The sequence below is a fragment of the Vidua chalybeata genome, chromosome 1 (genome assembly GCF_026979565.1).
Source record: "Vidua chalybeata isolate OUT-0048 chromosome 1, bVidCha1 merged haplotype, whole genome shotgun sequence".
NCBI classification, from domain to species: domain Eukaryota; kingdom Metazoa; phylum Chordata; class Aves; order Passeriformes; family Viduidae; genus Vidua; species Vidua chalybeata.
The window spans coordinates 151,141,414-151,213,502 of record NC_071530.1 but is presented as its reverse complement, the minus strand read 5'-3'; the positions used below and the strand labels follow the sequence as shown (position 1 = coordinate 151,213,502).

The window sequence follows — 72,089 nt, the reverse complement described above, 5'->3', positions numbered from 1 at the left end:
GTATTTCTATTAATGAATCTTTTCCTCTTCCTCTTGAGGGGAATCAAACAGATGGAATTTCTTTTTTGAGCATTAAAACGTTATCAAATTTTCATAACAAATAATTGCTTTGTATTTAAACAGTGTTGGAGCAAAAAAGCAGGTACTGGGGAGTTCCATCCTCCAAACACAACAGTGGGACATTAAGTCCTTATCTTCTTGCAAAGTCACACTACAGACACACATTACTTAAATTAGTGGGTCCTGAGGGTACTTTTAAGATGCTGGATTGGTGGCATTTGAGCTTGGAAAATGAATGTTAGAGGAGGGTCAGGAAGTGCTTCTCCTGCTAGATAGTGACACTTCATTTTTCTTTTGTAAAAGCATTTTCTGGAAATCAATGAGCTTGAGCTCCCCTTTAGGAACTTCTACAGGGTGGCAAAAGCTGTGACTGCAAAGTCCAGCTTCTCCCGGGGAATGAGTGAAGGTGAAAGCTGAGAACTTGCCCTTGGCAGTGACTGGAATCAGGCACTGAGGGACTGGAATGAAAGGGGAATATTCCTGGTTGGGAAGGACCTTGGTGGAGGGAGAGAGGGAGGGAGGGAAGAGGACTTAAGTTTTGTTTCTCACAAGAAAATGTGCTGCAATAGGAAACAAAACCCTGTCACTTTTGCCGAGCCTTCTCTCCTTTCTCCTCCTTTCTCCTCCTTTCTCCTCCTTTCTCCTCCTTTCTCCTCCTTTCTCCTCCTTTCTCCTCCTTTCTCCTCCTTTCTCCTCCTTTCTCCTCCTTTCTCCTCCTTTCTCCTCCTTTCTCCTCCTTTCTCCTCCTTTCTCCTCTCTCCTTCTCCTCTCTCCTTTTCCTTCTCTTTCTCCTTCTCCTTCTCCTTCTCCTTCTCCTTCTCCTTCTCCTTCTCCTTCTCCTTCTCCTTCTCCTTCTCCTTCTCCTTCTCCTTCTCCTTCTCCTTCTCCTTCTCCTTCTCCTTCTCCTTCTCCTTCTCCTTCTCCTTCTCCTTCTCCTCCTTTCCTTTTTTCCTTTTCCTTTTCTTTTTTCCTTTTCCTTTTCTTTTTTCTTTTCCTTTTCCTTTTCCTTTTCCTTTTCCTTTTCCTTTTCCTTTTCCTTTTCCTTTTCCTTTTCCTTTTCCTTTTCCTTTTCCTTTTCCTTTTCCTTTTCCTTTTCCTTTTCCTTTTCCTTTTCCTTTTCCTTTTCCTTTTCCCTCTCTTTCCCCCTTCCCCTTTCTTTCCCCCTTCTCCTTCCTTCCCCCATTCTCCTTCTCTCTTTCCCCCTTCTCCTTCTCTTTCCCTGTCCCCTTTTTTCTCTTCCCTCCCCCTTTCCCTTCTGCTCCTCCTTCTCTTCCTTCTCCTTTTTTTCCTTTCCCTCTTCCTCTCCCTTTCTCTTCCTTCCCTGGACTCCTCTCCCAGCAGAAGCTAAGAAGACAATTGACAAGAGATCGTTTTTTTCTCCCTTGTTTTCTCCATAAATAAATTATTTATCCAGAATTAATCTTCATCCATGAACTTTCAACAATAACTGGGAGAGGATGAAAACTGGTTCCTCACAGACTCAGTGCCATGGCCGTGTTGTCCAATGAGATGTTTCAAAGTAGTTCATGTTGCTAAATTTTTGGCTGATTTCAGTTTTAGTTTTGGTTACTGGGAAGAAACAGCTGCAGTTAAAGGGAATCCAGCTGTTTCCTACCTGTGCCTGGTTCTGCTTTTTATTTGGACAACGTTGAATTAGCTCTGAAGTCCTGGACTGAATTCAGCAGTTCCTTTAAGTGCGTGCTTCTTTAGTACTCTTTTTTTTTTTAAGAGGCCTCTAATTTTTCTCCCCAGAAAAGGCTCTTGGGCTGATCCCTGTGGAAATTTGATCTTTTCTGTGCTGCTTGGCATCAGGTCTGATATTAATAACCCAGAGCTGGACACTCCTTGGGTCCAAGGAGTCACTGCTTGAATGACAGCCGCTCCTAGCTCTGATGTTACATCCCCCAGATGTGACATGGATAAAATCCACTCTGGGCTTGGGTGAATCACTGGATTTTTTTGAGGAAACCATTAGAAGAGAGGTGGGAGAAGTCATTCTGTGCTACAGAGAGCAAAGCCTTACTCACTGCACATCCTCTGGCTGAACTAATGAATGAAACAGCCAGAAGTCAATTAATTTACAGCCACAAGCCCTGCCCCGACTTGTCCTTGCAGTGAGTTTGACTTTGGCTGTCTCTGGGCTATTCCACGAAATTTTGTGCTTGAAGAACATTCACACTGTGGAATAATTGAGATGGCAGTGGGTAAATCTGGTCTGTGGGGATTTTACACAGCTGCTCTGAAGAATCCGCCCTGCTCCCTCCCCATCTGTGTCCTGCCAATCAGTGGGGTGGGCACTGCCCAAAGCAGATGCTGGTGCTCCCATCCCCTGTGGAATTACTGACAGCGCTCTCCTAGAAAGGTGATAAATCAATAATGTCCTCTCTAGCAGTAGGGAAAACAATTTGGAGAGGAATTTGGTCTGTGCCGTGGGAAGCAGGCTGCAGTATGAGCAAAGCACAGATGATGGCAGCAAAGTATAAACCCAGGAAAATATCAATCCAATTTAATAAAGAGATGAGGAATTTATTAAGAAGTTACTGGGAAGCTGATCTTTGGGATCCCTACTGGAAAAAAATCCTTCTGAATACACCTGCCTACAGGACAGCAAATTTCTGTCATTACAACAGAACCAAGAAAAATATTTTACAAGAAAAATATTTGCTTATAATGGGAGCTCACAGTGGATAGAGAGGTGTAATTGTTCCCATGCTAATTAATACAGTTCTAACACCGTCCCCAAGGAGCTCATTCCCATTTTCTTTTCTTTTGCTAGAAGCTTGTGACTGTCAAAATCTTCTTGCTTTCAGAGAAGTTGCAACTTTGGGAATACATCTGGGATCACTGGGAATGTGTTTATTCGTGGACAGCGGAGTGAATTGGTTTTATTTCTTGCCTGGGTAATTTCTCCTGAGTTCCTCTGAGTGTTCAAGGCCAGACTGGACAGGGTTTGGAGCACCCTGGTCTCATGGAAGCTGTCCCTGCCCATAAAAGGGAGTGGAACTGGATGTTCTTTAAGGATTTTTTGGGTTGGAAGGGATCTTTAAAAACATCTTGTTCCACCCCCCCTGCCACTGGCAGGGACATCTTCCACTATCCCAGGTTGCTCCAAGCCCCATCCAACCTAGCCTAAAACACTTCCAGGAATGGGACATCCACAATTTCTCTGGGACACCTGTGCCAGGGCCTTACCACTCTCACAGGGAAAAATTTTTTCCTAATATCCAATCTAAACCTACCCTCCTTCACCTTAAGGCCATTCCCCTTCTCCTATCCCTGCGTGTCCTTATCCGAAGTCTCTCTCCTGCTTTTTAGGAGCCCCTTTAAGCACTGGAAAGGGCTCTAAGATCTTCCTGAAGTCTTCTTTTCTCCAAGCAGAATATTCCTCTCCCAGCCTGCGAGAATTAAAGGAACAGTGCTTATCCAGCAGTGTAGCATGACCGTGGGGACAATTTTCCAGCGATGCAGAGCCTTTGGAGCATTTATTCCTTGCTGGATGAGCAGTCCCGTGGCTCAGCAACCAGCACCAACTTCCCGAGCTCCACTAACAGATGTAACAGAGCCGCCCTGGAGCTGTCAAGTCACTTTTTTGTCATCTCCACGATGTGGGATCATCCGAGAGCTTGCTCAGTGCCTGGCAACCACAATAGGTGTTAAGAGCTGCAGTGAAAGGGCTGCTTAACTTGACAACCGACAACACCCCCCGGCCTTTCTGTGTCTGTCACTGTCTGAATAAAACATTTTGTCAACAGCGTGATTTCTCTCGGAACAGGTCGCCGCTGTCACCTGCTCGGAGGCAAAGCCGAGGGAAAGGCTGGGAGACAGAGAAAACTCCTGCTGGAACAGGAGCTGAGTCAGCCTTAATTCTGACAAGGTAGGGGAAAAATCCGTGTGAGTGTAAAAGCTTTTGGCAAAGAGCTGTGTTGGTATGGGAAAGATGGAAAAAGGCGCAGGCTGGTCCAAGGAGAGGAGCAAAGGGCACCACATGTCAGAGGAACAGATGGGTCTCATCAGCGATGTCACAGTGGGAGGACTGGCAGTGGGATGCTCAGCCCACCCTGTCCTCCCACACGGGATCATTCCTGGAATACCTCAGATCTGAGCTGCTCTGGCTGCTCCAAGTGATGCCTTGTGAAGGCTAATCTAGAACAGAGACTGGACAGAGCTAAAGAATAAAGTAGGGATTTATTAGAAAGCCTCAATGGGTCCACCTTGGGCAGCACAAGAGCCCAGCCAGGGCTACACACAAGATGAACCCAAAATGGTCACAAAATGGACGACCAGTCACGGAGTCTCACAATTTTATAAGTTCTGGTCCATTTGCATATTGGAGTTAATTGTCCAATTACAGCTTTAGCCCATGAAGTCCCTTCCTTCTTGTTTTTCTCTCTTCAGTCCACCGTTGTTTATGCTTCTTGACCTGAGATATGGATCATTTGTCCTTGGTCCCCAGCTAGAGAAGGAATTGTTTTGTTCCCCTACTCAGTGAAGAGAGCTTACCATCCCCTAATATGAAGCTCAGACCCACACACTAAAGCAGCACAAAACCTGAAATATATAAAAGCTAAAACCTGAGGCATCACAAGGACTGCGGGGACTGCCCCAGACCAGTCCAGGTCCATGGCTCAACATATCAGGGGCCAAGTCTACAATGAGAAAAGTTCAAGTTTCTTATCTCTATCGACACCAGACAGTGAAATCCAGCTGAAGGTCACCCTCAGTCCCAGGTGAAGGTAGTCCTGCATTTAAAGTTGGTCTTGGGTCCCTCATTTTTTTCAAGGCACAAGCTAAAGACTAAGAGCAACTTTCCAACAGCCCTCAGAGTTCCTCATGGGGGGGAAAAAAAACAGAGCTCCTGATGGAACAATTGCACCCTGCTGGAAACGGGGCCAGCTGAACATCGTGTTCCCAGTAAGGCAGAGTCACAAAACAGTTTGTGTTGGAAGGGATCTAAAAGATTATCTTTTTCTAAGATCCTGCTGTGGGCAGGGATGCCTCCACTATCCCAAGTTGCTCCAAGCCCCATCCAACCTGGCCTTGGACAATTCCAGGGATGGGGAAGCCACAGCTTCTCTGGGAGACCTGGGCCAGGGCCTCACCACCCTCACAGCCAAGAATTTCTTCCAAATATTCAGTCCAACCCTACCTTTTGTCAATTTAATGTCATTCCCTCTTGTTCTGTCCCTCCATCCCTTGTCCCAAGTCCCTCTCCAGCTCTCCTGGAGCTCCTTCAGGCACTAGAAGGGGCTCTGAGGCCTCCCTGTACTCTTCTCTTCTCCAGGCTGGACATTCCCAGCTCTCCCTGCCTGGCTCCGGAGCAGAGGGGCTCCAGCCCTCCGAGCATATCCAGACTCCTCAGGATTTGCTCCAGCAGCTCCACATCCCTCTGATGTTGAAGACCTCGGGGATGGATGCTGTGCTCCATGTGGGGCACCTCCAGAGTGAGCAGGAGAATCTCCTCCCTCACCCAGCTGGTCCCAGGTCCTTCGATGCAGCCCCAGACATGGCTGGAGTTGGGTTGATTCCTATTCCTGCTGTCTCTGGGCTGCTGCAGGACATCTACAACTTCCCTGCCCCTGTCTCACATCTGGAAAACAATGAGACCCACACTCCTCGGCCGTGTTCTGGTTGCAATCATTCCAAGGGAAAGGTTTTCCCTCCTGACAGCTGCTCGCCTCAATCCCAGCTGATGTTTCCAGGTGCCTCTGTTGTAAAAATACTTGTCAGGAAGTGTCAGAAAAAGGCAGAGCTGTGCTTAGGATTTGAAGTTTGCATGGAACCATAAGGAGTGGTTAAAGCTGAGGACTCTAAAAATCCTGGCTGGATAATTCCAGCATTGCAAATGTTCCCTGGCTATTAAGGAATTTCCATCTGCTCCAAGGTCCTAGATTTCCATATTGCTGGAGAAGGAGATAAGAAAAATCTATCTGAAGAGATTTTATCCAAGCCCTCAAAGAAGAGAGGAAAAGAGACTCGAGGCCTTCTCATTTCCATGATTCTGAGAAAACTGATCTGCAGCAGAGGAGAAGGGAAAGCACACTTGGAACAGAGACATTTCTGCTCCAGATGAGGCCTTTGTCCCAAAATTCTGACTGTAACAGGACTGGCCTCTTGTCACTTAGGGGAGAAATTTCTGGGGGTTTATAGTGAACCACCGCTTCTCAATTTTAGCAGTGTGACTGCTCCCAGCTGAGCTGGCTGGGGTGGAAGGCTGGGCTGCAGATTGTCCAGAGAAATCGTGGATGCTCCATCTCTGGAAGTGTTCAAGGCCAACTTGGACAGGACTTGGAGCACTCTAGCAGAAGGTGGCCCTGCCCATGGCAGAGGGGTGGAATGAGATGATTTTAAAGTCCCTTCCAACCCAAACCATTCCACGATTTTGTGATTCTCTACAAAGCCAATCTGTTTCTCAGAGCATCAGGAGCACTTTCTCACCTTGAGATCCAAAATGCCAGAGGTGCAGCTCCTCTGTAGATCCAACTTTGGAACCCTGGGCAGGAGAGGAGCTGCAGTTGAGTCACGGCTCTCCTTCTCTTGTGGATGAGATTCACAGTCCTTTCCCCTGTCACATTTTCACAATTCACCATGGAAGTGATTTTCATGGCTGAGAGGTGGGAAAGCACCAAGTTAGACTTGCTGCTGGTGCTGTGTGTCCTCACCATTTCCTGAGGTGGAAGTCCCTGGAAATGAGAGATGGAGACACCATCACCTTTGCTGAAATTGTATCTTTGGACTCATATTTAGGCCCCAGTGTCATTCCAAGAGTTTTAACTCTGAACAGCTCTCAGCAAGCAAAGCAAGAATTTCCAAGATATCAAATCCCCCTTTTTGTATGGCCAGGAAACACTCGCGGCTTTTCAAATCACTCCAAGTACTCCTTTCTTTTATTATTTTTCACAAAAAGCCTGTGCTGAGAAACTAATGTATTACAGGGATCTGATGGATTGCTGGGTGTTTATGGAATGTCACCTAAAATAACTCACAGCCAAGAGGTGTTTGCCTGTTCCTGGGATGCAGCAGGAATTACTTGCACAATATAGCGCTAGTAGGAGATACAAATGGCAATCATTTAAACCAAATAAAGGCTTTAAATCACTTAGCACGTTTTCTTTTACTCCTTTTCATTATTTTTAAAGGCAAAAAATGTCTGAAGCATCCAGACTGGATTGGTGATTCATTATTCCTGAGGAATGATCTTCAAGGCCGGGCTGGATGGGCTTGGAGCAACCTGGTCTAATGGAGGGTGTCCCTGTCCATGGCAAGGGGTTGCAATGGGATGATCTTGAAGGTCCCTTCCAAGTTAAACCATCCCATGAATCTATGCAGAGCTTTTCCTTAAGCATTTCCATAAATTTAAACACACACACAGAAAGAGAAAATAATAACAATAATAATAATAATAATAATAATAATAATAATAATAATAATAATAATATAATTTGGAAAGAACTCTTGGGACAATTTGCTCAGATCTTACCTTCTAGAAACACCAAGTGATGTCAGAGGGGAAGCCAGATTTCATGGAAGGGAATATGAAGTTGAGAATCAAAGACGGGCTCTTGGTGTTCCCGAGGCTATGGAAAAAGGTTTGTTGGGTCAGGCACCAGATCTGGTCAGATCAGGAAGGACTTTCCCCTTATAATTTCAGTCATCCATGTCAAACTGACTTTTATTTTTACTTTCCATCCTGCCCAAACTGAAAATATCCCAAAAGATAAAGGATAAAATGGTCCTTAAGTGCAAACCCAGATTTAATCTCCGACCTCTTGCTTCATTTAGTAATAGTGATATTTAACTTATATAAAATCTCACTGACTAAACTGGGGTTATTAAAATATAGAGGAAAAAAAAAAAAAATCTGCATTCCTCCTCCTTTCCCGGCGCTGAGTTTGAGTCACAAGACCATTTTAAAGTAATTTTTAGGTTCGTAGCCCGGAGTGTTCCTGGCTCCTGGCGGAGTTTGCTGCATCTGTGAGAGGATAATTTTGCACCCCCAGAGAGGGGCTGTGATGAGGAGCAGAGCCCTGTTCCTTCTCACAGTGCCAGCAGCAGACTGCGGACCTCCTGGTGAAAGACTCCAAACCTGTGTGATCCATGTGGATGGGAATCCGGGATCACCGTGTTCTGCAGGAGGGGCTTGGCTGCTGTGGCAGCATGATGGCTTCTTGTTGGAATCCTGGATGATGAGAATTTCAGCCTTCCTGTGCTGAAGGGCACAGACACACAAGAAAATACTGTATTTGACCTGAGGCCGTGGAGAAGGCTTCCAAAATTGATTGATAGCGCTGGGATTATGGGTGTGGAGTTTGATTAGAAGTGTGTAATATCACTGTGTAGAGTGAGACAAGACTTAAAGGTTTTAGAATATAGCGATATATGTGGGGCAAGATGGAGGTTTTAGGGCCACAGCTGGTTGTTCTTCACCTTCTTCATGGGTTTAGGTCGTATTTTGTAATTGGACAGAAAAGTCTGCATTGTGGACTTTGAGTGATCACTTATTGACTTAAAAGTGAAAATAATTTAGATGTCGTTTCTTAATTGGATGGTTTAGCCTTAAAAGACCTTGTAACAAGAGATACTTGGCCATTTTGTGCCTTGCTAGTGAAAGACTGCAGAACTCACAGCTGTGAGGCCGTAGCATAGATAAGGAAAAATAAACACGTGAGCCCGAACATGAACTATCATCTCAAGTGCCTTCAATCCCGATCTCGACAGAGGTAGAAAAAAGAAGCCAAAAACCGGCAGCTTCTGCTGGGACAGGATTGAATTGTTCCAGGAATGGACCAGGAGGTGGTGCAAACACAGAGTGATGAGGTTCCAGCTCTCAAAGTGCCACAGTGCAGGTGCAAGACGAGAGGAAAGAGGTAGCAACAAAAAACAAAAAACAAAACAAAAAAAAAAAAAACCCAAACAAACAAACAAAAAAACCTCAAAGAAAAAAAAAAGTGGAAAACCAGAGGGACACCGCAAGGAATCCCAGTCAAGGCTCTCTTGAACATCAGCAGACACTGCATGAGGTCGTGTTTGGTTCATCTTTAGGGATTTGGGGTTGGAAGCAATATGAAAAGGGGACAGGGATACAATTAAAAAAAAAAAAAAAAAGAAGAAATTGGAGGGCTGGAACATGTCCAGAGAAGGGAATGGAGCTGGGGAAGGGTCTGGAGCACCAGGAGTGACTGAGGGAGCTGGGACGGCTCAGCCTGGAGGAAAGGAAGCTCAGGAGGGATCTTATTGCTCTCTGCAAGTCCCTGAAATGAGGTTGTATGGTCACTTCTCCCAAGTAACAAGCAACAGGACAAGAGGAAATGGCCTCAAGTTGTGGTAGGGGAGGTTTAGTTGGATATCAGGAAAAATTTCTTCACCAAAAGGGTTGTCACAATGATTTGAGGGTGCCAGGATATCTATTTGGGCATCTTGAAATAAAAAGAAATGGAAAAAAACCCTAAACCTGGTTTATACATTCTCAGATAGAAATGCTTGAATTTAGGTCTCTGTAGATCCAGCATAAAAATTTCCATTTTTAAGTGGAAATTAAACTGTTTCAGAATGAATTAACTAAAAAAATATTATTTTTTCACGTCCTATTTCCTCTAATTTCCCCCAGTTATTGCTGCCCATAGTGGACTCTCCCTGAGACACTGCAATCTTCCAGAAGATCTGTGGATCCATGTATGAGCTTAAAAAAATTCAGGGAGATCCTCACTGAGCACATCTGGGGCTTGTTACAGAGATATTCCTTCTCCTGGCATTTCTGCTCACTCCATGTCATCCCAAAACTTGGTTTGAGGATGAAATTCATCGTGAGACGTTTTTGTTCAGGCATTTTCTGTTCAGACTTGTCCATCAAAATCCGCGCTAATGATGGGTTTAAACTTGTAAAAATTTTTAGCTGAGTGTTCAAGACATCTGAGAGAGGGAAGAGCCCATTCCAACTCCCAGTGGTGGGATTTCACAAATTTTGTATAAAAACCTTCATCTCCCACCCCCTCCACCTGTTTCTCTGGATCCATCCCAAAGGAATCCCTCTTGGCAGACCTAATGATTAGGGCAAGGCCAGAAACCAAAAGGATTTGTCAATTCTTTGACATCAAAGCACTGAGATATCAAAGGAACTGAAGCACCTACAGACACAGAAACAATTTTTGAAGACGCCTCCTGGGCCTACATATTTTTCTTGGCTTCTTTGTTTCATTTGATACAAAAGGTGAGTTGTGGTCCCCCATAACGCAGAGCTGCTCTCCAGAATTTTAATTCAGATTACCAGGCTCTACAAAGAGTTGAGAGTCTGGATGGGGAGATAATCCCAAACCCTCTGGAAAACCAGAGATGGGAAGGTCTGGCTGTTGGTTTGATCAGTGTTGTCTGCAAGTCAGGAGTGACCACAGGGAAGTAGATAAGAACATCTGGACAGGGTCTGGATAAAGTCCCTGTAAACTGGCATCAAATATTCACAGGAAATAACAGAATGTGCATAAGAAAAGCTGTAACAGGGTGAGTATCATTGAATCCCAAAATGGTTTGGGATGGAAGGGACCTTCAAGGTCATCCAGTTCCAGCACCCTGCCATGGGCAGGGACACCTTCCCCTGGACCAGGTTGCTCCAAGCCCATCCAGCCTGGCCTTGAACACTCCCAGGGATGGGGATGTAGTGATCTATTCGCCTAAAGTGCGTATCCTATGTCAGGACATCGTGGTCCAGAGTCTTTGGACACAGTCATGGGATTTTTGTGTTGTATATTCCAGTATTAATAGCTCCTCCCTTCCTCCTCCCCAGGAATTTATCCCATTTTTAACCACTTTAAGTGGACGCAATATCCTGTGGGAAGAATTTCACATCTTCCCTGCGCATTGTGTCAGGAAATGGGCACTTTGTGGCAGAGGAATTATCTTTGTGTCATAAGTCTGGATAAGATTTTAGGTCACAGGGATCATCCATGATAAAATACAAGCAGTGCTTGGATATTCCTTATTTATTCCACAGCCTGGATGCTTAACTATGGATCAAAGCCCTGCTGTGCTGAGTGCTGTGGAGACACAAAAAAATTCTCCTGCAGCAGAACAGAACACCAGAATGTCTGCAGGGCTTCTCCTTGGCACTGCTCCAAAGGCTGGACAAAGGAGCTGTCTTTGCAGAAAACCATGGAATCATCTGCTCCAGGTCATGCTGGCAGAGAGAGTAATAAACCTGGGGAGCTTCCTCTCCACCAGCCTTTGCTATCCCTGCTGAGAGACCACAGATATTCCTTATAAATAAGGAAACATCAAGGCTGGAAGCTCTCAGCTCTCACCTTGCACTCTCAGACTCCTCAGCATTCCCCACAGTCTGGGGTGGGTTATTAATATTGACATCACAATTAATAAATAAGACCCAGAATGAAATAATAAATGGGGGAAAATAAAGAATTTGTTATTTGTTTACCTTCCTTCAGTCAGACACTTGGGATCAGATGCTTGGGGCACATGCACCTGGATTATTATTGTGTGTTAAAATCAACCAGAACTGGAGCAGTTCTACAGGGGAATCAAGGAAAAATGTTATTTAATGTGAACCTGGTCGGTTTGGGCAGATTCAACTCAGAGGCAAAGAACAGTCCCTGCATTGATTTATTTCATATCACAGAGACTTGTTAAGAAACCATGGAATCATGGAATGGTTTGGGCTGAAAGAGAACTTGAAGATCATGGAATTCCACCCCCTGCTATGGGCGGGGACACCTTCCACTGTCCCAGGTTGCTCCAAGCCCTCTCCAAGATGCCTTTGGACACTTCCAGGGATGAGGCAGCCACAGCTTCTCTGGGAAACCTGGGACAGGGCATCACCACCCTCACATGGAGGAATTCCTTCCTAACATCCATCTAACCCTGCTCTCTGGCACTGGGAAGCCATTCCCTGTGTCTTGTCACTCCATCCCTTACCCAAAGTCCCTCTCCAGCTCTCCTGGAGCCCCTTCATGCACTGGTAGCTCTCCCTGGAGCCTTCCCTTCTCCAGGGTGGACAATCCCAGCTCTCCCAGCCTGATTCCAGAGCAGAGGGTCTCCAGCCCTTGCAGCATCTCCAAGGCCTCCTCTGGACTCACCCCAGCATCTCCACATCCTTGTGCTGTTGGAGCCCAGAGCTGGATTCTGTGCTTCAGGTGGGGTCTCATGAGGGTGGAGTAGAAGGGAAGAATCTTCAAATCAATGACGAAGAATTTTGTGCATCAGGAATATTCCTTGTGTCTAAACTTTCCACATCTAAGATGAAGAGAGTGATCCTCTTAGGTAGATAAGTTCCTTGATAATTGTCACATCCTTCTATTCTACAGAGCAGGAGATGCCTGAAACGGGATTTTTTTTTTTCCTTAGTTTCTAAAGGAAAGAAAAGTATTGTGTAATATTGGCACTGTGTGGGGTATAAAGCCATGGACACGAACCTTGGCTTCTCCAAGAGATTTATGGCAGAATTCCAGACTAAAGCTGACTCACATTGGTCTGGAACTGAGGACAAGTAGGAAACTCCTCCTCTGGCTGCATCTGTCACAGCAGGACACCTTTCCCTGCTATCCATGCAGAAAAAAAAACTTTCAAACAACACCTGCCAAGTTGGAGCAGGGGAAGTCTCCATTTGTTTTTGGATGATTTAGCAGAGGAATAAAATGCAGACATGACTTGTTTGACTCCGGTGCAGAGTTAACGAGAAATAAATGGAAAAATGGGATGGAATTGTGCTATAAAACTACACACTGTGGACTCCCTTTTCCCTACAGGGCTTATTCCAAAAGAGAAAGTGCAGAGCAGAATCTTCCTGACATTTTTAATGGGCATTGGTCATTAGAGCCTTTCTCCTTGGGTGGACAATTAACCTCTCACTTTATGGAAGGTGAAAATGGTCATTCTTGATTTCAAGCATAAAATTTGTGCTGCATTAAGGGAGAAAAAATAAATCCTCCAGAGCACAGAACAAAATAATCATGATGAATAAAGATCTGTGAGGAATTGCTCTGCCAAATGATGATGGGACTCAACCGAAGATTTCTAAATGGGTTAAAAAGAAAATCGGTTTTAATTCCTTTCTCAACTCTCAGCACTGTCTGCTGCATATTTGAGTCCTGAATACACATGAACAAAGCTCCTTAATTTAGCTGTTTCCCAATTTTTGGTAGATTCCAGGTAGCAAACTGCAGAGTCAGGTTAAGTTGCTCTGCATCTGTGACCTGAAAGCAGCAGTGGTTAATGAGTGTCACTTAATGACAGAGATGATGATGGAAATCTAAAATCCCTTCCAAAAAATGAGCTCACATCCACAGTGGCTCCCTAAAACACCACAATTTGGGCTTTTCTGCAGAGAAGGGAGGCAAATTTGCCAGGCAAAGTGGCTCTGGATGTTCTCTGAGGCCAGTTTTTCTGGAAGGCTAAAAATGAGCTGATGGTTTATCTCCTCCAGAGATTCACTTCCTAATCCTTTCCCTTATCAGGGACAAATTTCCTATCAGTTCCCTACAGGGACATTAGTAAAGAGAGAAGAGAGAGCTCAGCTCCCCAAACAATCCATGCTGGAAATGCATTTTATGCATCCCTTAGAGGCCAGCCTGCACCTTCCTCCACGATACAATTAAGGTCCCCTTTGTCCCTTGCTTTCTTTCTCCTCCAGACAGAACAAGGCTGGAACACGATAACATTTTCATATTTCTACACCACTTCTTCCCTTCTCATTCCTGTAAATTTCCTGGAAGCATGGAATGGTTTGGGTTGGAAGATCACCTCGTTCCAGGGACACCTTCCACCAGCCCAGGCTGCTCCAAACCCCGTCCAACCTGGCCTTGGACACTTCCAGGGATGGGGAAGCCACAGCTTCTCTGGGAAACCTGTGCCAGGGTCTCACCGCCCTCACAGACAAGAATTCCTTCCCAATATCCCATCTAACCCCCGCCTCTGTGAGTTTAAAGCTGTTCTTCTTTGTCCTGTCACTCTATCCCTTTTCCAAAGTCCCTCTGCAGCTCTCCTGGAGCCCCTTCAGGCACTGGAAGGGGCTTTGAGCTCTCCCTGGAGCCTTCTCTTCTCCAGGCTGGACATTCACAGCTCTCTCAGCCTGGCTCCAGGGCAGAGGGGCTCCAGCCCTTGGAGCATCTCTGTGGCCTCCTCTGGATCTGCTCCAAGAAATATACATGATATGTCCAACAGAGATAAATGAAATCCTGGGACAGTCTTGGCTGAATTTGGGGATGAAGGTGGAAATCCTGGGTTATTTTAATTACTCTGTGGTGTGACACCAGGCTGGGCCATTCCTTGTGGGGCAAAATCCCCTTCCTTGCATGAAAGAAATTATCAGTCACACAGTTCCTGGTGTGAACAGCTCCGTGCCAGGATGGTGTGACTAAGAACTGTTCCCTCCCTTTCACAGTACATATATTTAGATCTCTGTGTGCATCTCTCTCTATACCATAAAGATCAGTATCTATAGCTACATCTATCTATATCTATATGACAGAATCATAGAATGGCATGGGTTGGAAGGGATCTTGAAATCATCCAGGTCCAACACCTTCCACTGTCCCAGGTCACTCCAAGCCCCGTCCAATCTGGACTGGAACACTTCCAGGGATGGGGCAGCCACAGCTTCTCTGGGAAACCTGTGCCAGGGCCTCAGCACCCTCCCAGGGATGAGTTTTTTCCTAATATCTGATCTAAACCTATTTTCTGTCATTTTGAAGCCATTCCCCCTCATCCTGGCACTCCATGCTCTTGTAAATAATCCCTCTCCATCTTCCTTATTGTCTCTTTCAGGTCCTGGAAGGCCACAATTAGTTCACCACACAGATTCTCTCTTCTGGGCTGAACAATCCCAATTCTCCCAGCCTTTTCTCACAGTAGAGCTGCTCCATCCCTCTGATCATCCTGGTGCCTCCTCTGGACTCTCTCCAACAGCTCCATGTCCTTCCTGTGCTGGGATCAAGGGCTGGAGGCAGCTCTGCAGGTGGGGTTTCACCTGAGCAGGGCAGAGGGACAGAATTCCCCACTCTCCTGCTGCCCAAACTGTGGGATGAACCCAGGACACTTCTGGATTTCTGGGACTGGAGCACACACTGCTGGGTCATGTCCAGCCTCTCACCCACCAGCACTTCCAAACCCTTTTCCCAAGGGCTGCTCCATCTGCTCATCCCCAGCCTGGACTGACACTGGAGTTTACCGTGGAGCAGCACCAACACTTGGTCTTGTTAATAAAAGCTTAATATAAACACAGTATTAATACAATTACAACATTAATACTGATACAATAGACAAAATACTAATTTTAAGCCTATTTCCCACTCTCTCTTTTTTTTTTTTTTTTTTGTACTAGGAATGGAGAGAAGTTCCTTTTAAATCCTTTTGTGCCTCCAGACCCTCTTTTGGCAGCAGCTCAAGAGCAGAAAATTAGGAATTTTCTCCCATTTCCCCCTCTATCTCCTGCAAACCATGACCCAGAAGGCATCGCCTGACACAGTGAACACAAAACAGCATTTTCTTCTCTGTCCAAACTGCTATCCCAGAGTTTTGGAGGGTGAAAATCTTATATACAGCTGACCTCAGAAAAGGTTTCTCAGCAGGACATGTGGCTTTCTCTTAGAAGCTTCACTCCATAAATTTTCTTTTGACAGAAATAATTGAAAGAAAAAAAAATGAGCCAACAGAGTGACTTTAAAAACAATGAATTGTGTAAATAATGAGAGAAATAAATGCCCTTGAAAAGTCTGTCACCTGCCTGTACCTTGCTAAGGCTTTAGCAGGAATCAGTGTGGGTTTAATTAACACCTTCCTTGGCCCAAAATCACCACGTTGTTCTCAAAGACGGAGTGACACCCGGCTGAGAGCCTCCAGGTTCTGTTGTGAGCCTTGGTTAATCCAGGTTTTGTTCCATTTCCTGGGACAGCAGGCTTGCAGCAGAGTGCCTGGTGACAGCCCTTGTCACGCCAGGGCCTCCCAGATGTGCCCGGAGTCTCAGGAACCCCAGGACACGACTGTGCTTGCAAACAGCATCCAGTGGCTTTGCTGGATCTGCGCCTCTGCTCCTCCACAAGTGCCAGCAGCACAGGAGGGAATTTCTCCTCTGGATGCCCTCGCAGAATTTTAGTGACAGGCAAGAGTGATGCCTCAGGTTTTGGTTTTTATGCTTTTCAGATTCTGTGCTGCTTTAGTGTGTGGGTCTGGGCTTCATATTAGGGGATGATGAGCTCTCTTCACAGAGTAGGTGGACAAAACAATTCCATCTCTAGCTGGGGATCCAAGGACAACCAATCCAGATCTCAGGCCCAAGAGCATCAACAATGTGGACCAAAGAGAGAAAAACAAGAAGGATGGGACTTCATAACATAAAGCTGTAATTGGCCAATTAGCTCCGATATGCTAATGGACCAAAACTTATAAAAGTGTGAGACTGCTTGACCAGTTGTCCACTTTGTGACCATTTCGGGTTGTGCTGTCCAAAGTGGATCTATTTGAGGCCTCTTAATAAATCCCTACTTTATTCTTTAGCTCCGTCCAGTCTCTGTTCTAGGTCAGCCTTCACAAGGCATCAAGAGCACAAAGTTTGCAACACTGGAGTGGAACTGGAGCCTTTCGGAAAGCGAGGGAGGGCAGCAAGGTCCAGGTGCTGGGGGAGCCTTGGTTGAACTCTGAGAGCTTTTCCTTTGAACAAATCCTCTTCTTATCTCCTGTTTTCCTGCAAGGGATTAGACTTTTGATGCTGGCCCACCTGGGAGCTGGCTCACCCCTTATCCATTTTGGTCCATGCTGTAGGATTTGACTTTGCTGTAAGATTCATCCCCTGACTCCCTGCCCGGCTTTGTGGGGTCACGGGTAGGACATTGGACATTGGAATGGTCTTTCCTGGCCGTGCACAGGATTTTAAACAGATTTAACATCTGCAGTCCCAGAGATCCAGGCTGGATCATTCATCTCTAGACAGGAACAAACAAAAAAACGGGGTTGGAACTAAATTATCCTTAAAGTCCCTTCCAACACAATCCAATCTCTGCTAATACAATTCTTAATTGTTTTCAGACATTTCAGGAATCTGCCTTCCATCACTATTTCCATAGGAGACAAGTTCAGACTGTGTCTTCCAACAAATCTAAAACATTTTAAGGCAGAAACTTTGCCTTTTTAAGGGCAGTGTGTGTTTAGCCATTTACTTTCAGAAGATGCAGGATTTCACCCGCTGATTTCAGCTTCCAGCAGACTGAGTCATCTCCTCAAGATCATCTTAGAGATTATCATTCCTGAAGGGTGAAGAACTGAGATAAATAGGGAGTCTTGGAAGCCAGATGTTGCATTAAAATTGTAGAATTAACCCAGGTGCAGTCACCTTAACTCTGACCCTTTCCCATTTCTCACAGTCTTGTAGATTTTGTGTTTAAGAACCAAGCTCTAGGATGTCATATTTGGTACAGATGACTGCCAGTCCAAGTGTGCTGTGCTATTTTTATGGCATTTTTAGTGTAATAATATATTCTGTTCAAAACTGGTGATGTATGAACATAAATATATCTTATTTGCCTATTAACGTTAGACAGGAAAAGTCATTCTTTGTGCAACATCTGTAATGTGATCATTTCAATTTTATCTTCTCCTTTTAAGTGTCGGAGCAATAAACCTTGAAAGACATTATTTATGGAATTTGGTGCAATACCATCACTGTTATTATAGAATCAAATTTTTCTACTCAAAGAAATTCTAAAGGTTGGTTTTTTTTTTTTCTTTTTTCTTATCCCTCTAGAATTCTGGAGTGGGAGGACCCTGGCATGTTTCAGAGAATCCTGGAAGGGTTTGTGTTGGAAGGGACCTCAAGGATCATCTCATTCCACCCCCTGCCATGGACAGAGGCTTTCTGGGACACTTTCCACTGTCCCAGGTTGCTTCAAACCCCTTCCAGTCTGGCCTTGGACACTTCCAGGGATGAGGCAGCCACAGCTTCTCTGGGCAACCTGTGATAGTGCCTCATCACCCTCACAGGGCAGAACTTTTTCCCAATATCCAATTTAAACCTACTCTCTGTCAGTTTGAAGCCATTCCCCCTTCAAACTGACAGGAGTTTGTCACTCCAGGTTCCTGTAAAGAGCCTCCCTCTTTTTTTCAAGGAGAAACCTCGCTGCAAGAGAGAAGGAAGGCATCACTTCCATGATTTTGGGTTGCATTTTTGAATGAATGGGCACCATGGCCTTGAGCATCGTGAACAGAAATTAAAACTTTACTAACAAAGGGCAGACTTGTCCTGATTGGAGAGAGTAGCAAATCCAGCCCTAAAAAAAAAATGCACACACTACACTGGGATGAATAAATAAAACACATTTGAAGGGATTTTTTGGCTCCAGGACCCCCTGAAACAGCATGGATTGCATCCAGGGGTGTGACCTCTCATCCTCATGCCCTTGAAAGAGGGAACACTGCTCATTGGACCTGCTGGGAAGAGCCCCTGGCTCGTGCTGTGTCCAGATCATGACAAAAAACATCTGAGCCATTAAGAATGAATTCTTAACTGAGAGCGTTGTGAAACACTGGAATTAGTTGCCCAGAGAAGCTGTGGATGCCCTATTCCTGGGAATGTCCAAGGCAAAGTTGAACAAGGCTTGGAACAACCTGGGATAGTGGGAGATGTCTCTGCCCATGGCAGGGAGTGGAATAAAATGAGCTTTGAGGTCCCTTCCAACCCAAACTATTCCATTACTCCACTCTCAGGAGGTTTGACCTTTTAATTATGAACACAGAGATCACCTGTGACGTTCTCACCACACCTGAAGGTTCTTATCTGCTCTCCATGTCCCGTGCAGCTGCACAGCCCAGTCACCAAAAATCAATGTTTAAGTGGAAGCGAATATGAAAATGATTGCTGCTGTGAGGCAGGGAATAAAAGACAGAGGAGGAATATCTTTTCTAGTGATAACATGTGAATAAATCCCTGTGGCTTATTTTGATATCTCTGACATTTTTCATAAAGACATTCTCCAAGGAGCCAAAGACATCTGTCAGCACAGAGTGAAGTGTGTACAAATGAAGCACAAATCCACCCTCCTGAGGAATGACAGAGGTGTCGATAATTTCAGTAGCTGGGAGGGAGCAATTCTGATGCAAAACCTGGAGGAGTGAATCCCAACTCGAGGGGTTTTTAGCTCAAAATGTGATCACAGTGACGCAATCATGGAACGACATCACCCCGCGCAAGGAAAGCTGCAATCCCTGAAAATGCACCTGGCGTGTGGAAAAAGAGAGGAGAATTAAGGATATGGCATCATGCCTGGTTTCTGCTGTGTTTCTAAAAATTTGTCTTGCAGGTCTCTTTTGGGAAAATAATAATCTTAAAAAGGATTTTTTTTAAAAGTATGACAGAATTCATGAAGCTGTAGAGAGTACCTGGCTCCTGCTGTGGTGAAAAGTAAGGGAACCATAAGGAATCAATAAAAGGGAATTCCAGGGGACCAGGGCAGGGATTGTCCCTCTGTGCTGAAGCACCTTGAGTGTCCAGGTCTGGCCCCTCATGACAAGAAGGACATTGAGAGGGTTGGAGCATGTCCAGAGAAGGGAACAAAGCTGGGGAAGGGTCTGGAGCACCAGGAGAGGCTGAGGGATCTGGGGGGGGGGCTCAGCCTGGAGAAAAGGAGGTTCAGGGGGGGCCTTCTCACTGTCCACAACTCCCTGACAGGAGGGTGCAGGCAGGTGGGATCAGGATCTGCTTGCAGGGAACGAGGGGAAGGATGAGAGGAAAAGGCCTCAAATTGCATTCAGGTTGGACATCAGGAGGAATTTCTTCATGGAAAGGGTTGTCAGGCATTGGAAGGGGCTGCCCAGGGTGGTTTGGAGTCCTCATTCTTGGAGGGGTCCGAGGAAGGCCTGGACAAGGCACTCAGTGGTTTGGGCTGGTGACCAGGTGGGGATTGGTCACAGCTTGACCTTGATGGTCTTAAAGGTCTTTTTCAATCTAAATAATTCAATTCTCTGATACCCAATTCTCTGATAATTAAATGTCTCTATGAACCTGTCTCTTCCTTTGGCACTTACAGCAGTGATTTTTAGCCTGTCTGCCCATCTATTTTTCTGAAGCAGAAAGAAAAGCTCCAGGACAGTGACCTTGACTGCAAACATCAGCTGCAAAATATTTAAGGGCTGTTAACTGGGAAATATTAAACTGCCCTGGGGCAGCGTTGGAGGCGAACACTGCCCTCACATTAACCCAAGAGCAGTGCTGAGTCACACCTGGAGGACTGCAAAGCTCAGATTATCTTTTACATCCTCCAGAAAATACTTGGGAATTTTGTTTCCTTTGGTGCAAATCCTGGCACAAACGTGCCAGGCAGTGAAATTCCCACTAGAACCCTTGGGAGATTTTATTGTGGTGTAGAAGGTTCCTTTTTCCCTCTGATACATCAATTTGTGGCTCTGTGTGGCTGGGGACAAGCTGCATCCTGCAGGGATGTGTTTCCCAGGGCAAAGTATCCTTTTGGGGTAACTGAGGGAAATGGGAAATGCTGGTGTTCAGCCATCAAAACTGATCCTGTGCTTCCCAAAGTTGCAGGAGAGTCTCACTGGCTACAGGGGAAGGTCTCCAGGATAGTGTTGGTTTCCCAGCTCACCTCCCTTGGACATGTTTGGTTTTCAGGGATTAACCACCATGCTGGGATCGCGGCCAGATTCCAGGCTTTTTGGAAGGAGAAACTTCTTGACGCTGGCATTGAGATCTTCAGCCAAGGAATGGAAGCTGTTGGGGTAATTGGGAGCAGTCACCAGCAGGTCCCAACAGGCACCAGCTCTAAGGAAGAGAAGCGCAAGAGAGGGATCTCAGGGCTGGAATTGTGCTTTTGTCTGGTTCACTTCACTCTTTTCCTCGTTATTATCCTCTCCTTTCCTTTAAAACCAACCTCATCCTGGCACGCAGTGAGTAATACCCAGTTAATTCGCCTTTTTATGGAGAATCTGCCTCAAAAATGGACATGGGAGAGCCTAAAAAGATCATTTAACCCCTATTCCATATAACCATGGGACATCATCCAGCAAAAGGAGCCCCTGTGGACAAAAACCTATATGACATTTCCTTCAAAAATCTTGGAATTATGTAAATAGCATCGTTCACATGGGAGGCCAAAAGGATTCAGACACTTTTTTGCATTTCTAAAGGCAACATTCTCAAAGGACCCTCAAATGTAAAGAAGCCTGGGAAAAAAAGGAAAAGTCAAATGTTTGTTATTCCAAGCCCCATCCAACCTGGCCTTGGACACTTCCAGGGATCCAGGGGAATCCACAGCTTCTCTGGGCAACCTCAGCCAGGGACTCATCGCCCTCACAGACAAGAATTGCTTCCCAATTTCTCATCTAACCCTGCCCTCTGGCAGTGGGAAACCATTCCCAATGTCCAAAATCCCTCTCCAGCTCTCCTGGAGTCCCTTCAGGTACCAAAAAGTGACAATAAGCTCACCCCAGGGCCTTAAATTAAACTCTATTCCTATTTTTTTGGCTGAACATGAAAGTTGTGTGGGGTTTTAGGACGTGAGGATTGATGGTATGGAATCATAAGAAGAGAATCACGGAATTGTTACGGTTGAAAAGACTTTCAAGACCATCAAGTCCAACCTTTGACCATCACCACCACCCTGCTCACCACTAACCCATGTCCTCAAGTGCCACATCCACAGGTTTTTGAACAATTCCAGGTCCCAGGTGATTCCACCCCTGCCCTGGGTGGCCTGTTCCAATGATTTACAAACCTTTCAGTGAAAAGAAAATCCCTAACATCCAATCTAAACCTTTCCTGGTGCAACTTGAGGCCATTTCCTCTTGTCCCATCCCTTGTTCCCTGGGAGAGGAGACTGATCCCACCTCACCACAGCCTCGTTCCAGGGCGCTGTGGAGTGTGATGAGATCTCCCCATGCCAGGTGTGACGCTCCAGTTGTTTTTGATGTGCTGTTTTGCCTCCATTGTGTTGTTCCCCAAGACCATGAAGGAATTTTGGAGTAGCTGGTTGGATGAAAATGTTCTTCAGGGATTAACTGAGCATTGTCTTGGACTATGAAGGAAGTTTTACTTTTGCTTTTTTTTTTTTTTTTTTTCAAATCTCCCACCAGGATCAGCTCTCCCCACCAGCTCCAGGCTGATGCAAGTTTCAAGCACGCTGGGATTTATTCTTTTTTTAAAGCACCAGTTTTAGGAAGTGGAGAGGGGCGGCTTTTGCAATTCCTGAATCATCATGGAATTCAGTCCTGCCTACACACTTAAAAGCTTCTCCTATTTTCCATCAGGGCCTTGGCTCCCTTTTTTTCCAAAGAGTTTGCATGGTAATGCAATTGTTGTTTTCTCAAGGTTCTCTGTACTGAGATGAACCTCAGACAGAGAGAGGAGAATGGTTAATTAGCCAGACTAATGAGACCTGAGATCCCCAGTTTCAGTGCAGAGTTAAAGAGGGCTCATTAAAGCAGAAACCTCGTGGATTGAGCCAGCTCCAACAAAAAGGAAGAAGAAGGAAGAGTGTTAACCCTTAAGGAGGCTTTGATTTCCATCCAACATGGATGGAAGAAGGAAATAACACAGGGAATGGCTATTTCCATCCTGCGGTGGATTTGCTGGGCTGCTGAGTGGGCAGATTTCCCATGGAAAATAAACCAACACTGTTCAAATAGTGACAGTTTTCCCATGGGAAAGGAGGAAGAGGAATAAAGTGCAGGATGCTGGGTGAGAATCCATTGGGGTTTTTTGGAGGGGTACCGAGACGAGCCCACATACATCAAATGCCAACAAAAAGGGAAAAAAAATGTTATCCTTTCCCTGTGAAATTCAGGGAGGCAAGGAGGTCATTCCTGGCTAGCTGGGAATAATTTCTCCGGTGTTCAACCGAATAAATGATGAGACACAACCCAGTCATGGAGGTTGTGCTTTTCTCTCGTCTTTGATGCCTTGGTCATTGCAACCTTTGGCACTTTTGGGTGGTGATCTCCTGGTTCAGGTTAAATATTAGGAAAAATTTCTTCAGTGGAAGAGTGGTTAAGCATGGAACAGGCTTCCCAAGGAATGGTGGAGTCACCATCCTTGGAAATGTCTCAAAATTGAGTAGACCTGGCATTTTACCATATGGTTTAGTGGGAATGGCAGCACTTGGTTGAAGGTTGGACTTGATGTTCTTGAAGGACTTATTCCACTGTAATGATTCTGTGATTCTGTGATTCATTGCCTTCATTTCTGTTGCTCTCAAGCCCTTTTGCTGACATAAAACCCCAGCTCTAAGGGAGCAGTTGTTATGTATTTTATAAATAAGTATATATATATATATTTAAAATCTACTCTACTATGTACTAAAGTACCAAGGGAACAACAAATTGATTTACACAAAGCCCAGGAATTCACAGAGAAAAATAAACAGACTGAACCTTTGCCTTGCACTTTCAGTTGTTACACTGGTATTTTCTTTTCTATTTATTAATCCCTGTTTTGAAAAACAGAAGGGGTAAGAAAGGTGGGGGGGAAAGCTGTCCAGAAGTTAATGAAGTGTTTTGTTTTGCTGCTCTTGCATCTTTTTTTCTCATCTGCTTACCAAAAAAAAAAAAAAAAAAAAAAAAAAAAAAGAAAAAGGAGCTGGTCTTGATACACTTTATCCTTTGGAAAATATTCCATAAGCTGCGTGCAAAGCCAAGCTAAGCCTAATTTTTAATTCTGCCCTCATTTACAGGGATACATCTCATTGACGTAAATCCCTGGTGGTGTCGAATCCTTTTCTCTAGGAGCCCTGGAAGATTGGATTCAGCTCTTGGGAGGTGGGTGGGAGTTGCTTGGATGAGCACAGCAACGAAGCCTGAGTGCTAAAGAAGATGCAAAAACATTTGAAGGAGGCAAAACTGGAGGAGGTAAATTGGGGAGTTCTAGAATTCCTGGGAAATTGGGGAGTTCTAGAATTCCTGAGAAATTGGGGGTGTTGTAGAATTCCTGGGACTGCATCAGCCAGGACTGGACATGGTGGTGAATGGCCCTATTTAGGTTAAATGTGATGACAATGGCACAAATTACACAACTTTTTCTCTTTTTCTGCTGTCACTGGGCGAGAATTAGTAATGGGCAGCTCAACTGTGTTAATTGCAGTGTTAATTAATAACACCCTCCCTGTGCAGATCGCTTCACGTGGTAGAAATGGTCTTGGTCATTTCTCCAACTTAACAGATGGAAAATATTGATATGGGAGTTAAAACCAGCAGCTCTGCTCCACTCATCCGACGGAATTTCCGTGATGGATGAGACAAAAATGTTATTAATGAGGCTTTTTGAAAGGACAGCATATCTACAGAGCATAAACATACACAGGAGAAACAATGATGAACCCAAAAGGGATTCCAGAGCGAGATGATGGAAACCACCAAGAATCTCACACTGAGGGATGCTCATGTGCTTGCGGAATATTAATGATCCAAAATGAGATGAAGAAGTCTTGTTTTGTTATATTAGTGGGAAGGAAACTGAGGCAAGGAGCCAAATGGTTTATTTGGCACCCGAAAGATCCATTTGGAGGGGAAAATAATCGGTGGATGTGACCATGAATAAAATAACATCTTAGCTTTCAAGAGCTAGGGAATGTGTTTGGAAATCTCACAGATTAGAAGAGCTCAAATATAATGAAGAAATAGAGAGATTTTATAATGTAAAAGTAGATCTGCCCTGTCTCACTTTATTCATGGCCAGCTCCTGCTGAATAACAATTTTCTTTAGGAAAAAACCACAATTATTGAGTCTCTTCTTTCCAGTTCTGACCTATCATTTAACTTCCAGTAAAATATTTAGATTTGAGTAAATTACTCTGTCCAGAGATCTTGTGGATTCCCCATCTCTGGAACTGTTCAAGATCAGTTTGGACAGGGCTTGGAGCGACCTGGGATAGTGGAAAGTGTTGGAAGGGGTTGGAAGTGGGTGATCTTTAGGGTCCTTTCCAACCCACATTCCATAATTTTGTGATTCCCAAAGACAGAGAATCAATGGATACCATAAATAAACTCAACTTTTTTATGCTTTGACCATTTGTTTTTATTTTTAGCAAGTTCTGTCTTGATTCAATTTCAGTGAATTGCTGGTTTTTACACCTTTGCAAAAGTAAAAGCCCATAATATTCCCTTTTCTCCCTTCCTCCCTGTTAAATAAGTACTGGAGAATGGGAATTGTTGGCTTCACAGGGAACGGAGTGGGGACAAGGGACAGGAATTGTTAACAATAGGGTAAACGCCCACTACACCTTTCCTGATCGCTTCCAAAATAATCCCATTAATTCAATGCTAATAGGATTATTTATCCTCTTCAGGTTTTTATGGAAAACTAAGTACAACCCAATACTGAACAAATATAAGCCCATTTCAGCCCATTTTGAAGTGGTGCTGAGTTAGCATGCAAATGAGTCACCAAAAATCAACAGGAAACTACAGCCTGGAATATGAATCATCCATCGATTCCACAGCCGTTTGCCAGGGATAAGTGAGACATCTTGGAGAAAAGCATGGATCCAAAGGAATGATGTCAGAGAAAAATGAAATTGCTGGAAAAGATAATCAGAGTAGTTAAGGATATAACTTTTTTTTTTTTCAATGTGCACAGCATGGAAAAAAAAATCATACTGCAATCTCCAGAAATGGCCTTTTGCCTGCTTTTCCCAGGAAAAATGGAAAAAAAGTGGAGATGGATTAAATACCAATGGTGCTGCCTCCCAGCCAGACAAAAATCCATATATCCCGAGGAAGTGTCCATCTCTATAGAGGCAATTAAGTTTTTGCTTTATAATTCAGGATTATCAATATCTCACGTCAAGACTGCTGCAGCACTTCTTAAAACCCTGATTTGTAGATGGGATAAGACATCAGGAAATATATTGTATTTTCAGAGAAAGGAATAAAACAAGATTAAAAATGTTTGTTTTTTTTTAATCTAAATCTTGTTACTTCAAGAGTAACAGAAAATTGAACAAACTCAAAAACTAATTAGCAGGTGATTGGGGGGAAAGTATTCATTTTGCTTCCTATTTGTTTTTGAGGGGGAGAGAGAGAAATAATTCTTTCTCTGTCTAAAAAAACTTTGACGGGAGAAAGTTTAGGAGAAATTAAATATTAATAAATGCAGCCTTAATGTACCTATCTCCAAAGGCAGGGAGATCTTGGCAGAAGAGTTGAAGGAATATTAGTTCTTCAGGAGGCTTAAATACACCTCGGATCTTGTGTTTAGTTCTGAATCCCTCATCCATGAGAAAGACATCGAGGGGCTGGAGCATGTCCAGGGAAGGGAATGGAGTTGGGGAAGGGTTTGGAGCACCAGGAGCAGCTGAGGGAGCTGGGAAAGGGGCTCAGCCTGGAGAAAAGGAGGCTCAGGGGAGACCAAAACTCCCTGATAGGACGGTGGAGAAGGATGGGTGTCAGGCTCTGAGAGGACAAGAGGGAATGACCCCAAGCTGTGTCAAGGGATTGGGTACTAGGAAAAAAATTCATCACGGAAAGGGTTGTAAAGCTTTGGAACAGGCTACCCAAAGAGGTGGTGGAATCACCGCCCCTGGAAGTGTTCAAAAACCACATGGACATGGCATTTGAGGGTGTGGTTTAATGGTGAGCATGGTGGTGGTGCTCGGTTGAAGGCTGGATTTGCTCTTAGAGGCTTTTTTGAAATGCAGCCGTTCTGTGATTTTCTGCTTTTCTCACCCACAGCCAATTGTTTCTTCTCCTGGTGCGGGTGACAAGTGCACAAAGCCTCAACAGCAAAGAGCTGGGATGCAGTGGTTTGGGTTGTGCCCAAGGTAATGAAGCCAGATGTGGACAAATTAACTCAGGTGTAGTTGAGAAGGATTTTCATTTCGTCGTGGTATGGCTGGTTGGTGGAGCAGTGCAGGAACACCGAGGCTTTCAGAGCTGCTTTAGGCATTTTTACTCTTGTTTTTCACCTTGCTGTGCCTGACAAACCAACTCAACCAAGCAAACCACTGGGCAATGCAGCAACAGGCTGCATGTTGGGGTTCAAAATGGTTATCAAACCACCTGCAAAAAACAAACAAATAAATTTCCAAAGGAACAGGATCAGATAAGGAGTTCATATTTATATTGCAGCAGCGTTCCAGCTAAGAAGAAATAAAGATCATCAATGATTTACCAGTAATAGCTGTGAGTACAGAAGGAGATAAGGTTCACAACATGACTTCAGGGCTTTGGAATAACCTATCATGACACAGTTAAGAATTTTAGAACTCCAGCTTGGGTTTGTTTTTACTTTTCAGTATCCCAGAGTGTTATTTCCTCCCTTCAGATTGTCAGTGTCCTAAAGGAAGACTGCTAACCAAAATCACCACTTTTATCTTAATTAAGGTATGCCATGAAAATTATCTATTTAAATGCGTAAAAAGGAAACAAAGCTATTGGCAAAGCTTTTAAGATTTTTGTTCTACATCAGAATAGAGCTGAATGAAGATATGAGGGAAGTGGATCAGTGGAGCAATTCACGGGGGTGATATGAGCCAACAATGGGTCTAAAAACTTATTTTAGTGAATACATTCCTGAGGAAACCAATGGAGACAGCAGGATTTGAGGCCCTGAATTTTATAGTTTTATACATCCATGAATAGAGGGGATTGAGCACATCTGATAAGGAGCAGCTGAGGGAGCTGGGGGGCTCAGCCTGGAGAAAAAGAGGCTCAGGGGGAATCTTCTGGCTCTGCACAACTCCCTGAGAGGAGGGGAGATCCAGATGGGAATCGGGCTCTGCTCCCAGGGAACAAGGGACAGGAGGGGAGGAAATGGCCTCAAGTTGCACCAGGGGAAGTTCAGGTTGGATATTAGGATGAAATTCTTCACTGGAAGAGTGGTCAAGCATTGGAACAGGATCCCCAGGGAAGCAGTGGAGTCACCATCCTTGGAAGTGTTCAAAATGAGCAGATGTGGATGTGGTTTAGTGGGAATGGTGATAATCAGTCAAAGGTTGGGCTTGATGGTCTTGGAGATCTGCTCCAAACGTAATGATTCCATGATTCCCTAAATGCCACTGAGGTCACCCACCAGTGACAGGAGTGGGAGCTTGCATTCCTCATATCAGTGCATCTGTACCTTAACCTCCTGCTGATTTCACCCTCAAGGCTCTAATAAAAGATTAAAATGGGTATCAACCACTTCCTTATCTGACTCCCACTTTCAAATCCACGTACCACAACTTTTAACCTACAAATGGAACAAACTGATAAATCACACAGCTGAATATTCTGCAATTATACTTTTTTCCCTATTTTTACCCTCTTTGCAGACACCTTGTTCCTGTTCCAGCATTCCCCTGGGGATGCACAGCCTCTCAGTGGGCCTGGGATGCTGCCAGCAATAATTTAAAAATTACAATACTTTAAAAATTATTACTATTATTGTAATTTTCTCTTGAGATATAACCTGCCTGCACTGGCTGTGTCTGTCAGACTTTTTCATGTTGGAGTCTTATTTTCCACAGTGTGGAATTATTAAACAAAACACAGGTTTTCCATGGAAAATGAGGGGATCAGTTTAATTGAATATTGTGGCAGGAGCAGATTAAAGGGTCAAGAGCCTTTAAAACAGAAATTGTCTGTTCCTAACAGAGATTTCAGAGGAGATCAAGTGAACTATACCATAAAATTGCCTGGTTTTTGTTAACTGTGAAAGAGCCAAGGAATGGTCTGATGGGCATCTGAAACCTCCGAAATTTCCTCCAGTTTGGAAATCTCTTTTTATTTGTTTCCACTGGCAAAGGGAATGTAAAATTTATGGGGAAGTGCTGAGCTCCCCAGCCCAGGGAATGGTCCCCTCTGCTCGGGCAGGGGTTAATGAATGCAGGGCTTTGTGCACAGCTTCCCATTATTTTCCTGATTTTCCTGTGAGTGGGAACACAGAGTTAAGCCATTTACTCCCGTGTCTGATAGTGTCAGTCAGGGAAGATAAGTGGTGTGGAACGTGATAAGGTTGTGGGAGTGGTGGACCTGAGTGCAATAACAAGTGGGGTTTGCTGGGATGCTCCTCTGATACAGGGAAAATCCTGGGAAGCTGCACTGCGGGAAGTTGTCCTTGCCCTACAAATGTTGTTTGATAAATACACATATTAATGCTTTATTTTCCTCTCTTTTAATACCAAACAATTTTTAAATTGCCGTCTAATTTCCACTTAGGGTGCAGCAACAGGGAGTGAAGAGAGAGCAGCGTTTTTTTAATTAGGTGACACATAATTTTTGAAATTGATGAAGTTTGGAGAACTGTCTGTGTTACAGATATTGAGTGTCCTGTAAATACAGAATGGATTCCGTTTCCAGCTTTTTCAGGATCATGGAATCACAGAATGGTTTGGGTTTGGAGGGACCTTCAAAATCATCCAGTTCCAACCAATTCCATTGGACCAGGTTGCTCAGGACCCCAAACTGGAGGCTTTTGGGACACTTTATGGCACCTTCCAGTGCCTAAAGAGGGCCTGAAGGCTGGAAGAGGACTTTGGATAAGAACATGTAGTGACAGGACAAGAAGAAATGTCCTCCAACTGGCAGAGGGCAGGTTCAGACTGGATATTGGGGACAAATCCTAATGATAAGGCACTGGAACAAATTCCCCAGAGAAGCTGTGGCTGCCACATCCCTGGAAGTTTCCAAGCCTAGCCTGGATGAGTCTTGGAGCAAGCTGGCCTAGTGGAAGGTGTCCCTGGCCATGGCAGTGGGGTGGAACTGGACAATCTTTAAGGTCCCTTCAAACCCAAACCATTCTACGAGACATTAAAAAAGAAAATAAAATGCAAAAATCAAAAGCTTGATGGTTGCTCAAACCAACCCCTGAGGTCCTTACGAGTGACACCTGCTGCTCAGCTGGGAGGAAAGAAGCTGAAATAGCTCCTGGATTTTGATGGATCCCTGCTGATCAGCTCCATAGATTGCTCCTGATCCAGGATCTGGGATCTCAGAGAATAAAGAGAAGCTCCAGACTGACAAAATGCAGTCTCCCAGCACCAATGCCTGAGTATTTCATTCCAAGTATGTTTTAGCATTCCAACTGCTTGGTCCCATAAGCTTCAGAGACGTTACAGCTACTTGGGATTCCAGAGGAATACTCCCAGACTTAATAAAACTGTCTTGGGGACTAATGAATTATTTAAAGACTGCATAAAGAAAATGTAACCTATGCATTTAAAGTAGGAAAATCCACTTTAAAGTCATCATTCTTCTGTCTTTATCAATCTTACAAGGTTTTTTCTTCATATATTGGTATTTTGTTTGTCTAGGCTGGATGAATTTCGAATGGGAAGTATTGTCATTTAATTTAGGCCAATACTTGGCTCTGCATAAATGTATATTGATAATAAATATAAAGTCTTTTGCTTTATGTAGGCATTTGCCCTATTAAACAATAACAAGTTCTTCATACAAAACTGGAAGGAATAACACAGAGGAATCACACACTCAGGTGTAACTTCCTTGGGGGTGTGGATGTTTTTATCCTGGAGCTCACCTTGAATGTAAGGATCGAAGATCTTTTTCTTTTTGCATAATAATGGGCATGAATTTCAAGTGGAGAGAAAGAGAAGTGTCTGGAGAGAAAACCAAGTAGCTCAATAGCACCTTGAGAGGTCAGAAACCTCCAGTGAGCTGAATGTGGAGTACTTAATAGGGAAGAGGAAAAAAAAAATAGGCGGTAAAGAAAAACCTCTGAATAATGTGATAGGCATGAAAACTGTGGAAAATCTGGGCTCTGATCAGGTGCTGATCCTGCTCAAAGAAATGAGGATAAAGTGCTGGGAAGGAAGGGAAAAAGAGAAAATTCCATCCTAGGGTCTGAGATGAAACCAGCAGAGGACAAAGTGCACAAGCAGTGATGGCATCCCTTCAGATGGATCTTTTGAAACTTTTATTATTTTCAAAACCTTTGAGGATTAAACACCACCTCCCTCATGAAGCAGCTAAAGAGCGTGGCAGTGTCCCTGGAGCTGGAGATGTTTGGCATTCCTACATCCCCTATGGATCATGGGATCACAGAATCATTAATGCTGGAAAACGCCTCCAAGATCACCAAGTCCAACTTTTGACCAAACACCTCCATCCCCAACAGAGCACTTTATGAAGAGCCACCTGAACCTGTTCCTTGAACAGTTCCAAGGATGGTGGCTCCACCGCTTCCCTGGGGAATCTGAGGATGGAAAAAGAGGGGGAAGAAGTGAGGCAGGTAAAGGAGGAAGCTGAGAAAGAAGGTATTTTGTGTGTTTGGCACAATTTTCAGCTGTGAGTCCTTCCCAAAGCAAGATTGATTTGGTTAATCCAAAGTTTTGGTTCCTGTGATGGAAGCTGCCATGTACCACTCCAACAGGAGCAATCCACCAGGAAAGTTTTGCTTGGGAAATCCCCTTGAAGAGGCAAAAACATGAGGAAGCAGATATTGCAGATATTGCATTTCTTCAGCAGGTAAAGGTTTGTTTTTCTAGGTTTTCTGGTGCTGGGTTGGGAACAAACAGCACAGTTAGCAACGAGCTTTCCCATTCAAATCTATTAATCCCCACTGTTTAAAATCTCCAGGAAAACATCGCTGGAATAGCTTCACCTTTGCTGAACAGAGAATGATTGTATGAGGTTACAGCTCCTGCAGGTGATGTCCTGCTCCCCAGAGAGAAATCCCAGCTGGAGAATCCGGGGTGTTTGGGAATGGATGATGAGCCCCGCTGTCATTTTAAATCCAGCCAGCTGATGGCTGTGTCGGGCAGGAAATGAGCTCCCAAAAAGCCGTGGAAGCTGCAGTTTCATCCCTGTGGGGAAGCCGGGAGGGTGTCTGAACTTCCAGAAACTCAGAGCTCCAAAGAGAGCCCAAAGTCTCTGCTTGGCTCCAAGGGGAGCAGGGAATGAAATGTGGGGAAAGGTGAAGAGGGGACTGACAGAGGAATTTGGGAGAAGGAAGAGAGGGGATGGAGGGAGCATCTGTTTTAGAAAGGGCAGCTGGGATTAGTCCCTAAAGGAAAGCTGCTGGTAAAGCCTGGGAATATTCTGGGAAGAAAAGGATTTGCTTACACTTCTCCTTAATGAAGTACAGGACATTCTAGGGGCAGATTCCCTGCCTGTGGAAGGGGGGTTGGAACTGGATGTTCTTTAAACTACTTTCAAATTCCATAATTCCCTGATAATTCTGTGATATAAACCACCAGCCCCTCTGCTTCCCACAGCTGTTCCTGTTCTGCTCAGGAAAACTTTTGATTTTGGATTTTTTTTTTTTTTTTTTATCCTGTCAGAACTCACCCAGAGGTGTCAGTTTTACTGAAATGTGTTCAGAACCACTCCTCCTCCTCCCTGCAATACAGGATTTTGATAATACTGTCAACAACTTTTTTTGAGCTGGTGCAATTGGATTTTGGGATCACGTTTTTTTTCCTCTCAGAAAAATTAGTGGTTATTTTTGTTACCTTTAAGAGCTAAAGTGCAGAAAGAAGTAATTTCTACTCAGCCATTTTTTTTTCTGCTAGTTTGATTTTTAAATTTGGATTTTTTTTACTATTTATTCTAGAACTTTCTAGAAGTATTACTTCTTTTCTTTTTTATTAATTTTATTTTCTTTTTAATATTAAAAGTATTTAATTTAATATTACTTCTAGTTATTTCTAGAAGTATCCAACCTGTATTCTCTTAATCTTGGAAGGGAAATCACCTTCAAACTGCAACATTTCACACAGTCTGGAAAGTCCTTGGTAAACCCAACTTCAGTTTAGTGTTTAAGGACCTCTAATCATGGGTGCTGGATTTTTCCTATGTGAATTCCAGGAGTAATTCCTTCAATTTGCAGGAATAGCAGAGTTGTCTTTCCCTGCATCACTTCTTCCTGCAGAGAGAACACTTATTATTTATTATTTATTATTTATTATTTATTATTTATTATTATTTATTATTATTTATTATTTATTATTTATTATTTATTATTTATTCCCCATCCCTGGAAGTGTCCAAGGCCAGGTTGGACGGAGCTTGGAGCAACTTGGGATAGTGGAAGGTGTCCCTGCCTATGGCAGGGGTTGGAGCTGGATGATCTTGAAGGTCCCTTCCAACCCAAACCATTCCATGATTCCCTGATAAATGCAAAAATAAGGACTTGGGTGGATTTGGCCAAGCTGTTGCTGCCTTTTTAGATCTAAATGTACATTTTTTTACAGCATTCACATTGGACATTCCCTCAAAACCCTCCGATATCATTATTTGATGAATTTATTTGGATAATTTCCTGATGCAAGGCCCTGTTGACCAAAGAGCTCATCCCCAGCAGGAAGCCAAGAATTTGCTCTATTACCAGCTCCTTCTTCCCCTTCTCCCCAGTCCCAGAGAACAAATGAAATCATCAGGTGTTGAGATATTGGGACATTGTGCCACAAGACAGATGATGGACTTTGCACTTGTTTAGCATAAGAGATTTGATAACAGGATGCCTTGGCAAGAGCAAACAGAACTTTGAGGATTAAAATCAAGATTGCGAGAAGATTCCATCAGACGGGTTTTCTGGAAATAGAAAATTCTGCAAGCAAGAGATGTTTAAAATGTATAAGTTTGTTTATGTGATGATTAACCCAATCACTGTAGTAAAACATTACTAGTCTTCCTAGAATAAGTATATAAGCAGTTGTGCTCCACAATAAAATCAGATTATTTGACCATCTCAAAGTCTTCCCCATCTCTCCTCATCGCAATTCCATGATTCCCTGATAAATGTAAAAATAAGGTCTTGGGTGGACTTGGCCAAGCTGTTGCTGCCTTTTAAGAGCTAATGTAATTTTTTTTTTTACAGCATTCACATTGGACATTCCTTCAAACCCCTCTGATATCATTATTTGATGGATTTATTTGGGATAATTTCCTGATGCAAGGCCCTGTTGACCAAAGAGCTCATCCCCAGCAGGAAGCCAAGAATTTACTCTATTACCAGCTCATTCCTTTCCTTCTCCCCAGTCCCAGAGAACAAATAAAATCATCAGGGATTTCAATCTGGAAACTTTCCCTTCAGATAATAATACAGATTTCTCTGTGAGTGTTTTATCAGTTCTTCCAGCACACTCCATCACCACAGGAATACACAGCTTGTGTCTATCTTTATAGATATCTCTATATATCAACTTCTTCTTGAATATATATTCATAAACATTATTGAACATATATGCAGATTTATATAAGGATCCTTAAATCAAGTTTCCTTTCTATGGCAATTTCAATTTGGCAATAAAAAGTCAATGTGATGGATGTGGCTCTTTTTTCCATGCAAAAGCTCAATATAGATCTTTCATTATCAATAATTCCAGCTATAAAATACGTATCTATAAAACACTCCAGTGCTTAAGACTGGATTAAATTAGTGAGATTAATTCCGATACCTATGAAAATAAGTTAAAAGGAGTTAACTGTAAATTTGGCTCCTTTTTTCCCTCTCTCCTTGCCCTGGCAAAGAGAGACACATTTCATTTCCCACTGATCCAGCAGCCAGAAGTAATTGCTCTGCAATTTATTGTGAGCAGAATAAGAAAGGCAGGAGAAAAGAACTGCAGAGGAGAGTTGCTCCTGGTTTGCCAAAAAATGTTCCAGGCAGCCTCACATAGCTGGAATTATTTCCTTGCACCACCCCCAAGCACTTGGAGGATATGGGAACAGAGGAATCCCCTCCCAAAGCCCTGCTGTTGGTCCCAACCAAGGGAAGTCCTACACATGTAGGACTGGAGAGATGATGCCAAACATGTCCAGAAAAAAGCAAGGAACTGGGAAAGGGTCTGGAGGAGAAACTGGTGGAGCTGGGGGGGGTCTCAGCCTGGAGAAAAGGAGGCTCAGGTGTCCTCTCAGTCTCTACAACGCCCTGACAGGAGGCTGTGTTGAGGTGGGCATTGGTCTCTTCTCCCAGGAAAAAAGGAACAGGACAAGAGGAAACAACCTCAAGTTGTGCCAGGGAAAGTTCAGGCTGGATTTTAGGAAGAATTTCTTCACTGAAAGGGTTATCAATCCCTGGAGCAGGCTGTCCAGGGCAGTGGTGGAGTCACCATCCCTGAAGGGACTTAAAGGATGTGCAGGTGTGTCACCTGCGGACATGGTTTAGTGGTGGCCTTGGCAGTGCTGGGTGAACTTGATGACCTTAGAGGTTTTTTCCAGCTGGAATGATTCCAGAGTTCTCTGGAATTTGCTTTACACAGCCTCTCTTTCAGTGCCTCTATCTTTGTGTTTCACAAACAAATCCATCAGACCGAGCCTGAGACGTGACAGGACACGATGACACCAGTGGGAAGTGACCTGCCTGAGCTTGGTGAAAATCAGGCAAGAACCAAAACCTGACTTATTCTACAATTTCCAAGCAGAAGAGGAAAGGGAATTTTAGCCTCTACAGCCATCATCGCCAGAGGACTGGGCAGGGATCTCACTGGAGAAGTCAAGAGGGTGTCTGTCCTCCCAGGAGCTCAGAATCCACCTGCAAAGGGCACTGAGAGAGCATGGCTTGGCTCCAAGGCAGGCACACGAAGAAAACTGGTGGATTTGGGAAAGTGTGAGAAGAGGAGACCAACAGGAGCATTTGGGAGGAGGAACAGTCTCCCAGCTGGAGAAGAGATGAAAAGAGCACCTGCAGCACCACTGTCCACATCTAGAGCTGTTCTTTCCACATTCCTGGAAAGTTAACATGTAAAAAACCTGAATAATTAACACTGCTTAATCAACAAAAATTTGGGTTTCTGCTCAGGATAGGTGAGGGTAACTCCACAGGATGATCCCAGCATAGGAGGGCAGAGGGACTTTGCATAAAAAGGGAATTGAATTCAACCTCCAGGTGTGTTGAAAACAAGCTGACAACAGAAGCTGAAAGCAGCCGAATCCAATAATTTTATATTCTGGAAATCTGCCCCATGCTCTTCATGAGTCCTGATCCACATCTGTGTTGAAATTCCCGTGTCAATTCTGCCACCCCATAAACTTTCAGCCTCTGGTGCCACATTGCACCAAATCCACGGATGCGATCTACCCGAGATTCAGCAGCTGCTGCCTCGTGCTGAGCCCTGGGTTTCCTTTCATGGCTCATTACAATAAGTTAGATTAGAACTACAGCTAATTGCTGTTCCTGTAATAGTTTACAGGAGATGTTGTTACTGTTTGTACATCATGGAGTTGGCATAATGACATGTTGTCTTTCCTAATTATATCAGCCAAATAATTCCCACTAATTACTGGCATAGTGTTTTAATTAATATTATTACCCCCGGATCTGTCACAAAGCTCAAAACTCTGGAGCTGGAAAATGACTTCTTTTGTTTCCTTTTGTACCTTGAGGAAAGCTGAGTGGAAACCTGGAGGTCTTGGATGTTTTCTCTAAGCAAGAAGTGAGATTGTTATCTTTGCCAAGGGCTTAACCATGGGCAAATGAGGCAGAATTTCACTGCCTCTGTGAAAAGGGGAGAGAATATTTAAATTTATTTCTTTTGTCTCTGGCATATGGGATTTCAAGGAACTTCTGACTTAGAAACTGAGGCTTTAGTGAATAGGAATTAGCCAGAAAATGGGTTTGTGCTTCAGGCCTAGGCACCCCTCCGCTTAGGTGTTTAAATTAACAGTTAGCAATTAGTGATTGGATAAATTAGGATTCAGTTACCCAGGCTGTTTGCAGGTGAAGGGAAGCAGGAAAGCATCTCTGGAAGTGACCTTGAGCATTAGTTTGCTCTTTTTCCTCATTTCAATGGGCTTTAAAGTTATTCTATGACACAGTTAAGTGGCTAAAACAAGGTGGGATGAGGTGGAGATCTCAGGAACTTGAGGTCAGAGGTCCAGGACCCATCCACATGCGCATTTCTAGTCCCAGGTACACTCAGGTGGGATTTTTGTTCCTCTGCTGGGAGCTCCACCAATGTCCAGACCAACCTTCTCCACAGAAATTGTGTAACTGAACCATCAGCCATGGATGAGCAACCTGGTCTGGTGGAAGGTGTCCCTGCTCATGGCAGAGGGCTGGGATGAGATGGTTTGAAGGTCCCTTCCAACCCAAACCATTCTGTGATTCTAGGATTTGGTGATTCGCAGAATCACAGAGTGGGTCAGGCTGGAAGGGACCACAGTGGGGTCATCTGTTCCAACCTCCCTGTTCCAGCAGGGTCATCCCAGAGCACATGGCACAGGATTGTGTCCAGAGGGTTCTGGAATATCTCCAGTGAGGGAGACTCCACACCCTCTCTGGTCTCTGCTCAGGGCTTGGTCACTGCCCAGGGAAGAAGTTCTGCCTCATGTCCAGGTGGAATTGCCTGGGATCAGTTCCTGCCCGTTCCTCTTGTGCCATTGCTGGGCCCCCCTGAGCAGAGCCTGGGCCCTGCTCTGAGCCCTCCCTGCAGACAGGGACACACAGGGATGAGCTCCCCTCTCAGCTGTCTCTTTTCAAGGTTGAACAGCCCCAGCTCCCTCAGCCTTTCCTTGGCAGAGATGCTCCAGTCCCTTCATCATCCTCATTGTCCTCCTCTGGACCCGCTCCAGGAGCTCCATGTCCCTCCTGTCCTGAGGAGCCCAGAACTGGACACTCAGATGTGCCTCACTGAATCTACATTTATTTGACTTATTGGTATAAGTTCAACAGTGACAAAACTGGCCTCAAAACCAAAAGGGAACATCCCGAGTGCTGAGGCTGCTGTGACTCCCAGTGTGGAAATGCATTCCCTGAGTGATGGGAACAGCCAGCTACAGGAGCTTGGCTTTTTTCACAGCTTCACAGTTATCTGCTCCATAAAAAGCTGCTGATGGTTTCGTCATGGTGTGAGCACTGCAAGATGTGCAGGGGACAGTTTCAGTTCAGGAATTTGTACTTTGAGGATGAAGCAGCCCATGGTCCGTTAAGGGGGGGTTTAGAGCCAGCTGGATCTCTCTGAGCTTCTCTGGGAAAAGGTTTGCAATTCAAAGTGCTTTGTCACCTCTAAAATGGGGGCATGGATACACTGAGAGAGGGAGGTAGAGCTGAAATAAGGATGAAACAAGGGAGCTGGTGGGTCAGGCTGTCATGATCCCACTTCTGACACCAAAATAATGTCATGATAACTGAAATAATGTTATGGTCTGATTATTAAAAGGTGCCTCTGCCTGCATTAAGATGCAAAGGGGACCATAAAAATCAAGGGTGTGGCTTTTATTTACCAGTATGCCATTATTTAACAGCAGGTCTGAGGAAGACAAAGAGAGGCAGATTAAATAAAAAGCCAGTCATCCCCACATGGGTCCCTGTGGTGTCCCACCGGCCCTTCTTCTTCTGGTCTTCTCCGTGTGGACATCCCCAAACGTTCTTCTGGAGGTACCACTTTTACACAGCTCAAGTCATCCGTTCCATTCCCACATCTTGGGATGGCCCGTGTGTAGGCAGTTGTTTCCTTTCCCCACAGTTTGGTGGGAATTTTTGTCTGGATCACTCACCCAGATCTGCCTCACCAGGCCTGGAATCTTCCCACTGCTGCATCTGCACTGTGGAATTTCATCCGCTGGGCAAAGCCCAAACTCTCACCTCCGTTTAGGTCTGGTATTAACACCCTCCCCTTCGACCTCTGGGCCTAGCTGAAGTTCCTCTTATGGTGGCTTTCCTTGTGGGAATTTCCTTCTTTGGCAGTGCTTTGGGGTGAGTTAACTGAATTCTTTAGGTCCTGACAAAGGCAACAATGGGAAGAAACTTGGGAGGATGCAGTGGCTTCATGCCTTTGTTGATCCAGCTACTGCCTTGGGTCAACACAGACCACATTAAAATAGATCTCCTGCCACACAGAACTTGTCCTCCCTGAGAATATAGATCATATTCTGTGACCATTTTTTCCTGTCTGTCAGAACAGGACAGACAATGGATTTTCTGTTTGCCTAGAATTCTTTTCTCAGTTCGTTTTGAAGCTGCCTGGAAGAAAACCAGGTAATGGCAAGGTATTACATGATCTTTGGAGGCCAAAAGCTTTGGTTAAATCAAAACATTTCATTTAACCGAAAAAGAAATGGGGTCCTTTGATTTTTACTTTTTAATTTCACTCTTTATGATTTAACAGAATATACAGTCAGTGGGAGGGAAAAACTAAGAATAAAAGTAATTTGGAAATGAAGAATGAAAATGTTATGTGCTAGAAAGGTCAGAGAGGCAGTTTCAGCTTGATTGGAACATTTTGCTCGGGTTTTTTGTTTTTTGTTTTTTTTTAGTTTCCCGAGAGATCCTTAATCAAAATCCACAGAATGTTCCTTCACCAATGAATCAGCAGGGCAGTTCTAACCCATCTATTTAACAGGATCCACTTTCACACATCGACAGTCATGTCACAGGAGGGGACAATGACCCCGTTTTGACTGAGGGACAGAGCCCAAGTGCTTTTGGAGAGGGCACTGCTAAGCCAGGCTGATAGAGCAGCTGATTCAGCCAATTAACACTCATCAGTGTGCCTAGGTGCGGTTTTATCCTGACCCAGAAGACTCCTTCCATTTTCCACGTTTGCCTTTCAAAAGGTTGTGGGATAAGAAGCCCAAGAACATCTCCCAGGTCGGTACCAGTCCAGATGGAAGCGACATTGGGGAACTTTTCACAGAATCATTAATGTTGGAAAAGACCTCCAAAATCATCAAGTCCAACCCTCGACCAAATCCTACCATGCTCGTCATAAAGTGCCACATCCACTCATTTTTCAACACCTCCAGGGATCGTGATTCCATCATTTCCCCTGGACAGCCTATTCCAATGCTTGACCATCCTTTCAGTGAACAAAATTTTCCTAAAATCCAATCTGAACTTCCCCTGGTGCAACTTGAGCCCATCTCGTACCATTTCTTTGTGTGCAAGGTCTCTGACTGCGATGAGTGACTTCCACTGAAGTTGGGTTAATGCACAGCGTGTGATTTGATAAGAAAACTGCAGTGGAATGAAATTCCTGAGACTGGTGTGTGTGTGTGTGTGTGCCCAGTGAGGTTTACAGAGCCCTTGGAAGCCCATCCAAGAGAGGAGGGGTCTGCTGTGGTTTCCAGCTGCAACCAGATGTTCGAAAAGCTGGGCAAAAAGTGAGCGGAGAAGATTTATTTTTAACTCGATTCCTTACATCTCCATGTGGCTCTTGGACATGAAGATGGCCAGAAGATAATGGAATCATGGGAAGGTTTGGTTTGGGAAGGATTTTAAAGATGATCTAACCCCATCCACCCTGCCTTGGGACACCTTCCACTATCCCAGGATGCTCCAAGCGACATCCGACCTGGCCTTGGACATCTCCAGGGATGGGGCATCCACAGCTTCTCTGGGCAACCTGTGCCAGAGCCTCAGTAACCTCACAGGGAAGAATTTCTTCCCATTATCCCATCTACATCTATTTTCTTCCCATTATCCCATCTACATCTACTTTTTTTTCAGTTTGAACCCACTTCCCCTTGTCCTGTTTCTCCACGTCCTTGTAAATAATCTCTCTCTGTCTTTCTTGTTGCCTCCTTTCAGGAAATGGAAGGCAGCAATTAGATCATCCCAAAGCTTCTCTTTTCCATGCTGAACATCCCCAATGTTCCCAATTTTTTCCTCATGGGAAAGGTGCTCCATCCCTCTAATCTTGGTTGGTGACACTGTGCCATTGCTGAGCTCCCCAGAACACAAATTCCCTGAACAACCTGCAAAGAGCTTGATGCCACTAGAAATTAGAAAGTGAAAACAGAATTCAGTTCTTCCTCATTCTTTTTAACACCCCAAAATTCCTGTCACATTTTTTCTGTGGGCCTGGGAGGGCAGCTTTAACTCATAGAGAATTCATACAGCTCATCAAAAACGTTCTGGGCTATCACAGGCACTATGCTGCAGTTGAAAAAATACTTATTTATGAGTCTTGCATACTGTTAACAAAATAACAGCTTTCATTTTGCTTTCATATCCCATGATTCAGGGTGTTTACAGAATAAGCTGAATCTCATTAAATTTCTAACTAAGAGCTGGCAAAAGCCCAGCTTGGCTGAGGTTCCACTCTGTACAAAAGCAGAGAATGCACCTCAGAGGTGAACAACAGGCCTTCACTTCAGAAAAATAGAATGGAAAAATGGAATGGATGCTGGTTTTAGGGGTCACAGATTTCAGATGAACTGATCAAAGTTCAGTTTTACCCATTTGTGATGGTTTGTAATGGCTGCTACAACAGACACGGATTCAGGAGATCTGGATTTTATTCCTAAGCTTGTTGGAGATACTCTGTGCAAAACACTTCCCCTTAGCCCAGCCATTAACTGGAAGTGACAACCCTGATTTTAATAAGGTCCTCTAAAAGCTGCTGTCAGGCAGCCTGGCACTGGGATCCTCCCTGCTGGAATAACTGCTCAGAAAAATAACAGCACCAGGCTCATTTGCCTAAAACAGGCTGAAGGCTTTTATCCCAGTGCCTGGGCCAGGAAATCAATCAGGAACTGATTTCCATCAGGCTGCATTGAACAGGGGAGCTGATGGATCTGCCACCTGTGTGGGAAAATCCCAGGGATAAAGCTGTTCACAACTCTCAGAATCGTGGGATTATTTATGTTGGAAAGGATCTTTAGGATCATTAAGCTCTGCTGTTAGCCTGGTGTTACTAAGTCCAGCACAAAACTGCATCCCTAAAGAGCCAAGTTTTTAAACACCTCCAGAGGCTGTGACTCCACCACTGCCCTAAGGACTCTGTGCCAGGACTTAAAAGCCATTTTAGGTCAAGAAATTTTTCCTAATATTTGACCTAAACTTCCCCATGTGCTACTTGAGGCAGTTTCCTCTTGTCCACGTGCTTGCTACTTGGGAAAAGAGCCTGACCCCCACCTGGCTGCCCCCTCCTGTCAGGGAGTTGTGGAGAGCTAGAAGGTTCTCCCTGAGCCTCCTTTTCTCCAGCCTGAGCCCTCCCAAATCCCTCAGCCCCTCCTGGTGCTCCAGACCCTTCCCCAGCTCCATTCCCATCTCTGGACATGCTCCAGACCCTCAATGTCTTCCTTTTCTTAAGAAACCCAGAACTGATCCCAGGATTTGAGGTGTGGCCTCAGAAGTGTCAGTACAGAGGGACAATCCTTGCCCTGGTCCTGCTGGCCACAGTTTTGCTGTCACAGGCCAGGCTGTCACTGGTGTTTTGGATGCCTCCTCCGTGTCCCTGTTATCAAATGCTCAGCCCTCAGGTGTCTCTACTGGAGCCATGGGGTTGGAATCACAGCACAAGGGCCTGGAATTTGCACATCTCATTCACCCCAGGTTGGAAAAGACATCTGAAACCCTCAGCATGATAAGGATCAGTTTGGAAATGGAATTTGGAAAAGGGTGGAGGGACAGTGAAGTTGGTGGAATGGAGAATGAGGAGGAGGAGGAGGAGAAGGAGAAGGAGAAGGAGAAGGAGAAGGAGAAGGAGAAGGAGAAGGAGAAGGAGAAGGAGAAGGAGAAGGAGAAGGAGAAGGAGAAGGAGAAGGAGAAGGAGAAGGAGAAGGAGAAGGAGAAGGAGAAGGAGAAGGAGAAGGAGGAGGAGGAAGAGGAAGAGGAAGAGGAGGAGAACAATGACAAAAAGGACAACAAGGACAACAAGAACAAGAACAAGAGCAACAAGGATTTGCAGAGAGAAAACAGGGAAATAGAAAAGAATGAAAAATAGCAAAGAAAACAGCTGAGGGCAAAAGGATTTGCAGAGCAAAACGGAGCAGACCAAAAGAAGGAAAAGGTTTGAGTGGAGGTGAGAGAAAGGTGGAGAACAATGTGTACAGGTGAAAGCAAACCAAAACCAAGCAGACCAACCTTGACCAAATGAGGGGAAAAAAAGGTCGGTGTCAGTCTAAAGGATTTTATTTCATCCCTAAATTATTGTTGTGCTTCAAGGAGGGCCTTTTACCCCCTCTCTTTATCCTCCCCACCTTTTTCTTCACAGTAACATTTAAAGGACCAGTATAGAAATCAGAAATCAAAATGTACTCAAACACATTTAAAGGATACAAATGAAATTTTTCAGCATTTCTGAACCCAAAGTTTTCATCTGCAATATATTAGAATTCATTGAAACACTCTAACACTTTTTTCATTGCTCCAGCTTTCACCCACCTGCATTTTCTTATGTTGTTTTTTGGGGGAAACCATTGATCCACGCAGGCATAATTACTCACTTAATTACAGCCATCCTGAGCATCCTGTCTTAAACCAAATATGTACAAATGTATTATAAATTTATTTATAATAGTAGAAAGTAGAAATTATGGTGTTTCCACCCTCCATCCAAAGGGTTGGACTGGTCCTGTTTTAAGAGGGAGAATTAGGATGTTTGCAAACTGCTCTGTCAGGATGGTGTTGAGGGATGCAGGGATTGATGGGTGTCACCTCAGCTGGTGTTAAATGCAGAGCAGGGTAAAATCCAGGCTTGGTAAAACCCTCTGAACAGTGGGATAAATGGGATATAACTGGATGAAATGCCTGTATTGACAGAGCCAAGTAAACAGGACCATGGAATGGGATGAAAAAAAAAAAAGAAAAAAACCAACAAAACCAGGTGTAGTTTAGGAGTTAAAACCAGCTGTAAACGTATTGTGAAAAACAGCTGGCATGAATCCACTCTGCTTTATGGGGAAGGGTTGGGAGCATGGAGTCAGGCTTTGTCATCCCAGTTGGAGTCAGAGAAGAGCTCCAGACCTTTAAATTTTCTTGTGCTGAATAACTTATGGAGCACAGCTGACAACAGGAATCCTTTAGGGGCAGGATGTGTTTTGTTGTGTTTTGTTTTGTTTTGTTTTGTTTTGTTTTGTTTTGACCTGAGGACTGTTTTTTCTAAGTCTCTACTGCAGTCCTAGCCCAGACTGGATATTTTGACCACATCCTGACACTGAAAAAACACAAGGGAAATACATCCCCTTCCGAGTATTCCATGCAGTGCTTTCCTTAGGCAGGGAAATTATGGATATACCCCCGGGATGTCCTGGTGTGCACAACTGCAAGTGAGGCTGGACTGCCCTGTGGGATCATCTGGTGCTGCTGATGTTGAAACAGAACCCCTGGAAATGCTTTTAATGTGAGAACAGCAAAATCCTGAGGGAAAAAATCTTGGTGGAGAGCCAGGATGTGCACTCCAAACTCTGAGTGCTGCTCTTGCAGGAGGAGATGAACGACAGAATGCCTTCTCTGAGGAATTGCCATCTGTTTTCCAGTGGGTTTTTGTTTGACCTTTACTTTCAGTCCTTTGCTTTCGATCCTCACTTGTCCAAGCAAGTGCTGGCTTTGCTGATCCCTGGGATTTCTGGGGAAGGTGACTTTCAGCAGGATCATATTTTTCAATCTCTTCAGGGAGCATTGGGTGCAGGCCAGCAGTGGGGGGCTGAATTCCTGGTGGGAGTGAATAAGTGACCTCAGTGATGCCAATTTATAGCCTTGGAAAAGCTGCATCAGGATGTGTGGCCCCATCTGGGCTGTGCAATTGGTTGTCCTCCATCCAAACCCACGTCCAGATTCCATGCACTTCCCAGGCACAATAAAATAAAAAAAATCATTTTATACTCTACTCAACCACTGTATTTTAATTTTTTTCAGTGTTTTTGTTTTTTTGTTTTTTGTTTTTTTTTTTTCAGGGCCTCAGATATAGTTCTGTGCAAGAACTTGTTTAGGAGACACCATCAGGCACTGAACTCACATGGAAGTGTGACTTGGAAGTTTAGAAGCACATTAAACGAGCAAATGGAGATGTCCTTATTCAGAGGGAATTCTGACCTGATTTATTTTGATTCTCTCTCAGTTTGAACTGAGAAGGCTTGAGTTGAACCCACTAAACTTTTGAGTGTGAGCTGGTGGTCACAAAAACAATAAAAATAGTCATAGGTCCAGACCTAAGATCTGAGCTGAGTCCTAACTGAAAGGCAGACTGTGCAGCCTAAGGAAGGTATTCCCAAGGTCTGGACTCCAGTGAGTTAATTAATCCTTTTTTTTCCCTCGTTTAAGCACCCAAAGTATAAAATCCATGTAGAGACACTGAAATCTGGGTCATTTATCCCGGTGTTTATTCAAATTTTACCTAGCAGTAATAATGATTAATAGATTGTTTGATACATATTTCACCAGTGGTTGCTGAATTAATTCAACTTCTTATAACAATGGAGAATAATTGAATACCCTTGTTACTCATGTGTTCACAACCCTCCCATTGTTGTAACTGGGTCACTCCAGTGCTCAGATGAAATCAGGTTTTAAAAATAAGCCATATTCAAATGGGTAAAAGGGAAATCGTGACATCAAACCTCAGCAGAAAGTGCTTGTTAACAATTTAATAAACAGCCTATGTGTAATGCTGTTACCCAGTACTTGGATAAGGATGTAAGAAATTAATTTTCAGATGAGAATTCTGTTCTTCCGGCACAGGATTCCCTGTCCAGCACAGAAATTGGGAATTAGGGGGTGAAAAACCTCATCCCGTTTCTGCAGTTTGTTCCCATGCACCCACAGCTGTTTTATTAGAGAGAACAGTTCTGCCAATTCCACTTTGTGTCTGTTTTGAGTATCTCTTGCCCTTACATTTTGTTGTCTGACTCCAGTGCCACGGACAGCAAAGAGTCCCATGTTCTCTCTGTTGGATCAAGAAGCAATCTGGCCTTTTTTCTGTTCTTGATTTTGTTGAAAGCCAGTCCTTATTTGGTTATCCCACCCTCTTCATGATTTTTTAATCCTCAGCCTCGTCCTCCACTTCCCCAGATTTCTTCTCTCCAGACTGAAGAGTCTCTGCAGCCTTTTCAGTCTCTCCTCTAAAGGCAGATACTCCATATTCCTGATTATTTTACTTTATCTGGACTTTCTCTTTTCTCAGCTGGGTCTGTTTTGAGAGACAGAGAACAGAACTGCACAGACAAGTTAATGTGAGAGGGCTTAAAAATTCAGTGTAACAGCAAAATGCCTCCCTCTGTCTGGTTTCCAAAAACCTCCTTGGTGATTCCCAGCTTTTTTGCCAGCATTTTTGGCTGTTGTGGCACACGAAGCCAGGGATTTCAGGGCCCTCCCAGTGACAACCCCAGGATGTCTTTCCTGAGTTTTCACAGACACTTTGGAGCACAGCAGAGTGCAGGCATGGTTTAGACTGCATTTCCATGGGCACAAAATATTTATTTGCAGTCATTTGGACCAGGTTGTTTGGGAATCCATCCAACCTGGGCTCAACAGCCACTTTCCTGTTAGTTTAATTCAAATCCTTGTGAGGTTTCTCTGGAGTTCCACTTGGAATTTCATCCCACTCCTCTGGATCCTGAGAAGCAACCATTCCATCCTACTTTTCCTTTTAAATTCTCTCTCAAAGGATTGGAACCTCTTCTTCAACCCTGTAGCATGCTATATTTTTAAATGTTCCTTTTTGAAGGCATTTGTGTGAGGGATTTTGGCTTTTTGAAAGTCCAAACTGGATTTCCAGCAGACTCTTTCTCTCCCTGAACTGCTGCTCATCTGCCTTCACAGAGCCACACTGGCTCTTTCCCAACAATCCATATTTGCCATAAACTCATTCTTGCCTATAAAATACTGATTTACCAGGGAACTAGGCAGGAATTTCCAAGAGATAAAGAGTGTAATGCTAATTATCCCATATTTTGTAGATGGGAATTAGAGCAGTTGTTTCGCCCTCTGGGAACTGTGGCCATTGGTTATGTGAGGTTTTATATCTCAGCCAAAACTTTATATGTGGGTTCCTTCAAGATTCCAGTCCAGGGGATGCTTTGGCATTGAACTGATTTGTTTAATTTGTGGGTAGCAGGAATTAACAGGTAATTATAGATGAGAAAGTGGGATTGATACCGATATTTTTGGTTCAAAGGCAAGAGGTTATTTAAGGGGAGGTTTGAGTTGGATATTAGGAAAAGGTTTTTCATCCAGAGGGTGGTGGGGCTCTGGAACAGGATCCCAGGGAATGGTCACAGTCCCAAAGCAGTGCTCCAGGAGAATTTGGACAATGCTCTCAGGCACAGGGTGGGATTGTTGGGATGTCCTGGGCAGGGCCAGGAGTTGGACTGATCCTTGTGAGTCCCTTCCAACTCAGAATATTCCATGATTCTGTGATTTTTCAGTACCTTCTGGGCTGTTCAGCAGCCAGCCAAATGCAGCAGGACCCTCTGTTCTTAAACTGGATTATCAGTGCAACAAATCTTTGGTAGACAATCATAAAACTGATTATAAATTCATTTAGATCAAACAGGGGTATTTCTATTTTTCATTTCAGCACCCAACAGTTCCAAATAAAAATAAATTCTTACAGGCATGACAGTCTTTACTGAATTAGGCTGAATTTAGAGGCATTTTCACCCAAAATTGCAAACCATTAATGTGGGAATATGTTTAAATGTCAGGGTATTTCCCCTTTATATTTTCTAAATTAAAAGTTTCACTTTGGAAATGCCAAATCCCTTTGTTTTGACATTTTTCTAAGTTAGACCTTTTCTCCCTTAATTTCAAAATAGCAGTTTTTAATTTGAAAAATTGACTTCAGTATTAAATAAATGGTTGATATTTTTAATAGATGGACTAATTTGAAGAAGCACTTCTGAGTCAAAAGAAAGTGTTTAGCTCTATCTCAGGTGCTGTTTTACCTTTTTTTTTACCCCCATTGGGAGGGAGGAGAGGTAATGGAGGGGATTTTTTTTTCATGCTGATTTTTCTTTCAGTTCTCAACAACATCAATTGCTCTGTCCTATCTGCAATATCCAGGAAGCAGAGTTTGAGAGAAATCCCCCTGGAAAACTCATCTAATGTAATAATCACAGAATCCCAGAAGAGTTTGGGTTGGAAGGGACCTAAAAATCATCCAGTTCCAACCCCCTGCCATGGGCAGGGTCACCTTCCACTATCCCACCTTGCACCAAGACCTGTCCAACCTGGCCTTGGACACTTCCAGGAATGGGGAATAAATAATAAAAAATAAAAAAATGAAGAATAAAAAATAAAAAGAATAATAAATAATAAACATCCCAGGTTGCTCCAAGCCTTGTCCAGCCTGGCCTTGGACACTTCCAGGGATGGGGCTGCCACAGCTGCTCTGGGAAACCTGTGCCAGGGTCTCACCTCCTGAGGTGACCTAACACTGCTTCATGTAATCCTTGCTCCTCTCCAAGAGGAGAATTATACCCCCAATTACCTAATTAGTGGCTCCAGGCTTCTATACAACAATTAGCAGGGATGGAGGAGCTGCCAAAATCTTCCCTTCTCACTTACACCCATTTTTGGACCTCTGTCAGAGCAGGTGAACTGCTGGGAGCTGACGTAGCTCCCATTGTGAAGCCAGATCACCCTCCTAATTTCCTCTTTCTGAATCATTCTTCTGACGATTGTTAATTACCAGGTTAATTACCTGTTGAGGTGCACAGGTAGCAACAGCAGCTCCTGTTACATCATCCCTCCAAACCGTTTCCTGCTGCTCTGCTCCCGTCAGCTCCTGGCAGAGTGGGGTACCTGCTTATTCTCTCTAATTGTGTTTTAACAATCACATGCCTCCCACTCCCACCTCACTTCCAAAGGCATCCTGCATCTGTGCCAGCTCCATTTCTGGGGGGATGGACCCCGATTCCAAACCCTGATTCCCAACTCTGATTCCAAACCCCGATTCCAAACCTTCTCCTTGCTGGTGAGTCAGAGATCAGGAAGGGCTGGGAGAAGAGAGGGTGATTTGCTTCTCTTTGCCTTCAGTGAAGGGATGAAACAACAAAGGAATTGCTGAAAGGTGTAATTACAGGAGTGTGCTGTCAGGGAAAGGTGGTTTTGTTTGGATGTTTTGCTGGAAAGCACAGGCTCTGGAAGTACAAACCTCTGGTAATCCCTGATGGAATAAACTTCCTGCAATGTCTTCAAAAGGGAAGCGATAGAAGAGTTGGAAAGGCAGGCAAATGAGCCCAGGGCTGGGTTTCTGTCACCTGATTTCAGATCTCATCTCCCCACACGGATTTCCTTTATTTTAATAATTAGAGAGAGTTGATTTGTTCAGCCTGGAGAAAAGGAGGCTTCAGGGAGAACTTAGAGCTCCTTCCTGTTGGAATCCAAAATGCAGGGAATTCTCAAAACTTTGGGCCTGTAAACCAAGGCTTGGAATTAAACACAGGATTTGATTTGAGACCTTGGAAAAAGCTTCCAAACTTAGGTGCCAGAAGTGAGAATCTGGATTTATACTTTAAAGAAGAGACATGTTAAGTGGAAGAAAGTTTAGAGTTTTAGAGTTTAAGGTATAGAAAAATTAAAAGTAGTTACAAAGGTAACAAGAAGTTTAGAAGGCAGCACTGTAGGTTTCTGTGTCATAACATGATCGGCTAAGAAAGCTTACACTGTAGCAGGAGTCCATAAGACTAAATATTTAAGGATTAGGTCAAAAACATAAATATCCTTGTTGGCCATGTTTTATTGGTTAATAAATCCTTAAAAAGTCTTGTAACTAGGGGTCTTGTGACCTTCTGAACCAAACAGTAAAAATGTGAGTCAAACTCACCCTTCCTACCTATGCAGAAGAAAAGAAAAATAAATCACATCAAAACCAATTCAGAGGTCCCATCTCTAACTCATTCAAAATTCTTTCAAAAATCCCCATACTTCCAGTGCCTAAAGGGTCTCCAAGAGAGCTGAAGAGGAGCTTGGACAAAGATCTGGAATGCCAGGACACAGGGGATGGCCTCCTAATGACAGAGGGAAGGGTGAGAGGGCATATTAGGGATAAATCCTTCCCTGTGACAGCAAACAGGACACCAGCAGAGGTTTCCCAGAGAAGCCGTGGCTGCCCCTGGATCCCTGGAAGTGTCCAAGGCCATGCTGGACAGGGCTTGGAGCAACCTGGGATAGTGGGAATTGTCCCTGCCCATGGCAGAGGGGTTGGAACTGGATGGTCTTTAAGGTTCCTTTCAATCCAAACCATTATATGGAAATGAAGAACCTCCAGAGATGTTGTTTGTCTCACCTTGTGCAGCTGTAGAGTGGAGATCACATCCCAAACTCCAACAATCCCATTGCCTTGCTCTCCAGAGGTGGAGCAAGGAACCTCCAGTCATATTTCCCAGCTGGAATCAAATTCATCAGAAACACCCACCCTAAAGAAATACAAAATCTCCAAATTATGGAATAGCCAGAGATGGGAGGGATTCATGAGGATCATCACATTCTTATTTCTTTCCCTGAACAGCACCAGACAAACCCACTGTTGATTTCCCGAAAAAAATATCCCTGGAGCTCAGGATCAATGTGGATCCTCTAACAGCAAATCAGGGTGAGGGAATGACCCACCTCACACCTCTTTCTGTTCTCCTTTCAAGACACAGGTTTCACTGAAAACTAGGAGTTTTTTAATAAATCTTCCACCTGACAAATGATATTGAAATTATCTGCTGGCTGTATAATTTATTAAGGCAGAACACAGGAAAAGGAAAAAAAAACAAATGGAATACGAAGCAGTAAAACCATGTCAGGTGATAATGAATAGTTTAAGTTTAGTTTCATTTGGATTTCATAGAGAAAGAGCAAACAGAGAAAGGTTTTCTTTTAAGTGCCTGGTAGTTTAGCTTTTTCAGAGGGACTTAGTTCAAAGTTAGGCCATTAATTTTGTCTTAATTTTTAAATTAGCCCTTGTTATTTCTCTTGAAAAATGAATGGAACCGAAAGAAGTAGCATTGGGAAAACGTCATGAAAATTGCTTTCATTCCACTTCTTTTTTCTCGTGTTTCCACAGTAAAAAGATGGGAAGTGTGAAGTTAAAAAGTGAGAAATCCAACTTCTCAAAGAGAAGTGAAAATGTTCATCTCTTTAAAAGTCAAAACAAGCTGCAAAACTCTTCATTAAGTTGCAGGTTGGAATGTTTTTCATAACAACATCGAAAATGCCACTGAAGTGGGTGTGATTTATCTGAGTGTTTACATTTTAATGGAATTTGGGGTTTTTTTTATGGTGTAAAAAATTCATTCTGTGGTTTTCCATTAGCAAGTGTAATACTAAAGACTAAACTCTCCTGAAATCCAGGAGTGGGAGTGGAACAGTCTGCTCTGAAGAAGATTTTACACATTGAAGGGGGAATTATGAGGCATTCCTCAATTTACACCATCTGCAGAATGTGGTTGCTTCTCGTACTTTGCTGACAAAATAAGACTTGTTATAAATCTGGAAGAAGATAAAATGGCATAAAAAAATTACCTTTTCTATTTTTTTTTCCTACAGGAAATTGGAAGGGAGAAAAACAGCCAAAACCAGACATGTGTTAGACAAAAAAAAATAGATATTTCACTCAGAAGATGCTGAGGAAAAACAAGTCTGTCAGCAGGGTTATGTCACCTCAAAGCTGTGTGATACCAAATACTTGAACCTGGATTTAAGCAAAGGTTCTCAAAGAGGCCAAAGTAAAGAAGAGTCTAAAAATTCTATTTTTACTTATTTTTAATTTTACTTATTATTTTCATTTTGTTGCTGAGATAGAAACAAAGATGGAGTAAGGAAAGAAATAAAACTCATGTTACACACCCAAGCCCCACCTGACAGTAGCCGAAAGGATTGCAGCTACTGGAAATCAGGAGGAATTTGTCCATCAGGAGGAGTTTCTGCATGGAAAGGGTGGTCAGGCACTGGAATGGGATGCTCAGGGAGGTGGTGGAGTCCCCATCCCTGGAGGTTTCCAAGGAATGACTGAACGTGGCATTCAGCGCTCTGGGCTGATGACAAGGTGGGGATCAGGCACAGCTTGGACTCGATGGTCTTGGAGGTCTTCTCCAACCTCAACGACTCCGTGATCCCGTGAATTTCAGCATCATCCAGAGAGAGAGGCATTTAGCAGGGAAGTTAATTAAGCTGAGGAGACATTTTAGCATTAAATGCATCATTAATAATTCGGTTTTGTGTTCTACATTTTTTGTAACACGTCCCCGTGATGCGAATCATTGAGTGCCTGAGGAACAGCTGTGAGACTCTGAAATCACTCCAAGGGTCTGGAGTGACAGGAAAGGGGGGAATGGCTTCCCATTGAGTGAAGGTTTAGATTGGATATTGGGAAGAAATTCCTCCCTGGGAGGGTGCTGAAGCCCTGGGTGCCCAGAGCAGCTGTGGCTGCCCCAACCCTGGAAGTGTCCAAGGCCAGGCTGGATGGAGCTTGGAGCAACCTGGGATAGTGGAAGGCGTCCCTGCCCATGGCAGGGGGTTTGGAACTGGATGTTATTTAAGGTTTCTTCCAACCATTTTAGGATTCTACGTCTCGTTCAAGCTGATTTGAGCCACCTGACACACAAGGAATACCTCACAAAAGTTTGGGGGTGGTCACAAACACAATCCAGAGGTGCTGCCTTTGCTCTCCTGATTGTTGAAGTCTCCATCTTCAGTTCTCTGCTCCAGTTCTAAAGGTCAAAAAGCAAAGCAGCATAATTTTGATTTTTCTTTTTTTCCCCTCTGGGGAAACTCCATCTTCCAGACCTGCTCCAGCATTGCCACTGCAATGTTGATGCTGAAAAATACATAACTGGCATTTTTAATTTTATGAGAGCTTATCTGACTGAGCCTTTTGGGTGGAATATTTGCTAGAGACACGGACTATCCATGCTGCAAATTATCAACTGTAAGAAATAGGATAAACTGGGATTAACAGGGATAAACTGTGCAGCTGAACTAAGGGATCTGCTGGGGTAGAGAATCACAGGATCATGGAGTTGTTTAGGTTGGGAAAGACCTCCAAGATCTTTTCTTCTCAGCATGAAGTTCCTGGATTCTTCAGCTCAGACCTCCACAGAAATGGAAATGAGGGGAAGGGAAAAGGTTTTTTTACTTCTCTCTGCTGTTTCAGAAGCTGCTAAAGGTACCTATTTCTTCCAAATATCAAACCACATTTTGGTGTTTTATGGGAACATGTTGGCTGGAGCTGTAATTCATTCACATAAATCCATTTGCAATGGAAAATGAGATCCAGAAGTGAAAAAAAAAAAAAAAAAAATTCTCCTGCTTAATATTGGTTGTTAGGAAATTTCAGGAGAGTTGCTGCTTCCTCCATTGACTGACAGTGCACAACTTTGGAAAAATTCACAAAAAAGTTCTGCATCCTTGCTGCCTATCATTAAAATAGGGATAAAAACCTTCCTTTTTCCATATGCTTTTTCTGACTTCTTTTCCTCATTTGTAAATCATTGGACATACTGACTATCTTTGATTAAATATATATAAATAAATGGACAATGTTCATGATTTTTAATTTTCCTTGCAGCGTCCCAGCTTTTTTTTTAAATTTTATTTTGGCCAATAAGCACCACTGCAGTGATTTCTAGTTCAGTTTTGAAGAGACACAAAGGATTGTGATGGCCACTGATCTCTAATAAGGGTGGTGCTCACTCAGAAACAACTTTTACAGTGGAGGAAATCAATATAATTTGGAAATTTTGCCTCCATGATATATGCAGGTGACAACTGAGCAAATGGAAATTCCTACCTTTGCTCACATGTGCAAAAAACCTCAATTTTCTGAGGAAATCAGGTTGGAAAAGCATCTCTTGAAGTGTCATTTAGCCTTCAGTCACTGACCTTGCGATTTCAGGAGACAGGGATTTCACTGGAGAATCATTGAGATTCCTTAATGCTGCCTAAAGTTTATTATTGGGCAGTTTTTTTTGTCATTGACCAGGTTGTAGAAAGAGGTCTTGTATATATTGGTATTGATGGTGGGGATTAGAGATAAACTAAAGTTAAAAGAAAAACAGAATGAATCCAAAGAAACCTGGGCTGGATGTGAAATATCCCATCAGCTCTGTAAATGAGAACCATTAAAACAATAAAAAATACCAATTTTTACATTCTGAGGGGTTCTAGGCAATCAAGAAATCCATCAGAGGATCTGCTTCCTCATCTCCTGCTGTCTTTTTCCACATAAAAACTCATATTTCTCTTGGCTGGGGTTACATCCTGCCCAGCCTCCCTATGCCAGGAATTAAACTTCCGAGTATTTTCTCTTCTCTCTGCTAATGAATTGCAGTTTGGATAACTGGTCTTGTTTGTTGGATGGTAGGGGTGGTTTGTTTTAAGGTTTTGTTGGATATATCCTTTTAAATAATTATTTTCCAGGTTTTTGGATGTGATTCTGTGTTTGGTTCATTTATTTTTTGGCTGTTATTCAGGTTGTGGCATTTCCTTCTCACGTGGATTTAGTGTCTGCCATCAATAAACTCTCTCATGAGATTGTTTTCCAGTTATATTGTTTAGGTAACAAAGGATTGGGGGTAGAAAGTAGGAAACTAGAGAAAAAAAAATCAGCATTGACATGAAGAAACATAACTACAGAGCTACAGCTGAGAAAAAGAAATTCAAGTACAACTGCAACCTCAGCTGGGAGAAAGCAGAAATGTCACCCTATGACTAAGGAAACCCTTGGATGTCCAGACAATTTGAACATTTATATCGGATATTGGGAAGAAATTCTTCCCTGTGAGGGTGGGGAGGCCCCAGCACAGGTTGCCCAGAGAAGCTGTGGCTCCTCCATCCATGGAATTGTCCAAGGGCAGGTTGGGCAGGGTTTGGAGCAACCTGGGATAGGGGGAGTTTTCCCTGCCCATGGCAGGGGGTACAACTTAATGATCTTCCAGTTCCCTTCCAACCCAAACCATTCTGGCATTTTATGAAATAAATCCTACAAGTGTGGAAAACCCCATTGCATGAGAATGAAAAGAGGAGATGGTCGATAAGGAGTTGTCCAAGTTGTGGAAAAAATCCCACTTTTACTGTGGGATGGCCACTGGCCTTGTGAGTTTAGGGGAACAAACCACTATTATTATTTACTATGATGATTTTCCCTTGTGCCTCACAGAAATCAGAGCATCAACGGGCCACGAAAATCTCAGCGTGATCTTCCACTGAGGAATGACTGAGCAGCAAAAAAAGGGAGCAGGGAATAGATGGGGAATTAATTCTGGATGGGAAGTTTTGCTGTTCCCCCACATCTCGAGTGAGGAGAAACTCAGTTCCCAATGATCCCAGCCCAGCATTTTAAGGCAAACTTACTTGCTTTCAAAAGGATTTGTGCATTTCTTGCCCTATCACTGTCATACCACCCAGCCTGATGCGATCCATGTAAATCTGCAGGCAGAGGGACCCTTTCACAAGGCTGCCATTGCTGGAGGGTTGTTTTTCCCTTCAGTGCTGTTTTTCCTCATCCCAATCCAGTGCCAGAGCTTTGCCAGGCATCTTCAGAACACCTCAGAACAGTTGCTTGCCACTGGAATGAAAGTTCATGTTGTGGCATTTTACCTCAGAGCACCCTGGGAGGCAGCTGGTTGCCCACAGTAACAAAATGACAAAAAAACACCTTCTAGTAACACAAAAATGAGTCAAAAATGTTGAGCCTGTTCTCCAGGAGATGAGATTGTTCCCTGTTTGTAGAAAGGGCTGATGTTGTCCTCAGGAAAGTTTTGTCACACTGTCCTCAGGATAAGTGGTAGAAAATTATCTGAGCTGGGTTTAATATTTGTATTTGTGAGTTTCATCAGCTCACAAAGTGGGACCTAGTTCAGGATGAAGCTGAACTTGAACTGGTGATGAAGAAAATTCCTCTTTTTTCCTCATTCTAAAGTAGATTTAACGTAAAAGTGAATTTAATGTGAACTCATTAAATATTCTAAACCTCCACTTCCACACAGATATTGCACTTTAATTCCTCTTGGCTTTTGTCATTGGAATTCAGCAACAACTTGGGAATGAGTCTGAACTCTCAGAAGGCTTCAGTGAGGAAAATCCCTTCCTGTCAACCCTTCCTTGTGGGTGTGTGGGAACACTGACCTTCGGGGGATGCTGAAAAGGGCAACAAGGAAGGGTCCCCAGCACAGGAAGGACCTGGAGCTGCTGGAGCGAGTCCAGAGGAGCCACCAAGAAGATCAGAGGTTGGAGCAGCCCTGCCATGAGGAAAGGCTGAGGGAATTGGGATCATTCTTCCTGGAAGACAAAAAGGTTTTGGGGTGATCTAATTGTGGCCTTCCAGTGCTTGAAGGGAGCCCACAAGAAAGAGAGAGAGAAATGTTTTACAAAGGCCTGGAGTGACTTGAAACCGAGAGAGAGTAGGGTTAGGTTGGATATTAGACAGAAAGTCTTTACTGTGAGGGTGGTGAGGCCCTGGAACATGTTGCCCAGAGAAGCTGTGGCTGCCCCATCCCTGGAAATGTTCCAGGCCAGGTTGGATGGGGTTTGGAGCAACCTGGGATAGTGGGAGATGTCCCTGCCCACAGCAGAGGGGTGGAACTGGATGAGCTTTAAATTCCCATCCAACCAAAACTATCCAGTAATTCTATGGAAATAAAGAGGACACAATTAATTAGAAGGAGCACAGAACATATAATCATGGAAAGGCTTGGCTGAAAGGGACCTTAAAGATGATCTAATTCCAACACCCCCACCATGGGCAGGGATCCCCCCACTAGACCAGGTTGCTCAGACTGGAGATTCATGCCCTGGCCTTCAGCAGAACACTGTCTTTATGAGGCAGTTCATTATTTAAGAACTATTTCCAGTCTTTTAACCTTCAGATCAGAAATCTGGATCCATTCACCACAGAAAAAAAGAGGATGTGGATGGAGGGATGAAATAAATTCATTCATTCCTGAGGGTTTTTTTTTTGCCAATGTTTTGTTTTACTGCCTGAACAGATGAGATGTAAATGGATGTCCAGGAAAACTTTCTTTGCTGCTACTTGAAACAAATATGGGATGCCGATAATCAGAACCATCATTTGATGGTGTTGGATATCTCTCAGGTGTTTTCCCCTGAGGAAAAAGAGGAGATTGAGACATAGGATGGATTTAATGCCAGATTCTCCACAGAGATCTGTAACAGACCACTGTGGAGACAGAGTCTCCTTGCTGATGGTGCTTTGTCACCCCTCAGCACAAATTCCAGCTGCTTTAGAGGATGATATTTTCCTTTCTCTGACTCACCTCACCTTCTCTCATCCCTGATGTGTTTACAATGAGCTTTAAATCCTCCTGGAGCTCACCAAAGGACACTTTCCTCACACAGATTCTTCAGGAGAAGGAACTTTCAGATGGTTATGCTGACATTTGTGCTAAGAAGCAACCTCTCCCTATCTTTCCCATGGTGCTTCTGTTCATATTTAAGCATTCCCAGTGTGGATTTCTTCATAAAAGGGCACTTGGAGGGAACAAAGGAGGGATCAAGGCCTTTTGCTAGGAGTGGGACCCATTGTGCTTTTCCTGGGGCTGTAGAGGTTGAGTATAAGATTATTCCTGGAAATTCTTCTGTACTGAGGGAAAAAATGGTTGTGTAAAAGTTAAAAGAAGACTTGTTGGCTGTTTGGACCTAAATCCAGAAGATTTTTTTTACCTCAGCAGGGTGCCACACCATTTACTTGTGCTGGTTTTTGGCTGTCTCCTGAATGCACTTTCACCACCCTTTGTCTGACAGAGAAAATGTTCCTGATCCTGCCTGGGCATGGGAACTGTGCAGGGATAAAAACCAGCCAATTCAGCCACTTTTAGGGAATCCAAAGATGTTTTGCAACTCAAAAGTGTGCATTAATATGCAGACTTTTTGTGCATATTAAAATGTGCAAGCAAGGCCTCTTGAAAACAACATCAGCAGAGCCATCACCTTTTGCCCCCCAGTGCAAGAAACTCCCAGATCTAATCAGTGTTCATATCCTTGGGAAGCAAAGAGAAGAGAGAGAAAAGGATGGATTAATGTGAAAAAGATTTGTCCAACGTCTCAGACAGCAACTGGAGCTTTAAACCAGCCAAACTCAATTTCTTGTCAGAAGAAGTTTGTGTAGTCAGAATCAATATTTATTAATTCAGTGTTCACCATACAATCCCAATCCATTGATCAGGCACATTTTTACAACTCCAATGAGTTGGAGTGGTCTGCTGGCACTGGGCCTGGGCAGGGCTTGACTTGAGCCAACCTCCCTATTTGCTTTGGAATATTATGTTGTCTTTACTCAACCACATGAGTAAAATTCTGCTTTTTTTTTTTTTTTTTTGTTGGAAACAGCAGATGAGTTAACTGTGTAAGTCAAGCTCGAAATAAACCAGCAAGTTTCGGGTTTTGGTTTGTTGATTTTTTTTTTTTTTTTTTTTTTTTTTTTTTTTTTTTGTGAAAAAACCCCACTTTTTTTCTTTCTTCACCTTTGTCAGTGAAAGAACCATGAACATGGTAATTGTCACTAGAAATTCTGTGTGGAATGGCAAGAAATCCATCTGATCAGCCTTATGGATCAACCAATTCACCTAATCTTGTATTTCTCTTGGAGAACCCTGTATGGGAGGCCCAAAATACATTGGCAACTCTCTGCCAAAATTGCTCCAAAGGAGTTTATACAGAAGGCACTTAAGTATTTTAAAAGTCCTGAGTGTCACAGTCAAATTTTGTCCCATGGGGGACAAGAGGGAACACGATACTTCAGAATTAAATACACAAATCCTTAAGATGATTCCAAAAGCCTAAACAAACAGTCAATGTTTTTGTCTTCCTACAGCATCCTAGCCAAGTGTTTCCATAGGATACTGCCACTGTGTGACAAAAGAAAAGGAAAAAAGGAATGGGCTGGGCGCAATAAAATGGGTGATTGATACTGGAAAATCTTACAGGCTTAATAATACTTCCCCTCAGCTCCTGAAAAACACAGGAAAACACAAGATAATCAGCTGAAGTTAGCTGGTCTTCCTTCCCCTGGTTGGGAACTGGTACTCAGCACATCCCTCTGCTTTGGTGGTCTCAGTATTTCTGATATTCCTAAGCTTTCCTGGTATCTGTTCCATAATAAATCCTACAGGTTTACTAATTCCTCATTATTTGTGCATTGTGAGCTGTCACGTTGTGGAACTGCTGCTGAAAAAATCCAGGTTTCAGCCCAAAAGGAACTCCAGGAACTCCTGTCCTGCCCCACGTCTCAGGTCTATCCCTGCTCTCCTGGATTGTTCATGAATTACTGTAGATCAACTATTTCTTTCTATCCATCAACTATTTAATTTCTATAAATCAACCCTTGTCAATGGACATAAGGGTAAGAGCACTGCTTTCCTGAGTAATTCAGGAGGTCACTCAGATGTTAATGGTGATGTTCATTAGCATAAGACTAATGAGTAGGACTAAGTTAATTGTTTTGCAGCACTTTTGCAATAAAGAAAGGAGAAGAAATCTAAGACTGAATTCCCAACCTAGTGTAATTTCCTAACCCTCTTCCCAAAAGAGTTCTCTGAAAATCCGAACTGCTGAGGGTGGAGTAACTGCTTGCAAATAAATATTGGGAATTATTTGAACTATCCCAGACTCAGCAGCCGTCCCTCAAGGCTGCTCTGCCTGGGAAGGATGTGAGCACTGTAGGAGCTGAAGGATGGCTTAGAATCTGGACAGATTTTTCAGGATCTGGTGTTTTCCTCAGGCTATCTTAAATGATAATTCAGTAAAAATTTCATTTCATTCTGTATAAAAAGCAGAACAAGAGGTGGAAATCCAGAGAAAGCAAACATGGGTAAAAGTACAGTATTAACCCTTCATCACTGTAGATAATTCCATGACCACGGTGATGCTAAGAAATAAACTCCAGTGATGCTTTAAAAATATCTGGGTTAAGATGACACAATTTTGGGCAATTCATTTATGCTGAAGGCAACTCTCACAAAAAAAGAGTGGAATTCTGAACTGGAGAGAGCTGCACAAAGATTCATCTCCACTCCCAAAGAGGAGTTTTTCAGACTTTTCCATACAAGCAAAAAGAAATATTGAAAACTTGTTCAAATTTTGTGAAGTGGCACAGGATGATCCCGAGTGATGTCATGGATGTATGGCTAAAAGGTGATGCCAACAATCTGCCTGCTCACGTTTTATTTCCATCAAATATCTGGGGATAAATTTCCATTGTTTTTATCTTTGCTGTTACGGCCACGTATCAAGTGTGGTCAAAATAACTGGGATAAGGGGGCTGTTTCTCTTCTGGATATCTTCAAAAGGCCTTATTTTATCAGAATATTTAATCATTTTAATTCATATGCTTGAAATTACTGTGTTTATGAGCAGAATTCCATAAAGCATTATGCACCTTGAGCGTGGGATGTAGGGAAAATCAGGGAGGATATTGCTGTTATGTACAATGGGACCCAGGAGAGAGAAAAGAAATGGCCTGAAATTAAAATTATGCTCACTTGAATCATTTTCTAACAAACTACTTATGCTATTAAGTCCTTATCCAATCAATACATCACTGACTTCACTTTAAATTATGACTTTTTTTTCTTATATGTTGTTAAGTCTAATTAAAAGGAATTAGTCATGAGAGTGACAAATTTGAAGCTCACTACAGAATTACTTCATGTGGCATTTATTAGATATCAAACATGGGAAAAGTTTGAATCAAACTGGCAAATTCAGCAGAAGTTGTGTCTTGGCATCAAAATTCTTTCGTAAAATTAAATCATTTGTTATTAAGGGGAGTCTTTTTTTTTCCCTCAAATAACTTCTTTTTCTGTACTTTCTTTTTGTTAGGACTGGAGAACACAGGAATTGTATAATAGTGAGTAATAAAATCCGTCATTCTCGTGAGTAATGCTTTGTAATTAGATGAAATAAAAGTAAAGTAAGTTGAATTGTGTGGAGAGCAGGGCTGGGGGTGGAGTGCTGCACTCAAAGGTTTTTGTATTATTAATGATGCTGAACTTTCAATGCTGGAAGGTTCTGTTGGAATTAACATCAAAAACTGCAGTGGTTTGTCTGTACTTTGGGCTCCCAATGCTGCCACAGTGACAGGAATTTGTCACACAGTGGGAATCGGGAGGATATTTCATTTCTGCAAGACACAGGTGTGAAAATTTTGGGAAGAAAACCTCTTTGCATTCCAGCCACTCCATAGCTGAGTTCCCAGGGCCTGATCTGCCACAGGATTCTAATTTCCCTCCTCCCAGAATCAGCCTTGCTGCTCCCATTGTGCTCCTTTTGCCACAAAAACACACGAAAATGACAGAACCTTTGAATGAAAGATTTTATTTAAAATTTCCTTCGGGTTCACAGAATCACTGAGTTTGGAAAAGACCTCCAAGATCATCAAGTCCAACTTCCAGCTGAATTTCCACCACGTCCACTAAACCACACCACAAAGTGCCAGGTCAGCCTGGCTTTTTGAGCACTTCCCAGGGTGGTGACTCCAACCTTTCCCTGGGCAGCCTGTTCCAATGTTTTGTCACTCCTTCAGTGGAGAATTTTTTCCAAATATCCAACCTGAGCCTCACCTGGTGCAACTTGAGGCTGTTCCCCCTTTTCCCATCTCTCATTGCCGAGGAGAAGAGGTTGACCCTCACCACACCACAATCTTTTTTCAGGGAATTGTAGAGATGCAGAAGATGCCCCCTGAGCCTCCTTTTCTCCAGGCTGAGCCCCTTTCCCAGCTCCCTCAGCTGTTCCTGATGCTCCAGATCCTTTCCCAGCTCCGTTACATTCTCTGGACACGCTCCAGCCCCTCAATGTTCTTCTTGTCATGAGGGCCCCAAGCTGACCCCAGGACTGGAGGTGCCTCAGAACTGCCCAGTTCATTCCACGACCTTTGATCCACTCCAGAGCTGTGTTTCTCAAAGCCAAGAAGAGTTTTCCTCACATCCTGTTGGTCCTTTGCTGGATTTATCCAGAGCTGGGTGTTTTATCTGCTGTGCCCTCTCCAGCTCTGGAGCAGATGGCTCTGATAGGGCTGTTCCAGAGCTGGGCATTTGGGAAGATGGATATTTCCCAGCTTTGGGCAGTGAGATGCAGGATCTGCCCCAGAATTGGGAGTGCTGGGAGCCACCTGCAGCTGCTCAGTGCAATTAGCATTCTCATTAACCAGCATTTAATGGGCTTGCTAATTGCCAGCTAGTAATGAAGTGTACAGGAGTGTCAGATTAACTGAGCAACTTCTGGGAGCTTGGAGCTTCCAGTTTCATGGAAATGCGGATAATTTTTGCTTTTTTTCCTCATTTAAAAGATGTCTTTCAAAAGGACCAACAAACGGTAAATTCTGATTTTCAGCAAACTCTGCTGTCTCAGAGATTCTGGGGAATACTCAGTACACCATGTCCACTTTTAAACTCCAAGTGAATATAATTATTTCCACTTCTTGGAAATACCGTCTTGTTTCAAGGCTAAATTCAACTAAATTCAATTTCCAACACTTTGATTCATGCAACTTTCTCTTGCATAACTCAAAATTATAAATTTTCCCTCCTTGCTATCTCAGATATTGTGTTAAACACTGAAAAACTTCACAAGAAAACTGCTCCTTATCCACATGAACGAACTGATGTGATTTTGCACCTTAAAATTAATACAGGATCATAGAATCATGGAGAATTATGGGCTGGAAGGGTCCTTATATCATCCACTTCCAACCCCTGCCATGGGCAGGGATAACTTCCACTATCCCAGGTTGCTCCAAGCCCCATCCAACCTGGCCTTGGACACTTCCAGGGATCCAGGGGCAGCCACAGCTTCTCTGGAAAACCTTTGCCAGGGCCTCACCATCTTCAGAGTAAGGAATTTCTTCCCCAGATCCCATCTAAACCCTACTCTCTTTCAACCCATTTTCCCTTGCGATAAAAATATTGAACAGCATTCACTCAGAATCTTCTCCTAAGGTGATTGCAACAAAGATAAAAATCACTGCAAATCCTTCCCTCCCCATTCAAATTAGAATTTGCTGGACTGAGACGGGTTTTAATTGATGCAAGATGTGTCTTTTTGTTCCTTTATTTGGCAGCAGCTTCAATCCTGAAGGTACCTGGTTATAATCCAGTGGAACTAAAGTAGGTTTTATCATCATGAATTTCTTTATCACCCAGACATGAAATCTCCTTGGACAGAGAACAGGTTTCTTTGACGAGCCCTACTTTCCAGGGAACAAAGTCATCTGGTGCTGGAGAGATATTTTTAACTTTGAATTTTCTATTTTGGTGAACTGCTGAGTTAACAGGGATTCTGCTTGTTGAGGATCAGACTTTACAGCCCAGCATTTACCACATGGAATCACAGAATTATACTGAGCCCACAAGGACTTGGAAGGAGCCCACAAGGGCTTGATGAAATGTCCACAGGCCCTCATTCCTTTGGAAGGTCTCCAGTTTTTGAAAATGTGTTGAGAGGATATCAATCCCAAACCAGCTTCTTAAACTCTTTAAATTTTTCTAAGAAGTTGGAATATCAGCTTCCATGCTGCTGAAATTCCCCAATATTTCATTGCAACACCTGTGGCCTCGGTTGGTAAAAATTTAAGTGGGTTAACCTGGTCTAGGAAAGTGTCCCTGCCCATGGCAGAAGGTTGGAATGAGATGATCTTGAAGATCCCTTCCAACCCAAACCCTTCCACGATTTTATAAATGTTTATAGGTTAAATCTTTTGGATATTTACTGCCATAATGGCATTCACTAATCCTGGTGCACTGGGAATGTTGCAACACTCAGCTGATGGATTTTCACTACAAACCTGGGGTTCACAAATGATGGGAGAATTTTTGGTGCCTCCAGGTGTTACAGCCCTTCTCCTTCTACATAAAGGAGTTTACAGCTCCATTTTGTCAGCCCAAATGTGTGTTTAGGCAGTGTTCTCAAACAGTGGCTCCCCCATCATGCCCAATAAAGCTTAAAAGATAAAAATACACCGTTATTTCCATGATATGTTCTCTGCAGCCAGAACACTGCAATGTTCTCTGAAAATTCAGAAGAAAGGGGTTATTTTCTGCTTCCTTGTCCCCACGATCCAGAAGGCAGAGCGAAGGTTGACTGCTGTGCCACTTCCAGCCCCATTTCATCTCCATGTGCAGAGAGAGATGCAATTTTCTTAGTGGCACAGCAAAGTGCTGAATTCCTTAATCTGTTTGTCCTTTCTGCAGCAGCAACTCTGCTTGGTAAATAACCCGGAGATGGGAGCAATCAGAGTAGTGAGGCAAAGCAAAGTTATTATGAACTTGTTGAAATGTATGAGGGATGTAAAATGTGAGACGGAGAGGAAAAGGAAAAAAGAATGTCCCAGGGGCACATTTCATTGCTCAGGAGGCATCAGGTTGAATAAGTTACACATAAGCTGTCATCTTAAAAGGTGCCAGACGCTGACGCAAGTGGAAAGTTAAAACAACAGCTCTTTGAGTATTACAGGCAGCAGCTTTTGGTGTTTTAGTGCAGTCCTCAAAATTGAATTGTGCATTGGCAGTGACTTTGCTGCTAGACAGCTCGTATTTTGCTTTTCTTTGGGTTTTTTTTAGCTCTGGATGGTCTCTGTTCTGACTAAACAGAGGATACTGGCTGGAACAAACGTCCAGAACGTTGTTGCTGGTAGGTTTGTGGCCTAGGAAGGTCAGCTCAACTTGTGGTGACCATCCCAGTGCACACAAGAAAATGTGGATTTATTCTAAGCTTTGAAAAGAGAGTTGAACTACAGGTTGCAGGAGTATTTGTGGCTCCATCCCTGGAAGTATTCAAGGGATTGGATGTGGCTTGGAGCAACCTGGGATGGTGGAAGATGTCCCTGCCAATGGCAGAGGTTGGAGCTGGATGATCTTTCAAGTCCTTTCCAAACTAAACCATTCTCTGATTCTTTGATTCTCTGATTCTACTTTGAACCCTGTTATAATGCCTTTCCCTGCATGGCCATTTTTACAAATTTCCCAAATTTCCAGTCTTCACCTAAAGTTCCTCCTAACTTTGCTGGCAAATAAAGACAGACACATAAATGAAATTTAATCTAAAGCTTTTAAGTGCTGTCCTCTCTCAGCTCCCTTCAGGATTTGGCCAAGGGCTGAACTTTTACCGTGGCTCGCTCAGGAACACAGAGCTCAGTGTGCTCCAATCCCTTATGCTCTAATCCTTAACACCAGAGAGTTTGTCTGCGTAAGACAGCCCTTGCTCAAGTTTGGAACAAGTTTTGGAACCTGAATTTAGATGTAGAGGGACTGTGGCACTCATGGTTCCAAGGTTCTCTTCACTGAATGAGAATTACTGAACCCTGGAATGGGAAAAATGGAAGAGATGGGTTTATTTCCAGATCTATAATGTGTGATCAGAAGGTTGCAACACTGTCTCCATCTCTGGGGACCCTGACATAAGAAGGACGTGGAGCTGCTGGAGCAAATCCAGGAGAGGCCACGGAGATGCTCCAAGGGCTGGAGCCTCTCTGCTCTGCAGCCAGGATGGGAGAGGTGGAATTATCCAACCTGGAGGAGGGAAGGCTCCAGAGAGAGTTTAGAGCCCCTTCCAGTGCCAGAAGGGGCTCCAGGCGAGCTGGAGATGGATGGAGGGACAGGACACAGGGAATGACATTAAATTGACAGCAGGTGGGGTTAGATGGGATATTGGGAAGGAATTCTTGCCTGTGAGGGTGGTGAGGGCCTGGCCCAGGTTTTCCAGAGAAGCTGTGGCTGCCCCTGGATCCCTGGAAGTGTCCAAGGCCAGGTTGGGCAGGGCTTGGAGCAACAAGGGATGGTGGGAGGTGTCCCTGCCCATGGCAGGGGGTTGGAATTCCATGATCATTCAGGCCCCTTCCAGTCCAAACAATTCCATGATTCTGTGACTGTGGAAGGTGCCACAAGAAGCCACAAGTGTTCCCTCCAGAAGAAAGTTGTGAAGAAACTTCCTAATGCTGAGATGAGTCAAATAATGGTGTAGATTTCCCAGGAATTTCAGTTTCTTTGAATAGAAACCTCTAAAATCATCTTAGACTGATTTTTTCAGGAATGAGGGAAGCCATGTAAACAAGACAGAAGAGACAAGCACCTTCATAAATTTAGGCTCCATTCAGACTTAAACTACTCTGGAAAATAGAGTTACATCTCACTTGTTATTTATTAAGGCTGAACCAAGAGACCAGATCAGTATCAAATAAAACCCCCAAGGTGAAGTTAAATGTTCCAGGCACCACTGAGTACAAAAAGATTATTTTTCCATTGTTTCGTAGTTCACAAATTTGATTTCCTGATCTGCAGCACAGAGAAGAAGTTGCCCTTTTTGGCAAGGGCAAACCCAAGTTAGGGAAAGGGGAAAAAAAAAAAAAAGATTCGTCCCCCCAAACTCTGCTCTCAGTCTCATGGAGACCAATCTGGGCAGCCCTCAGGAATCTGGTTTCCATTTCTGCAGTGGATACCTATTCTTAGCGACTTTCACATGAGTTTTTATATGCTAACATCACCTTTCTCATCTCCTCTGCCGAGACTCTGACATTCCCCACTTTCCCTGAGAGTGGATGTGTTTTCCCCCTCGTGTGGTGCAGGGATGGCTCGTGCTCTACTTAGCAGCGAGGCAGAAATAGAGGTGTGCACAGGCCTGTAAATCTCCTTTTAGAAGGCAGAAAATCCCAGTTCCTCCAGCACCTCCAAGTCCACACCATAAACCTCAAGTGGGAATTTTGTCTGGGCGGGGCACAGCTTTGGAAGTGATGCACACATTGAGGAACTTTGCTGGAAAAAGTGGGGCAACCCAGTGTTATTTTAAAATGATGTCTTTGTAACTTTGTTGACTTGCTATGATATTTTCTGCAGCTTTAACACTGGCTGGCCAATTTCTTACGGATTGTGTGTGGAATACTGAAATGAATTTCTAACCACTCTGAATATTGATGTTCCAGGGAGAAATTGGCTTCCAAATGCTTTGTGGAAGTGAGAAACTTTATCAGGGCATTTATAAAAGTATCATGAAGTCCCTTCAGATCCTGCATCTTCCTTTCTGATAAACACATTTTCCAACCCAGAAATGACCCCCCCTCTAATAAGAGACCTTGTGGAAAATGGATTTATTAGTTTCCTTGTGGTCTGCAGCAGAAAGAAAAAGCCCAGTAGCCTATTTTGCATAAAGTCTGATCAAACATTGTTTTCCTCTGGTAAACTGGAAAGCTGATAATGCTTTCACTAGAAGGGAATGTTTCACTTCAGTGCCCAGATTTTGATTTATGTTCAAAAGTACTTCTGATGGAATAAATGTCATTTCCAATCAGAAAATCAAAATATTTTTTAAATGAGAGGCTGTATCTCCCACACATTTTCTGCTTCCTGCTGTTTTTTGTTTGTCTGTCTGAGACCGACTAATTTGTGAAACTAAGACAAACTCTGGAATAATTTTGAATGTACAAAACAGGCATTTCTCATCTGTTTTTAACATGAGAATTTAGGTTTAATGGAAACTTCCAGTGGCAAGAGTGACTCAGGGCTGACCAAATGCTCCTCAGAGCTGTGACCTCACATTAATATGTCTGGCACATAATATTAGGACTTTCAGAGCAACTATATTATCAATTTAAAAACTTAATTACCATTTAAATATGCCTTAGTTAAATTTCTTACCGTGTTAAATTATAATGAGAGAGGAAAATCTTCAATCAAAGCTCTGTTTTTAGTAAATTCCAGAAGGTCTCTGATTTCTACACAAGAAGGTGGATTAAATGTGACCTTCGCTCTGTCTGTGTCAAATGAGCTGAAGCCACAAAAAGGGGCATTTGGAGTTGCTTCTAAATGCAAATTATCCCCAATTCCAGCTTTAATAAAGATCCTGTCATCTGAATTAAACAGATGATTTAATTAAACAGAATGAACTCACTGCCCCTTTCCCAAACCAACCCTACAAAAAACAAGTCTTCAAGTTGCCTTTGAAATCCTTGGAATTCTTCCTTTTTAAACGCCTGGAATGTGTCCCTTAAGGAAATAATGGCTATTGCTATTTTCTGGTAGGTTTGCATACTGTGTCCTCTGGACAGAGAGGACTTCTTCACAGACAGGAACATTTCTCCATGATTTTGGTGTCCTGAAATGTGTCTGGAGTTTTCCAGGTAAGTTTATAGGGAAGGAAGGCAGTTATTTATCATGGAATCACAGAATAGAATCATGGAATGGTTTGGGTTGGAAGGCACCTTCAAGACCATCTCGTTCCAGCCAGGTTGCTCCAAGCCCTATCCAACTTGGCCTTGGACACTTCCAGGGATGGGGCAGTCACAGCTTCATTGGGCAACCTATGATGAGTACAGAACGCTGAGTACAGAACTTCCACCTAAAATCTGGTTTAAATCTCTCCTCTTCCAGTTTGGATAGAGCTGGGCACCCTGACTAAGTGGGGTGAAGGTGTCTTTCAGTTATTTCCAGAAGCACTTGGAGTTGGACACCTAAAACCATTGACAAGAATTCATGCATTGTGGTTGGGCTAAGGCACACCACCTTGTGGCAGCACATTTCTCTCTCTCTCAGGATTTTTCATAGAGGTGCACAGAGAGAAAGAAAGAGAAAACGATTTCTATTTCTGCTCCTCGTTTTTCTCATGTGGAATGTGCTTGGAGAATTGTTTACCTGGGGTGATTGCTTGATTGGATTCTGGTGAGGATTGTTTGGGCCTGATGGCCAATCAGATCCACCTGGGTCTGGACTCTGGTGAACAGGGTCACAAGTTGTGAGTAGTGAGATATGGTAGTTAGGGAAAGTAGGTACGTAGTTTTAGTATCTTCCTTTATATAGTATATAGATGTATTATAGCATAGTTATAATAAACAAATCATGCAGCCTTCTGAAATGGAGTCAGACATCATCATTCTTCCCATTGGGTTCGCCTGCATTTTGCAATACCACGTCTCCTTGTGCGTGAGGATTCCCACCAGCTCCATACTTGGGTGGTCCTTGGGATGGGACACGGAGTTCCATAAGGAAAGAAAAACAGCTAGGAGAAGTCAGGACCTGGGTTGGGTAGACAGATGGGAAAGACCTAGGAACAAAAGCAGAAGTGGGGTTCAAGGTGCCATCAACAGAGATATTTTATTATTTTAAAATTATTTTTAATATTTCTATATTTTATTGATTTTATTATTAATAGTATTATTTCTTATTATTTTATTACTGTTTTTATTATTGTTGTTGTTTTTGTTAGTTGTATTATGATCTATAAATTCTGAGAGTTTCTTATTCAGTAATGAACTAATTTTCAGGGATTTTATTATTTAATATTTTGTTTTAAAGCTGTGTGTCCAACACAGTGTCTGGGCTGGAGTGTGGCAAATAAGAGAAGAAAAGATGTTCATGGGCAAAGGATCACATCAGGAATTTCACATCCATAATTTTATGGCCAAGCTATCAAACCCATCAGAATGATAGGACATTGCAGACTTTACCATCTGCACAGGAGTTTTAAGCAGTTTGGACCTCTGGGGTTTTGTGACATCCAGCTGGAAGTTTTTAGGCCAGGCAGGGTTTAACTCAGCTCAGTTTGCAGCAAGCAAAAAATCTTAACAGCAAAAATGTCTTGTCCTGTGAAAGAAATGGGGAGTGGGGGCACTTTTCTATCTTTAGGGAGGATCTTGACTTGGCTGCTTTCTTGGCAGTGTAATGCAATTCAGGAAGGACTGTGTGGAGGAATTTGGGTTGGGATCCACCTCATCTCATTTCAGAGAACTCCATCCCAGCTGGTCACATTCAGACCCCCTTACAACAGAATCACAGAATGGTTTGGGTTGGAAATGAACTTTTAAATGAACTTCTGGTCTTCTAGTCCAACCTCCTGCAACGGTCAGGGACATCTTCAAGCAGATCATGTTGCTCAGAGCCCCATCCAACTTGACCTTGAATGTTTCCTGGGATGGAAATTTCTCTGGATAACCTCATCTGGTGCTTAACCACTCCCACCACAAAAGACTTCTTCCTTAGAGCCAGTCTAAATCTCCCCTCTTTCAGTTTAAAACTATCACCCCTTGTCCTGTCCCTACACACCCCACAAACAAATCTGTTTCCATCTTTCTTATAAAATCCCTTTAAGGAGTTTTTAGGCTTTAAGGAGTTGAAAGGCTTCAATATGTTTTTCCCAGATCCTTCTATTTTCCATGCTAAATAACCCCAACTCCCTCAGCTTTTCCTCATAGGAGCAGTGCTCCATCCCTCTGAAGGAATCAGATGAGTGAAACTTTTAGGATTCCTCCAGCATTAGAGCCTTTTCCGATGGGAAAGGTTCAGGCTGTTTGCATGTTGGGAATCACAGGATCTTTTAGATTGGAAAAGACTTGAAAGATCCTCGAGCCCAACCTTTGACTGATCTTCACCCTGTCACCCATCACACGGCGCTAGGTGCCACATCCAGGCATTTTTCAACCCCTCCAGAGATGGTGACTCCTACGCATCCTGACCCTGCAATGTTCTTGCCCCAGAACGAGCTGAAAAAAAAAAAAAAAAAAAAGTTTAGGTGTGAACTGCCCACCTTGCTCTAAATTCTCACCCATCTCTGAGTTTTACAGGCTCAACTCTTCTTTCTTGTCCTGAAATCCTGGGTGCCATCAGGCAGTGGCAGTGGTGGTGTCTGCCAGACTTGCTGGGGCTGCAGAGGGAGGCACTTGTCACTCACCCAGCAGGAAGGTGGCCCTCACAAAACAAAGCTTTTTGCCGTGACCTACATTGCCAACACCCACCCAACGTGTGGGCTGTGTCTCCTCCTGGGGGAAGCCCAGCAGCTGCGTGGGAGTTTTATCCCAATTTGTTTTCACGTTGTCAGCGAGACAACGGAGACATCTTGGTGTGTCCTGCATGACAGAATCCTGCCAGCAATAGAGACTCCCACTGCTGATGGGAAAATATAATTTATTGGCAAGGCTGGCCACAGTTTTACAGATATTTGTGCTATTTCGTGGAAAGAATGATTTTATTTTAAGAATGCATATCTGCCTCTAAGCCTGGGTATCTATAGCCCTCTCTACATACAATACTTGGCTGGCATTTCTCAAAGTCAGACATTTAATTAGCAGAAGTTTGGGCTTTTTTTAATCCCTATGTGTTATCAGTTACCAGGCTGTACCCTTCCATCTTAGGGAGTAAAGATGAAACCCCAGGGCCCTCCTCAGAGGTTTAATCATCAGGAGATTGGACTCCACATCCCTGGAAGTGCTCAAGGCCAGGCTGGACAGGGTTTGGAGCAAGCTGTTTTAGTGAAAGGTGTCCCTGCCCTTGGCGGGGGGTTGGAATGAGAGAATCTTTCAGGTCCTTTCCAATCCAAACAATTCTGAGCCCTTTGCTGTTATTTTTGTGTTGCTGGAACCAAGTGAAGGGGGAGAATGGACTCTCACTGCCCACATGACCCAGAAGGAAAGGACAACATCCCAGAATCCACAAGAACCTCCCTACGTGTGGTGGGTCGTACCCAGAGCTCCAAAAACACCACCTTGGTGAGGGTGTGGCCTGGAAGCCCCCAAAAATGTTCAAGTTTCGCTCTTAGGCTCCACCACCCGTGGGGGATGCCAACAGCTGCTGTCCACATTCCCTGTCCTGTCCTAATGGACACAACCACCCCCTGCCACCCACTTCTGCTTGCATTAGGAAGGTGGGAAAATTATGGCCTTTCTGCATCCTGGAGAGATTCTGGAGAAGAGAAGAAAGGTTGGTTAAAAATAACCAGGCTGTGGATTTGCAGGCAAAACTGTGCAATTGATTGGGGTCTGCTACTCAAGGCTGTGAGAACAGAGTGAAATGCAGCAGATGGGGGAAGACTCAGCAAACACAGAGTTTGCTTGTCTTCAAAACTTTCCAGCAACATCTTTTTATCTTTTTTTTTTTCCGTTTTTTTCCCCTTTTCCCTCTGGCTGTTGCTTGATGATCATAGTGATATGTTTGGAATAAATCTAAAGCCTGATAAATGCACAGTTTGCCAGATGTTGGGAGTTTTTAGAGGTGGTTTATTTTCCCTCCGCCTTGTTAGCCATCAGGAGAAGCTTTATTTGGATTATCACTGATCCTCACCCTTAACTTGAGGCCAAAACATGCTAAAGGAGGGTAGATTAGATTAGATATTAGGAAGAAATGCCTCCCTGTGGGGGTGGTGAGGCCTTGGTATGGAATTCCCAGGGAAGCTGTGGCTGCCCCATCCCTGGCAGGGTTCCAGGCCAGGCTGGATGGAGCTTGGAGACACCTGGGATAGTGAAAGGTGTCCCTGCCCATGGCAGAGGAGTTGGAACTGGATGATCTTCCAGGTCCCTTCCAAACTAAACTGTTCCATTATTGTCCGACTAAATTAAATTCCTTTACTAACAGAAATATATGGTTTGGTGCTGAAATAATTTAAAAATTCACTGAGGGCCAAACATTTTTTCCCCTTCAATTTCCTATATATTAAATAAAAAAAGAAGCCTTTTGCTTCATAACCTTGCATTTAAACTTGTCTTCCCTTAAGTGGAAACCCTCAGTTCAAGCGTTTTCCATTTTTT

The 72,089-nt window shown here is 43.6% G+C and overlaps 1 long non-coding RNA gene across 1 annotated transcript; it reads left to right on the top strand.

Annotated features, from left to right (window-relative positions):
- Nucleotides 1–48,403: 48,403 nt before the first annotated feature.
- LOC128799911 (uncharacterized) lies at nt 48,404–51,328 on the top strand. The gene is made up of 4 exons (XR_008434861.1): nt 48,404–48,566; nt 50,103–50,186; nt 50,646–50,762; nt 51,128–51,328. It is a non-coding gene; the product is annotated as an uncharacterized LOC128799911 (long non-coding RNA).
- Nucleotides 51,329–72,089: the final 20,761 nt, after the last annotated feature.